Source organism: Papaver somniferum, unplaced genomic scaffold, assembly GCF_003573695.1.
Source record: "Papaver somniferum cultivar HN1 unplaced genomic scaffold, ASM357369v1 unplaced-scaffold_19, whole genome shotgun sequence".
Classification (NCBI taxonomy): Eukaryota; Viridiplantae; Streptophyta; class Magnoliopsida; order Ranunculales; family Papaveraceae; genus Papaver; species Papaver somniferum.
Window position 1 is genome coordinate 4479072 of NW_020628818.1, and position 72089 is coordinate 4551160.

Here is a 72089-nt window from a genome sequence, read left to right on the forward strand (position 1 = left end):
CATTCAATGGCCATCATCTGTAGTTGCACATCATACCAGGCTGAGTTCTCACTTGCAATACCAGTCTTGTCCAAGTTCATGGCTTCACTGTAACCTCCATTCCTTTTCTTCTCAACGCCAACAGCCTCCTTGTAAGTCCCTAAACATACATCTATTTCAGGTATCTCAATTAGCCCATTCCATATCTTCATAATTCAAGTCAATTCTTGATGTTCATATGCTCTCATTCTTGTCAGTCTCTTTGTATTGTTCTCTATAGCACCTACAGAAGCTACTAACAAATCACCACCAACTGCTGCTTCAACTCTACCTGGTCCAACCCTTGCCATTTCAATCTCAGCTTCACAAGCACCGACATAGTATCTATCTTATTTTTGTCCACCACCAAACAACTCCTCCAGTTTCCCTTCTTCTCAGTTCAATCATTTCCATCTTCATAACACCACGGTGATCTCAATATCACTGCCACCTGCAATATACCACCATGAGCAACATATGTAACACCATATATCCTTCACCAATATACAAGCCACTGACATTGCACTAACAACTCCCCCATTGCAGCTGCATCTCATACCCTGCCAGGCCAAATCAGCTTTCACAAGCACCACCCACCATAGCTTAAGTCACTGCACCTCAAACAATTCCATCTTCACTTCCACCAGCAAATCTCAATACTACCAGATCCTTGTTCTTGACAGTAAAATCTCAAAACCCCTCTTCTGAAATCTTACCAGCAAACCTCATTTCTTCTGCGGCATCAGACCACCAATTTCCAACTTCTGTCCTATCTCGAGCTCAATCAAATCCCATTCAGCTCCATTCATCTCAGAATCACCAGTGACAACGTCATATTCTTTTTCCTTGACTTTGTACAACAATCATCACACATATTCAGGCCACACTCCATTTCTGTATCTTCTGCATCATAGCCATTCTCCATCTTGTCACCAGAAGCAACAACCAATTTCTCTTCTTTCATCTTCCAGATCAATTACCTGCAACAAAACCTAATTTCTTCTTCAATTTCAGATCCAGGAAACCCATACACTCAAAATCACCGGAATCATTTAGGAGAAACCTTAATCTCCAAATCAATTTTAAATCGATTAACACCATCATCTCCAATAGTTGTTCAGCTTGAAACCCCTTTGATTTCTTCTCGGATTATACCTGAATCTCTACATATTGTTCCACCATATCCCTATTCCTTCATCTGTTTAATCGATGAAATCATTCACTTTAATCTTCAATAAACTGATCAATCAAACCAGAAACATCTATCGATTCAACTAACCTATCGATTCAATTGAATCGACAAAACTTTTCTCTTGGCTGAAACAGAAGAGAGGAACAAAGAGTGTCGGTGAAAACGATGTTTTCACTCTTTTAAGATAAGTGATGGGTTTATGGTAATTTGACCCGTTTTTTGACTAGGTAAACGACCATTGACTCAACTATGTGGGCCCAAAGGATGAAAGTAGACGGTAAGGGCATTTTAACAAGTTTGAAAAAAACGGGGGGCATTAATTTTATGGAAATCAAAAAAACGGGGGTACTTTATCAAAATTCCCAAGTTATTAACTTACAGAAATATTGTATTTACTTTTTTCCCAAAATGCCAAACAAACACTGTAAGATAATTTCGAGAATTTTAAAAGTTCGTAAAATCTCAAAAAATGAAATATATATTGGAACTCCGTTTTTTTTCCGACAAAAACAAAGTTAACAGTTTCGAGCCCCTTCTCAATAAATACTAAGCTTCGCTGCAAAGTTGGAAATCTAATACTCTCAACCACATTGATAAAATTGTTCTTATCAAATCCACCCTCTTTGCTTTCCCTATTTACCAAATAAATTGTCTTGATTTTCCTAAGAATTTTTCAGGCATAGTTGATAAAATTCAGAGAAAATTTTGATGGGATAAAAAAGATGATAACAAAGGAATATTCAATATTGCTTGGATAAATGTTTGTAAAAAAAAGTAACAAGGTGGCTTGGGGAATAAAAATCCTCATAAAAAAAAACCTAACTATACTAATCAAACCTGCGTGGCGTCTCATTCATAGTAAGAACCAATTATGGGTTGATATTCTTGAAAATAAATATTTTCCAAACTCTAACCCTCTCAAAAAATCTAGAAAAACATAGGATCTCTTGGATTGGAGAAGCATAAAAGAAGGCATAAGTAACATAAATAATAACTACATATAAAACATAGGATCTCTTGGATTGGAGAAGCATAAAAGAAGGGATAAGTAACATAAATAATAACTACATATGGCAGGTGAATGATGGAAAGAGTATATATCTGGGAGGGTAATTGGCTCCAAAATCAATTAAGTAATCTCTTTCCTCTTGTGATCGATGAAGATACTCCCTCAACTGTGAATCAGTTGATTGATATAAATGAAGAATGACATTCTCAAATTCTCGAAAAATACGTTGACCATAGCATGCATAATAACATCTTATCTATAACTCCCAATCTTAATTAAAGGACATAATTAAATGGATTTCTACGCCTTCAGGTGAAGTGTCGACCAGTTCTGCATATATGTATCTGACTAATTATAAGAAACACGTTGAATTTGAAAAAATTTGGAAACAACTTTTGGGATTGTCTAATATCCCAAACATTCAAATGCTTGGATGGAAGATAGTTTCCGGAGCTCTTCCTTTAGGGAGAAAATATTCCCAATACAATTAGGAAGCTTATCCTTTCTGCAGACTTTGTAATAAAGATTTGTTCGAGGATGAGATGCATCTTTGTGTTGAATATGAATTTGTTAAAACTATTAGGTTGGCTACTTCCTTAATCAATATCATTTCCAACAACTACAAGAATGGTATCGGAAAATGACTCTGCAACTAGATGTTTTCTGACCTTATGAAACATTGTTTTAGAAAAATAATTATTATTCTTTGGACTATTTGGACTTATAGAAATGAGATCGTATTTGACAATATTATGCCTAGCCAGACAAGTCTATGAGAGACCCTCTAAGCACATGAATATCCAGATACCTATTTCAACTACTAAGGAATCTTTGCAAGACAATGTAAACCACAACTACTACTGGACGGTAAAGTTTGATGCTTCTTTCAAGAAAACTGACTATAGTTGCTTCTTTATCATGACTCTTCAGGAACAATAAGATATGTCTATGCAGGATCCAACTGAGCTTTTTGTCCCCTAGATGCAGAAGCTAAAGCGTGTAACGAGTTTCTCAAGTTAATTTAAAGAATATTTCAGTTCAAAGTGATTGCAAAAGCCTTATTTTGTATATCTATGAAGACAAAGAAGACAATCTGACCTGGGAAGCTCAAAATAGTATCAGACTACGTACTTTGTTTAAACTTAATAGTTCTTATGTTATTTCGCATTCAAATCGAAAATCTATTTTCATAGTAAATAAGTTAGCCAAGAAAGCTAGAACTAATATAATAGGTTCTTTCTTTTCTGATTAGTCTTTTGAAAAATATTAAATATGCTTTTTTAGAAGGATGAATAAAATAATTGAATCTCTCAAATATAATAGTTCTTCCTGATAAATAGAAAAAAAAATTATTGAAAAAAAATTCAACATCTAATGGCAGTTGGGACACCATGAGTTCATTCATCTTGGTTTTTATGTTTTAGGTTATTTCCTTTGGTCAGGCACGGAGCTAGCGAGGGTCTAGTGGGGACAGCAGTCCCTACTGAGTTTCCTGATATACATGTATAGTCTTCGGTTACCCGAAACTGCCTCTGGACTAGTAAACCAGCAAACAACTAATACTTGAATTGGATGTCTCCGACTCTCATTCGATAGTCTTTTTGGATAGTTTAATAGTGTTGTACATTATTGCAAAAGCATCCCAACTTAGATTACGAAACTTTTCATGTTGTTTACGGTGGTTAATATCATTTTTCCGTACTATCTGTTATAGGTAAATTAGAATCATTTTGTTCAACTGTTGGTTTTGTTTTAGTGGTTAGGAAATTTCTAAATGTTTACTCTCAAGAAGATATCTTCGAAGGAAAATATTGCAGCAGCTAATAACAAGGATGAGTCATGGAGTTGGTGCAAGGAATTCATACGCCTTGCTGTATAAAACGTTCACTGTCACAGAGAGTGGTTTAGTTCTACGGTACAGATAACCTAGGATTCCTCTTGCATAGACGCTCTTTGAAAATACATGGCAATTTAAAGTTTTTGGAACTTTTTTTTTGTACCCCCATCTTGAATTCCTAGCTCCCTCCCTGCCTCTAGTAGCTTAATTACACAATGAAGTCCTAGATTGGTCATATGTTAGTGAGATTTGGATAAACCTTGGATTTGTTTCTGCTATGATGATGACGATAGTGGCAGTTACTAAACTTTAAAGTTTGACGATAAAGATTTTGCAATGCCAAAGACCAAGTGGAGCAAAGCATAAAATCTAGGTAACACGTAGTACTAACTACTACGAGACAACAACTCCACTAGTGTTAAAAAACATAAACTCTTTAACTCTAACGAAACAACTACCAACTCGGGCCAAAATCACTTCCGACCATTCCAAAGGCACAGTCGGCTATATCCTTGAAATTGTCGAATGTCATTCTGCCATCTGGCTAAATTTTTAGTCCGTAGATTTCGTCCTTGTCGTTTTTTATTCCAAACGTAACTTACACTCTACTTACATGCATGAGCTTAAAAATGGGTACGCCATACGGGCGCTGCTACACTTACGGAAACTTTCAACATCAAAACGTCCTGATAGAGAAATGAATGGACGAGATCCAAACTCTCGAACATTAGAATTGGTAATGGGCAAATATAGGTCCCATTCTTATTACACGAGGGACAATAATCGGGATTTTTATTCGGTCATATTATCATTTCCGATGCTATACATCGCGTCACACTGTATATTTCTACAACATAGTCTAATCTTCGTCAATCTCGGCATACAAGTCTTGAGAAACTTAAGTTCCCATTTCAAACAAATACACAAAATAATAATAAAAATGAAATCTTTGTGAAAAAAGTTTATTCGTCTATCGATTACACCATGTTTGCTATTCGTCTCTTGCAGAAAGCAAAGGATCGTCATTCAAAAAGCGGGGTCTAACAACCTCACTCAATGTTTCGCTTAGAAATTTGTATGGACTAACTTCAATATACTTTCAAGAGAATCAACTAGACAGTTAGACTCAATCTTAAGAAACGTATATCAAAGAGTTAATATATCTAGCTTTCAATTCAATCTGCAATCAGCAAATAGAAATCTGCGAGCCCGATTGAATATAAGAGATATAACTTGAACGGTACCAAGGACCAATGTTCAAGGATCAATCAATTTCAATAAACAACCAAAGGTTGGATTTACCAATTGATCGATTCAACGCACAACCTGTGATATTTCAATTATATAACAAAATATAATGCGGAAAAGAAATAAAACAGACGCTAGGAGTTTTGTTAACGAGGAAACCGCAAATGCAGAAAAACCCTGGGACCTAGTCCAGATTTGAACACCACACTGTATTAAGTCGCTACAGAATCTAGCCTACTACAAACTAACTTTGGTCTGGACTGTAGTTGAACCCCTAATTAATCTCACACTGATTCAAGGTACAGTTGCGTTGTTTATGTCTCTGATCCCAGCAGGATACTACGCACTTGATTCCTTAGCTGATACCATCCACAACTAAGAGTTGCTACGACCCAAAGTCGAAGACTTGATAAACAAATCTGTCTCACACAGAAAAGTATATATGAATAGATAAATCTGTCTCCCACATAAATACCTACGAATTTTTGTTCCGTCTTTTGATAAATCAAGGTGAACAGGAACCAATTGATAACCCCGACTTATATTCCCGAAGAACAACCTAGAATTATAAATCACCTCACAATAATCTTAATCGATTAACGAAACAAGATATTGTGGAATCACAAACGATGAGACGAAGGTGTTTGCGACTATTTTTCTATCTTACCTATCGGAGATATAAATCTCAAGCAAATCTTACGATTGTACACAATCACAATAGAAACATCAAGATCAGATCACGCAACTACAGAGAAAATAGTTGGGTCTGGCTTCACAATCCCAATGAAGTCTTCAAGTTGTTAACCTACAGGGTCTCGAGAGAAACCTAAGGTTAAAGGAGAATCGACTCTAGCTATGCAACTAGTATCACACAGGAGGCGTGGGGATTAGGTTTCCCAGTTGCTAGATTTCTCCTTTATATAGATTTCAAATCAGGGTTTTGCAATCAATATTAGCTTAGTAACAAAGCATTCAATATTCACTGTTAGATGAAAACCTGATTAGATTCAAGCTAATATGTTTCAATAGTTAGATCGAACTTAGATTTTTATACACACATGAAATGTAACTTCATTTAGGTTTGAGTAACCGTACCTAAACGTGTAATTTATAGTCGACGAAGTTCCACCAGTTCCTTGAGTAGTTCTTCGTCTTTGTATGATGAACGTCGTGGAGTCTAGAGCTCAACTACACTTTCTATCCTAGTTCGAGACTTAGCTATAAGTAGACTAGAAATCAAGACTTATAGTTTTGGAAACTAAACTTGACAAACAAGCTTGAGATACCAACGCTTGCGAGTTCGAACGAGCAGTGCTCTAACAATCTCCGCTTTTGTCAATTTTAGTGACAAAACTATCAATACATATAGAATACAAAATAAATAAACTTTGTAGATTTTCGTCCACATGCTTGATCTCCTTGGTTCTTCAACATTACTAGAAATCTTCGTCACTTCCAAGTACTCCCATGATTCCATAGATGTTCAGTTCAACATCATAGTTGTTTAAGATCCGTAGCCATAACAATGAGAAAACAAAAGCTCTCAATCATTGTTATACAGTGTCACAGTATTATCACACAACATCAAAGTTCAATTGTATCACAACTTCGACAACAATAATATGGTGATATGTATCACTCCCCCTTAGTCAATACTTCATCTCACATGAAAACCACTCCCCCTTACATAATGATTTGAAAACTATATGTATTTGTAGTGTGAACTACACATTAATTCTCCCCCTTTTTGTCAATAAAATTGGCAAAGGTACGAAAACTAGTGGGATCCTAATGAAATTTCCATAGAGATACTTCATGACCAAAAGAAGAGCACATATAACTTTTTAGATGCAATCATATATTCGAAACTACATGCACTCATCAAGGAGTTTATAAAGATACAAGGTAACCCCTATAATATTCCACAGCCGCACTCCCCACAAAGATATGGCAATTAAGCACAAGTTCAACTAAGAACTCTCCCCCATAAGTCATTCCAGATTGAACAACAAGAGCGACCTTACTTTCACAAGAAAAGAAGGATTTCTTTGGACATTAACAAATCACATAAGAATATGAATTTGTATCCAAAAATCTCAATTAAATGAATCACAAGAGAACCCATGATTAATTTAATCGGGACACTGAACCAAATTAACCACAAAAGAATTCATGATTAATCTAGTTGGAAATGCTCACATAAGAAAACTTACGGATCCGCCTAGTATTCACATAAAAATATGGATTAGGGAAGATCAATACTGCAGAATAAACAAAGATTCATTCTATTTTTTATCACTATTTGCACAATGACATATAATAGACTTAATCTTTGTAGACAAAAGTGCATCCTATCTTCCATCAATATTTGCATAATGATATAATAGGCTTAACTTTTATTTGTCAAAAGTTCATTCAATCTTTTATCAATACTTGCATACCGACATATGAAAGACTTAACTTTTGACCACGCATGGGACAATTATAGTTCACGGACGCAAACACACATATCCTATAACAAATTGCAATATATAAAACCATAAAGATTAATACTGCAAAATAATCTTCCAAATAAACTTTAGAAAAATGAATAAATCTAAAAAACATTGCAAGATGAAAAACGTTGGAAATAGCTATGTGTACTCACAATAATGGCTATTCCAAAACCCTAGTTATCCTTCTAAAAATCACAAAAATAAATTCTCATAAGAAGTTTCCTAGACAAAAACAAAATAACACTTAAAACAATCGAAAGTCATCAGACATGACCATCAATTAGGGATCGAACACAGGCAAGTTCCTTAGTTGTTTCCTTCAGTTTGGTCTTTAGAAACTCAATATTCTTTATAGAAATTGCAAGTTGATCATGCACGACCCTAAAATCTTGAAAAAGATTTCCAACCAGTTGGAGTGACATCTGAACTGGTTGATCATTTTCATGATCAATTGCATGATAGCAGTATATGAGAACAGGGTTCTCATAAACCTCAACAATGTCGTTCTCTTCACCATTGTCTTCTTTTTTGCATCCATCTATAGTGTGCACCATTATCTCATCAGAGACTATTGACGTTACCGAACGAGTATATATCAGAGAAGGAGTTCATGATATATTTATATATATATATATATATATATGAGATATTCATAGGGAAATCCTAGGGTTACTCGTTTAAGATCGGTAATGTGCCAGGTGTACGAATGCACATAGTTATGAACAAAGTTCAAAAACCAAGTAAGCAATGGAGCCTTAAGTTAGAAGAAGCTTTGATAAAGACAGATCGACAGAAGATCTTAATCCAAAAGAACATAAGATCATTGTTGATAAACAACAATTCAATTGTCAATAAAAAAAAGCTGAAGAAAAAAAACTTCAGTGACCCAACAAAGCGAATTTTCTCAAGAGTTTATTGATCAAATATATATCCTTACGGAATAGTTAGATGGAGCAAAGATCAACTTAAGATGATCATTTTATGAACAAAAAAAAGAACTACAACAACCACTTTGTCAAGAAGAAATTCTTCTTGAGAACTATGTGCATCCTCATTTAGTTTCAAAGAGGATGCACAGTAGCGGGTAGTCAAGTTGTAGCCTGATGAGTGTATAGATCATTTAGGATATTAACATTTTCCTTCTTTCTCTTATAAGAATCATCAGGAAGGTTAACAGAATTAGTCTCAAGAGAATTATCACAAGGAGAGCAAGACGTACCTGAAGCTGGTACCTTCCTTACCTTTTTGATTCTGCGGTTGAGTCTATTTATACAGGTCCTTAGTTCTGAAACATGATTTTTTATGTGAATATAATCAGGAGCAGACACTTTGGACCAATGTTTTCTTTTCCTTTACGTTTGTAAATATAATTAGTGTCATAAATATAACCAAGAGTTAGCTTGTCACAACACTTTTCCTGATTGGAGACTGGAATATTTTCAGCACAGAAAGAAACATGTTTGATTACTTCTTTAGACATCAATACAAGAATGTTATGAAGTTTTTCATTCCTTAGTCGAAAACGACATTTCCTTACAAGGTGACCTTTATTTCCGCAATAGTAACAATTGAAAGGAATGTTTTTGACTGCTCTCCTATGACCTGTTTTTGAAGGTTGACAATCTTTGTTCATGGGAACATCAACTGCTGAAGGTGATTTTTTACTTTTGATACTGGTGAAGTTTTCACATAGAGAATTGTCATTAGCACAGACAAACTTGATCTTACTAGCACTTGGAGCGTCTATTCCTTTATAGCCCAGACCACGTGTATCACGATGTTCTTTACATGCTCCTAGCATAGATGATAACTTTGTAGATCTAGCATTGAATCTTTTCAGATTCTCTTCTAGTGATTTTACCTTATCAACAACTGTAGCTAGATCATCCTTCAATTGTTTTTCTTTGGTGAGAAAAATGATTTCTCTGTCATTAGAGCATTTCTGTTGAGAGTCATACCTTGCTTCAGATTTTGCAAGTCTTTCTTTCAACACACAGAGATTCCTACAAAGATTCTCACATTCAGTATTATTTGAATGCACATCTTCTTCGCGATCTTTAAGAATGGATTGTAAGATTTTATAACCACAATCATATCCCTTAAAGAGTTTCTTTAGTTTCCTGTTTTCATGACAGAGAGGAGTCAGATATTCAGCCAAGCAGGATGCTGACCCTTTGTTCTTTATGATATCGTCAAAGAGCATTATATACGGTGAGACTTCCTCATCAACACTTGGCCCCTCGTCTGAATCACTTTCATCTGAAAGATCATCCAACTCTTCATCTAGGAGATTTTCCCAGTTGACCACAGTTAGAGGAGCAGATGTGAGAGATTTCTCAGAAGTCTCAAGGTTCTGAATAGAATCAGAAAGTTTTTGAATTGGTCTTGCATTGTCAGAGATAGCATTACTGTCCATAGAGTCAGATCGCTACAAACACAGACTTATGAGGTCTTGAACTTGTTTCCCTGCTCTGATACCAATTGAAAAAGCGGGGGTCTAACAACGTTACCCAATATTTCGCTTAACAATCTGTATGGACTAACTTCAATATACTTTCAAGAGAATCCACTAGACAGTTAGACTCAATCTTAAGAAACTAAATCAAAGAGTTAATATCTCTATCTCTCAATTCAATCTGCAATCAGCAAATAGAAATCTGCGAGCTTGATTGAATATAAGACATATAACTTGAACGGTACCAAGGACCGATATTCAAGGATCAATCAATTTCAATCAACAACCAAAGGTTGGATTTACCAATTGATCGATTCAACGCACAACCTGTGATATCTCAATTATATAACAAAATATAATGCGGGAAAGAAATAACACAGACACTAGAAGTTTTGTTAACGTGGAAACCGCAAATACAGAAAACCCCTGGGACCTAGTCCAGATTTGAACACCACACTGTATTAAGACGCTACAGACTCTATCCTACTACAAACTAACTTTGGTCTGGACTGTAGTTGAACCCCAATCAATCTCACACTGATTCAAGGTACAATTGTGTTTCTTACGTCTCTGATCCCATCAGGATACTACGCACTTGATTCCCTTAGCTGACCCCTCCCACAATTAAGAGTTTCTACGACCCAAAGTCGAAGACCTGATAAACAAATCTGTCTCACACAGAAAATTCTATAGGAATAGATAAATTTGTCCCCCACAGAAATACCTACGAGTTTTTGTTCCGTCTTTTGATAAATCAAGGTGAACAGGAACCAATTGATAACCCCGACTTATATTCCCGAAGAACAACCTAGAATTATAAATCACCTCACAATAATCTTAATCGATTAACGAAACAAGATATTGTGGAATCATAAACGATGAGACGAAGGTGTTTGTGACTATTTTTCTATCTTGCCTATCAGAGATATAAATCTCAAGCCAATCTTATGATTGTACTCAATCACAATAGAAACAACAAGATCAGATCACACAACTACAGAGAAAATAGTTGGGTCTGGCTTCACAATCCCAATGAAGTCTTCAAGTCGTTAACCTACAAGGTCTCGAGAGAAACCTAAGGTTAAAGGAGAATCGACTCTAGCTATGCAACTAGTATCACACAGGAGGCGTGGGGATTAAGTTTCCCAGTTGCTAGATTTCTCCTTTATATAGATTTCAAATCAGGGTTTTGCAATCAATATTAGCTTAGTAACAAAGCATTCAATATTCACCGTTATATGAAAACCTGATTAGATTCAAGCTAATATGTTTCAACAGTTAGACCGAACTTAGCTTTTTATACACACATGAAATGTAACTTCATTTAGGTTTGAGTAACCGTACCTAAACGCGTACACTTAGGCGGTTCAACAACAGTTAACCTATGGTTAGCCATATGAGCACTTTCATATCAACCTTATTCATCTTCACCATTACTAGTTCAAATGACTCAAATGAACTAGTTAGAGATTTTTTCAATTTCTTAGATATTATAGAAGTATACAAGACACAACCGAAGCAAAATCGGTTTTGATTCACTTGAATCGATTCATGAACATCATAGCCACGGTTTGCAAAGATTGCATTCCTTATTATATAAATGTTTTAGTTCATGAACAAATCGATTTTAGAAAGTAACCTACCTAATTATGCGAACGGGTATGTGAACTTAAGTAACCGGATTGAGTTTGTTTTCACTTTCAAACTCCAACAGAAATTCACGGACGTGAACTTCTCGCCAGTATGCGTACGGGTACGCATACTTACCTGGATTTCCAATAACCGGCAGTACGCGGACGGGTATGCATACTTTGGGTTCCCGGTTTTGGACTTTTACACAAATGTGAGAACACACTATGTTTATATCCAAAGATGGTTACATAATCTAAACTCTCATTTCAATCATTGAAACTTTCTTAGAGGATGTTATATAATTGTTATTCACAAACTATTTTTCATCAAAGCGATTTTCAAGTTATTGAAATAATCAACATGACTTTCGTCACGAGTAAATATGTACTTGGATAAAGCGAAAGCTTACCAACACATATTTCGAGAAATAGATAAGCGAGATAAACTCGGATCGAAATAGCAAATGTGTATAATCGAAGTCTATATAGCAGTACGACTTTTGTCTCAAAATAGGAGATAGAATAGATAGACATTTGAGTGATAGATAATTTCAAGTCTCCACATACCTTTTGTCGATGAAGTTCCACAAGTTACTTAGTTCTTCGTCTTCATATGATGAACGCCGTGGAGTCTAGAGCTCAACTACACTTTACTATCCTAGTCCGAGACTTGGCTGTAAGTAGACTAGAAATCAGGACTTATAGTTTTGGCAACTAAACTTGACAAACAAGCTTGAGATAGCAACGTTTGCGAGTTCGACCGAGAAGTGCTCTAACAATCATCATAACAATAATCGGGTAATCAAAGCCATAACTAGAATTCAACCTTTATTTTAATTGGATGGAATCATTCGTTTTCTTAACATATTTCTGATTTTTCAGTTGAATACTTGTTATTTTAGGTCTATTTTTTCTTTTTGATCTAAAAATGAAAAATAAATATACGGATTGCTCTCCATTAGATTCAAATTCTTGTTTGATAACTTGTTTTTAATTATTAATCCTAAAATTCATTTATGTTAAATTGAAGCAGCAAAATGTACAAGGAAGTGTGGCACCAGTAGATTTGGATCCTCACATTGCTCATCATTATGGATATTAGGATCAAGAATTAAATATTATTATAAATTTTAGGAAAATGAATAAACACAAATTTATGTAAATTGGAAACCCAACAATTTATATCAAAGAGAAAAATTAAATTCTAATACTAACAGATTTTGAAAAATTAATCTAATTGATTTTAAAGTAATTTTAGGCGTTTTTAGTTTTGTTACAAGTTTGGTGAATGATCTTTGATGATATTTTTTGAAGTAGTTAACGAAGTAATGTTCTACTGCCCATAGGATTTGTTGTAACGATTAATCATGTTTGTCCCAAAGGGTTGTATGACTTACATACACAATATTAAAAGATTTGAGGATAAAGACATGTTTATTAACCAACTCCTCAAACCATTTAGACCTGGATCGATCGGTTCGATTCTTTTCAGACAACTACGACATGTATGGATCGATGGATACATTTTAAACACATATCTTTGCCCGCGCCGTTATGACATGGGTTGAGACCTAGTTACATATAGAAAAAAGAGGGAGATGTGTACGTCGCTGATAATTTGGGTTCCGTTTTCAAATTTATTTCCTCTATTTCCTAAATATTCTACCCATTTTTAATCTACAAAAATTGTATACAAGATGATAACCATGATTAAGTAAGCGACAAATAAGATTGTGCATCCGGCTTAGTGTGGGTGAACAAAGTTGCACTCTTCAATATTGTATGATCTTCTGATTGTTGTGAAAATGGTACTAATGCCGAAACATATTTCTAATTTTGTCAATCCACAGTTGAGGAATTTTAGATAAACTGATTCCAAACACGAAAGATCTTAACCAAATGACGATAGTAGATAAAACTTTAAAGTTTGTTTTTAACACGAAAGACGATTTTATTGATAAAAAGAGATCATGGAGTTCATCCCGTTGGATACATTGAACTATCCAAGACGAGAACTGGGTTTGTCCATTCATTAGGCACAACACTGTTAATACCATGTTTAGAAAGTTTATGAGCAGCATGGTCAATCTCTTTTAGCATGTGAGATCATTTCCAACTAACAAAAGAATTTAAAACGCTGCCACAATCTATAATTAAGTTCATTGGGCTCCATTTTATGGAATCTAAATGACTATTTAAAACAGTTAACATTCTGGTAATCCCCCTCCAAATGTGGCCACAATACTTCTTCCAGTAAGGCTTTTGCTTTTGCTTGTTCAGGTTCTATTGCTTCAGTCCTACAACATCTAGCTCCATCCATATTATCTGCAAAAGTTCTAATGATTAGGCCAATTCCAACTGAATGATCTAGTTCATTATAGGCAACATCATAGTTTATTTTTATAAAGGGACTGTCAGGCCTTTTCTAGAGTCAGGATATATGCCTATAATTAGGATTGATAATAACATTTCTAATACAGGCAACCCTATTCTAATCTGCAAAATCAGATTTAATCATATTAGAGACTTGGTGCAGGTTTTCTTTTGGGCCCTCAAAGATTATCTTACACCTGCATTTCCATATGTGCCATATTATAAAACCAGAGCACCTAAAGATATTATCATAACTCACTGGCAGCACAGTTCCCCTAAAAAGGCTGCAAAAGTATTATCAATAGCAACCCAAAGAAATATGGAAAAAGTGCAATAAAAAAAGAGACGTTGTATATTTTCAGTATTAGTATTACAAAAGGGACACACATAAGATCTATGTTGTAACAATGTCTGGCCAATTTGTCACCTAAGGAAAGATAGTCCGGCAAACATCTCCAAATAAAATACAAAATCTTGTTAGGTAGCTTAGTTTTCCAAAATTTGTTCTAAGAGATTGGTACAATATTAGTAATCACATTCTCTTGGTTCCTGCTGTTAAGGATAGATTTATAAGCATATTTCACTGAGAAATTACCATTAGCATTAGGCTGTCATCTAAAACAATCTGTCCCAGAAAAAGGTATTCTAATCTTAGAATCTCATCAACAGTCTGAATATCAAACAAGGTTTTCAAAATGAGAATATTCCAACATTTTGTATCAGCATCGATAAGTTGGGAGACATAGTTCATGTTAACATAATTTTTTTTGATAGTTAACATAAGAAGAAATAGATGGAACCCATCTGTTTTTCCATATACAAATGGAGGATCCATCACCTACCTCCCAAACTGCATACTGTTTTATGATTTCCAAACCTCTGCACACACCATTGCAAATCCAAAAACCGTTAATAGTCATAACATCATTAAGAGGATCAGAAAAATGGAGGCATTTTCCTTTCGTAATCTTATACCACATGGCATCTTGAGAATGTACATTCTCCAAGCTAGCTTTGCTAACAAAGATAAGTTCATAATTGCTAACAAAGATAAATTCATTATTTTATGTTGCTTGATGTTTAAACCCCTAAAGCTTTTGGCTGAGCCACAATTTTCCATTTGACGAAATTACAAAAAAGAAAATTATTATTTTTATTTCCCCAAAATCTCATTTAAATTGAGTCCATTTTATCTGTAAGAGCTTTAGGAATTGAAAACACCGACATATGATGAGAACAAACTGAGTTAAAAAACGGTCCTAGACGGTAAATTCAAGAATTTAAAATTGCAAACATGGTAGACTATCACCATAGCTATCTAGAAGACCAAGTGAAGCAAGGCATAAAATCTAGTTAACACTTAACTACTACGACAACAACTCCACAAGTGTTAAAAAAGACTCTAACGTAACAACTACCAAATCGGGCCAAAATCACTTTCTACCATTTCAAAACCACAGTCGGCTACATCCTTGAAATTAGGCCTGCACATACCCGACCCAACCCGCCGACCCTACCCGTACCCAATCAAAAATACCCACATCCGACCCAACCCGCCGAGGCATGGGTCGACTATGGGTGAGGCACGCCAGAACCCACCTATCTTGGGTCGGTTGCGGGTAGAAACTTCCGTCACCCGAACCGACCCACCCACCCGCCCTAACATAGGATTCCTGACCCTTAGATTTAACCTAGGATGAATTATCAGAGCCGTTGAATTGATGTATAAAAGTAAAAGACCTAACCTAATCGCATTTTCCTTCTCTTCTCTTCCGCGGCCTCTTCTCTCCTTCTCAGACAGACTCCAAGTCTCCAACTCCATTCTTTTTTCTTCGCTCAGTCTCAGATTCGCTTTGTGGATCATCGGCATCACCAGAAGCAAACCAATAACAGAAGGTAAGATTAGGAACCGTTGTAAACTTGTAATTTTTTGATGATGTGATTTCTTGTAATTTTCAATTTAGGGTTTATCTGTTTAGGGTGTTGTTTTTTAATTTCAGTTTGGAATGAATTGGTATGATGTTACTATGTTAGAACTCAGTAATGAAGAGTTTAATCAGTAGATTCAAAGGATTCTTGAATGTTTATGTGTTTAGGCAGCGCTCAATTTAGTTTAGTTATGTGTATGTTTATCAACCGAGAATTTAACAACTTAACATTGTCCGTGAACCTCTTTTCCTGCTATGATGATTTTGCACACCGACATATTTAGCTTGAAATTGTCTAATCTCTTTGTGTTTAACTCTTAATATCAAGATGTGTATATATTTTAATGTGATAAATGATTTCATGAAGATTTGTAAATCTAGGCAGCCAAATAAGTTATAATTACCATCATAAATCAAGCCTTGAATTGATTACCTAGCAAGTTCTAATTGATTTTTTAGAGTAGCCTATAAATGTTTGTGAAAATTACCTAGTCAATTAGAATTTTGAAACTGTGGGCGAGACTAATTCTACTTCTACTCAAAGTTCTTCGAGTTTTGGAAGTACTATTTCTAGCAAGGCCAAGTATATGGAGGGAAGGAATAACCGAAAGCATCAATTGAGTAATGTGGAGGACAATGGGAGATCTGAGGTAGAAAGGTACTTGGCTGAACCGATCTACACACGCACAAATGAAAATGCTACTTTTGATATATTACAATGGTGGAAGGTAAATGCTGCGAGGTTTGACATTTTGCCACTTATGGCTAAAGATATATTTGTTATTACCGTTTCTTCCGTTGCTTCAGAGTCAGCATTTAGTACCGGAAAAAGAATTTTGGATCCTTTTCGAAGCTCCTTAAAGCCCAAGACACTTGAGGCCTTAATTTTGTTACAAAATTGGTTACGAACACCAATAGACATGGATTCATCTACCCTTGGAGTCGAGGAGGAGGAGATTGATATTGCTGAGTCTGGTATGTCTAAATTTTCCTTGGCTCTATTGTTGTTCATGACACTGTGAGTTTTACTGCAGCATGTTTATTACATGAAAGTACATGGTTTACTAAACATAATGCATGCTATGTGAATATATTAACTGCCCTGTTATGTTAATAATCCATACTTAATGATGTATAAACTGCCTTGTTATGTGAATCTTATTATTCTAAATATCAGATGATGTATAAACTGCCATGGATGTGGAGGTTTATGTGTGGTTGAATTTGTAAAGGTTTTGATCCTGCATGATAATACATGTTGTTGTTGTAGATGTATAAACCCTTGCTTAGCTAAATATCATATATCCATTTCGAAATTGGTGTAGTACTTGTACATTTTTATTTGGAATTGCTGCTCAACTGTTGTTTATGGATGCCCTTGTTGAAAGATGTGGTAACTAAGCAACCAATGACTTGCTGAATTTGAGTTGTTACTTATTAGTAGAATGAGCTGAGCTCAGATTAGGTGGTGTACTGATTAGAGAATTTTTGGGGTTTTTCACTTCAAGACTTCGAATAGCAGGCAGGACATCTAGCTATCCTATATTTAGAACGTTGCTGTAAGAGAAGTACAATAAAACTGTAAAGCACGCGTAGCTACCGTGTACTATTTCATCTAATTAAAGTGACTGTCCGGTGTACTGATGGGAAGTTTGTGTTGGTACTTGCTGTTGTTGTGGATGGATAAACTAAAATGTTCATTTCGCTTGCAGAGCTATTTTACTTGTTTCAAGAAATTCATCTACCCTTTCATTCATTCTAATTGTTCATTTCACTTGCAGAGCTATTCGGTGACCTTGCTGCTTCTTCCATCGTCATAGATGATTGATTCCTATTGGCTTAGACAAGGTAATGACGCCAAGGGTCATTGTCAGTAGCTTGATCTTTCTGAGTTCATCTTTGTTACTGTAACTAATTTACAGACTTCGTTTTATTTCAGGCTTTCAGCGCATTCGGAGGTAAAACATCCACAAACTTGCAGGCTTGTAGCGACTCGTTGTTGGTCGCTTTATATGATATTAGACTTTAGTATAGTAGGCAATACTCAATAGTAATGCACTCTTTTATCTTTTGAGCTTTGAACAATTGAACTCTGTTCCTTTTTATTGTTAGCTTTATCAACTTTGTTATACACTTATACAGTTATACTCAATAACTCTGTTCCTTGTTATTGTAATGTCATTTTGTTTTATGGTGGGTAACCCACCACCGACCCGACCAAACCCGCCGTCACAATGGGTCGGGTGAAAACTGACCCATTGTGATGTTGGATCGGTTGCGGGTGACAACTTCTATTACCCGTAATCAGTGGGTCGGGTGGTGGGTGAGGCCAAAACCGACCCAAACCGACCCATGTGCAGCCCTACTTGAAATTGTTGAATGTCATTCTGCCAGGCTATATCTATCTGACCAAATCTTTACTCCGTACATTTCGTCCTGGTCGTTTTTTATTCCAAACGTAACTTACACTCTACTAACACGTATGAGCTAGGTACGCCATACATCGCGTCACACTGTATATTTCTACAGCATAATCTAATCTTCGTCAATCTCATCACACAAGTCTCGAGAAGCCTAAGTTCCCATTTGAAACAAATACACAAATAAAAATGAAATCTTTGCGAAAAAGTCAGTCTATTCGTTTATCGATTACACCATGTTTGCTATTCGTCTCTTGCAGAAAGCAAAGAATCATCATCATAACAATAATCAGGTAATCAAAGCTATAATCAGAATTCAATCGTTATTTCAATTGGGACGGAATCGTTCGTTTTCTGTTTTTTCAACAAATTTCTGATTTTTCAGCTGAATACTTGTTATTTTAGGTCCATTTTTTTTTTCTTTTTCATCTAAAAAATAACAAAATAAATATATGAATTGCTCTCTATTAGATTAAAATTCTTGTTTGATCATTTTTTTAAACCTAATATTCATTTATGTTAAATTGAAGCAGCAAAATGTACAAGGAAGTGTGGCACCAGCAGATTTGGATCCTCACATTGCTCATCATTATGGTATCCCGTCAACTGCCTCGATACTTGCTTTCGACCCCATTCAACGTCTAATGGCAATTGGGACACTGTGAGTTCATTCTTCTTCTTCTTCTTCTTCATGTTTTATGTTGTTGCCTCTAGTAAGCTAACTTAATTATCATACATAGGTCATACCGTAGTGAAATCTGGATGAAGCTTGGATCTTGTTTGTTATCTGCAAATTAAATGACAACCCCTAGCTCTGGTTGATTGACCTTGTGAAGTTTCTTGAACTGAAAAATACGATGTGAGAAGTTTATCTAGTTGAAAGCCTAATGTAAGAAGAAAATACTACTGGGGAAGAAATTTTAGGATAAAAATAACATTTTATATACAATCACGAACTAAGGTGCGGAGAAACATTGTTGCGTAATTGCGTTACTTATGCCACATTGCACAGCATTTTTCATGTTAGTTATTTCAGTCTTTTCTTTTCATTTTCTCTTTCTTTGATACATAATTATGTGGATAACTGCAGGGATGGCAGAATAAAAGTGGTCGGCGGTGACAATGTGGAAGGCCTTCTCATATCTCCAAAGCAGTTGCCCTTCAAAAATTTGGAGGTTCGTAAGATTATGCATTCTATGATCTTTGCCTTTCGTTTGGTTTAATTGTTTGTCTAGATGTTATCATGTCCAAGTGCATTTGGTACTCTCAATGCAGTCGGCTACTCAGATATGAAGCATATACATATACTTATATGATCTGCTTCCCTGTTTTATGATGTATCTCATGTGAGTGTGTGGATCTTGGGCTAAAGAAGCTTTGGTGATTCATCTCAAGTATGTCTGTTATACATTGTCGCTTAGGTTGTCCCTTAGATGGCTCCAACTATCCGAATATATTGCTGGTGTATCTGCTGCATTTTCTGCATAACCTAGAAAGATGTAGAACTCCTCCAGATCTGCAAAGTTACAATCCAATTTTGAAAAGCCTGAGTCAGGGTTGCTTGGTGGCAGACAAGAAGCCTCTGATTATTTATTTTTTGCTTTTCTAGTATTAATTACTGAAAATCTATTCTTTAGTGCGCAAAAGTTTTGCAGTATTATTAAACACGAGACATAGCAATCCATATGGATAAAGGTATAACATGGCAAACATTAGATGAAATTGGTATGCAGTTGTTCGATTGATGCTGCATCATACACCTGATTATTTGAAAACAAATGAGAACTTAGTTAGAAATGCTTATGTTATTTCAGGCTTTAAACAATAATGCTCACTTTTCAGTCAGTAAAGTTGTCATTGTAACCAAATCATTGATTTTCGCAGTTCCTACACAACCAGGGTTTTCTAGTGAGCGTCTCAAACGAAAATGATATTCAGGTATTGTTGCTTCGAATCTTTAAACACTTTCTTATTTCCGCATCTCTATGAATCATTGTTTCTAAACATAAGCTTTTCTTTGCATATGGATCTAGTTGTCTTTATGTAATTATCCCTTTGCATACGGTTGCTGCTTATCTTAGCAGTAGTTTGGGTTTCCTGAAGTCTGGCTTCCAAAATTGAATACAAGAGTTGACATGCATTCTAGGCACATGTGACATATTGCTGTCTGTCTGATTCTTTTGTTACATTTGCATTTGTATTCACCAAGACCGAAGGTTGTTTCCTTGTTTCGACTTGCTATGTACATGTACTGTGAAGATTCTTCGCCAAACCATTTCTAAACGTGTCCATCCTGAGAATGCTATAATTTTAAAATGGCTGCAAGCCCATTTATTAGGTTTTCTCTCTTTTTCTTGATCATTTACCTCAAATTTCACAGGTTTGGGATCTGGAACACAGGCAGATAGCTGACTCTTTAAAGTGGGAATGCAACATAACTGCTTTCTCTGTGATACCAGGCACCCATTTCATGTACTGCCTTGCTGTCCTCGGAGTGTGTTGTGTGTTTAACACATCAAATACATGTCTCATGACATTGTTGCTCTGATATTTTGTATAGGTACATTGGAGATGAATATGGAATGGTGTCTGTCTTGAAGTACGATGCTGAAGAAGTAGCAATTTTGCAGTTGCCATATCATATTCCAGCAAATTCTTTAGCTGGTACGTGGATGTTGTCTTTATATGCTTAAGCATATATAAGTTAAATCACTTCTTTCTCCTATTATTCTTTCAGATTAGCTTGCATATCTGTTACTCTTCAAATATTTCTAATATCGTAATTTATGCTATTTCACAGATGCAGCTGGGGTTTCATTACCCGATCATATATCTGTTGTTGGAGTTCTCCCTCAACCCTGCACTTCTGGGAATAGGCAAGATATACTGAATGTGATTTAAGTTTCTGGATTTGGTTTATTTATTTGTATTATTATGGGATAACAAACTAGGTTGTAAGGTAGTTCTGTAAGAACACAACATGCCGTACCTCCATCTGTTAGATATCTAGAAAAAATATCTGGCTTTTTAAATAGGTGATTATGTTGCATGGTTATAATCAAAAGAGCTTGACATATCAAATTCCTTTATATCTTTGGTTGGTGGAAAGTTAAAAATATGATCACCATATAACACCTTTGGTCTTACCTTTTGAATGCGCAATGGGATGTATGGTTGTTTTGGGCATAGTCTGAGGGTCAAAGTGAAATTTTGCTAGCACAATGCTTCAGATTTCACCTTACCTTTGCATTCTAACAACTGTGGTACTTCTGCAGACTGATGATAGCATATGAGAATGGGTTGATCGTCCTCTGGGATGTTTCTGAAAGTCGAGTTGTCCTTTTTAGAGGCCACAAGGATCTCCAATTGAAAGATGATCAGGTGGTTGAGGAAAATACATCTGAGTTGGAGCAAGAGGAGAAAGAAATAAGCTCTCTATGTTGGGCATCTCTTGATGGATCCATTCTTGCTGTCGGATATGTTGATGGTGATATTTTTCTATGGAACATGTTAAGTGTGTCCTCTATCAAAGGTCCACAAGCTGGGGGATCATCTAATGATGCTGTTAAGCTACAATCATCTTCTGGGAAAAGAAAGATTCCGGTCATTGTCTTACATTGGTCCGCAAATAGTAGATCAAACAATGAGCGTGGAGGGCAATTATTTATCTATGGAGGTGATGACATAGGATCTGAAGAAGTCCTTACCGTACGTTTCAGCTCTGATTCTGGTTTCCGCTCCTTGATCACTTACATATTATGTCGCCGTATGTGCTAGTATTAGTTAATACTTCGTACTTAGTAGCATAAGAAAAATAACACCATAACAGGGCACTGATGCTTCTTTGGTTTGATAATCTTCACACAGGTCCTATGAGCTGTGCTAACTCTTTTATGTTGCTGTTGCAGGCCTCGAGTCTTGAATGTTCCTCCGGTAAAGAAGCTATACGATGCGTCAACCGCGTGGATCTCTCTCTTAATGGATCCTTTGCAGATATGATTTTAGTTCAAAATGCCGGGGCAACAGAGAATAATACAACTGGCGTGTCCCTCTTTTTACTGACTAACCCTGGTCAATTGCACGTATATGATGATGTTATGCTGGCCTCACTTTTATCTCAGCAAGAAAAAAGTCCTTCTGTCCGCCCAATACCGTTTCCTGTGGTGGTACCTATGGCTGAACCACACATGACAGTGGCTAAGCTATGTTCAGTACCCATGGAAGGACATTCATCAAAGGCTCTCCTAGAGGTGGGTTGGTACTAGGTTACTCCCTTTGTTTGTTAACCCTTAAAGGTGTACTATGGCTCCTTTATCTATTAACCATTAATAGTGTACTATGGCCATTTCTTATATATGAGAAAAGAAGCTAGGTAATCTATTTCAGTGGTCATGGTCAGTTAATTTAAAGATTTTCCAACGAGGCTTCAGGCTTTTTATTTCTTTACGTTTATTGATATACATTTTGCTTTTCTTCCTAGCAGGCATCCTTAAATCTAAAAGCTACACTATCTGCGGGTACAAAGTGGCCTTTGACCGGTGGAATTTCCAAAAAATTGCCCTTCTCTGAAGATGATGGCGTGGAGAAAGTATACATTGCAGGCTATAAAGACGGATCTATTCAATTACGGAATGCAACATATTCAGTCCTCTCACCTATTGCTGCCTTAGAAGGCGAGGTTAGATTAGCAGCACAGATGATCCAGAACTTTCGTTTATTTACTACTAGCACAGGGTGTTCGTCTTTTTACTTCGATAATGCTAATTAGCAAAGTTATGTTTAGTACTTGGTATAAGGAAATGGTATCTTACTGCTGTATTCGGCAGGTACAAAAGATTGAAGTGTCTGGAGCCAGTGCCCCTGTATCAGCATTGGATTTTTGCTTCCTCAGTACAAGTTTGGCCGTTGGCAGTGAAAGCGGTCTGGTATGGTTATTTCGGTTTTTCTTTTCAGGCTTAAATGAGCTTATGACACTATTCTAATTATCTTTTCTTCTGTAGGTTCGTATATATAGACTTGGTAATTCTGAAGAGACAAGTTTTCATTTCGTGTCAGAAAATAATCAAGAAGGTGATTTGATAGATTTATGTGACTCTGTTTCTTTTGTAGTTTGTTGTACTTGTATGCATCCTGTCTATCAACAGGTATAAAACTATGTTCACGTATGCAACTTTGTCTCCAGTTCACAGTTTGCATCAAGCGAAAGGACTTCAATGTATAGCTGCCTTTTGCATCTTAAATTCTCCAATTCGGACCCTACAGTATGCAGATTCTGGAGCCAAACTTGCCGTAGGGTTTGAATGTGGTCAGGTTAGTACTAAAAGTTTCTAACAACTTTACTTATTATTTGGAGTGTGAGTGTGTTAATTGGTTATTTACTTATGAGATTTGTCTTTGCTGCTTTCTTTTCCAGGTTGCAATGTTTGATATGAGTTCATTATCAGTTTTATATCTTAAAGAGTGTGTATCAGGCTCAAGCTCCCCAGTTATTTCAACAGATGTTCTGGCATGTACAGACATTTGTAGCTTGTTACACAGTTCGAAGCAAAAGGTTCCCAAAAGCCCAAAGGGCGCTTCTGGTGCAGAACAGATAGAAAATAAGGACCCTCTTGATGGACAAGTTTTTATTTTGACAAGAGATTCACACGTATTAGTTCTTGACAGTGTTACTGGTAACACAATTAGCTCTTGGGGGACACAACAAAAGAAGGGTTCAACTGCAATTTCCATGTATATAATAGGCAAGTTCAATTATTATTTTTTGAGTAATCAAAAGATTTTTCTTTATGTATTTGGTTTCTCTTTTTTCCTTCCCTTTCAGTAGGATTAGTATTACGAGTTTTTCCTTCATTTACTGTCAAACCCATCATCATTTTAATGTTCTTTTAGTATTCCTTTTCTGAGTGCTGTCAGTCCACTTCAGATAACAGCTCTTTGGCTTCAGAAGCATCCACCACGGAGCACTCAGAGTCGCTATCCAAGGATAGTGCTACTCAAAGTGAGCAGCTGTCCAAGGATAGTACTACCCTTGTTGGAGTTAACCCACAAATCGAGATTCGGAGCTCTAGGGAAAGCAGAAGTTCTGGGAAGAGGTCATTGGATTCACTTGTGGTACTTTGTTGCGAGGATGCATTGCATGTATACTCTTTAAAATCCGTGATACAGGTCTGCTTCTTTTATTTTTTTATTTTTTATTTTTTATTTTTTTTTCCTTTTTTTCCTTTTTTGCCTTTTTTTTGTTTGTTGTTTTCTTTTGCAAACTTATGTGACCTACTTTTTACTTTAGGGGGATAATAATTCCATCCGCAAAGTGAGTCTTTCGAAACCCTGTTGTTGGACAACAACTTTCAAAACGACAAATGAGAAAGCTTCTGGGATAATTTTACTCTATCAGACTGGAATGATTGAAATAAGGTAAGTGTTAACTTTATAGTTATTTATTTTGAAATCCCTTTTCGTTTTTCATCTTTTGACTGAAGATCAACATTCCAAAGTGATGATTTTGTTTTCTTCTAAAGAATTTTTCAAAATGGCGATGACCTTAACAATGATTAAGTGCTTTGGTGATAAAGATGTACACATGGTTCTCTGTGCAAAGACTTTCTTGGCTATGGGAATTTTGTTTGACTAATTGAATGGTCTATACTGGTGCTATCTCTTTGGTTAGGTCCTTTCCGGATTTAAAAGTCGTGGGAGAAAGCTCATTAATGTCAATTCTTAGGTGGAGCTTCAAAACTAACATGGAAAGAACCGTATGTTCTACTGAGAGGGGACAGATAGCAGTGGTAAGTATCATCCTTGCTTTCTGTTACGGATAATAACGGGTTTCTTTTTATACTGGCATATAATGGTTTCATCTTTTATAGTTCTTCCACATTATTTATACTTCTTATCTTTCCTTGCGGCACTCTTTAAAATGGTGTTCCTTGATTGTTTAAAAGATCATGATTAGCAGTTACAAGTAATTTGCTGTCCAGGAGTTTCCATTTTCTTTATCGGTGTCCTTCAAATGCTAGAAGATATTTTAACCTCATATTCTTTGGTGGAAATTACATTTCTATATGCATACCGACCAGAACAGTACTTAAACTACACATGCTTGAAGTATGTGCATAAAGAAATTCTGATGAATAAATTCTTCAGTGTTCACTCTTTTTGTCCCGGAAGTTCATATGTGGTTTTACTGGTCAAATTTGGATCTAAGTAATAATTTTGATAAGTTCTGTAGGTAAATGGGTCGGAGTTGGCTTTCATCTCCTTCTTGGCCTCTGAAAGTGACTCCAGGTAACTATCGTCTGTATTGTCTAGCCACCATGTGTATATGCATCCTCGAGCAAATTTATAACATTTTTAATGGATTCCATAGGATTTCGGATTCTTTACCTTGTCTTCATGACAAAGTTCTCGCTGCTGCTGCTGACGCCGCTATCAGGTTCTCCTCAAGTCAGAAGAAAAAACAGGTTCAAGGATTTCTTATATTTTCATTGATATCCTATGTTTCGCGTAGTAATTTAATCGAGTATGTTTTTCTGTTACAGGGTAGCCCCGGAATTCTTGGTATCATTAAGGGTTTTAAAGGGGAGAAGGGACAAGCAATGGATTCTGCTACCAGCCCATCATCTGATTTTCGTCTACATTTAGAAAGCATATTTTCAAGCGTCCCATTTTCATATGCAGCTCTAGATATTCCGGATTTTGAAGATATAGAGGAGCTTAATATAGGTACCAAATATTTCTCTTGTTTCCATCCTTTCTGTTTTCCTTCATTCTCTTAGACATTTTTCTCTGTTTCGGTGTAGATGATATAGAAATTGACGAGCCAGTACCCGTTGCTTCTACATCATCTTACAAAAGCAAAAACGACAAAGGTGGTACTTCAGATATCTTGAATCTCGTTCTTGTGTTTCTACTATTTTTTATGAGCAAGATCTGATTAAATAATGCATATGCATGTGATGATTCTTTACTATAGGTAAGGATAAAGATAGAGAAAAGTTGTTCGATGGTGCGCCGCCTGAGAAGCCAAAACTAAGGACGCCAGCAGAAATTATGATTAAATACAAATATGCTGGGGTAATTTCATATGTCCAGTTACCTTGGGTTGTTGGTTATTTTTTTGGTTAGTGTGTTCTAACCTGGCAACTTTTCCAGGACGCTTCTGCTGCAGCAGCAGAGGCAAAAGACAAGCTCTTGGAACGCCAGGAAAAACTTGAGGTAGGTTATTGCTCTGTTGGTAATCCATTTTCTTTGAGCTCTTGCTGAGTAATAAAAGTTTTGATAGATCTCGATAGAATACCTGACAATATCTTCACACTTTTTGCTTATAAATCTTCGTAAATATTATGTTTGTGATCTAATTGTTTCATTAAGATCCATTTGACTAGCAACCACAATTTTTTGTTTTCTAAAAGCACACTACAGTATAATTACCTGGGGGCCATTATTAGGATATAATCATATACTTCGTTGAAGTTGTTTAATCACTTCAAACAAACTCCAAATAAGCTTCTTTTTGTTATCCTTTTGAATTCCAGAGAATCCGTAGAAACACTGAAGAACTAAGTAATGGAGCTGAGAACTTTGCATCAATGGCTAACGAACTTGTCAAGACAATGGAAGGCCGTCGTAAATGGTGGAATATATAACAAAAACATGGCATCATTTGAGGTTGTTCATCCATTTGGTGTGAGCCAAGTTGGAGCCAGGCAAATTTCTGCTGTGATGTTTGAGAAAGCGTCTGGCAGGTTCGTCACAGTAGCTACCAACCTAGGTATATTTGCCATAGAATGAATGTTGAGCTGGGATTTTATGTACATCAAGATTCAGCAGGAATTGTTAATTACGTCACCAATTCGCTCAAAAATTGAGAGATGCTTTCTCAATCTGGTAGTATTCCCTTCCGCCAAAACCAGATAGATGATTTCCCCCACAGAAGAAATGGGATCATAGTTGTAAACTGACATCGTACCAAGTCATATAGAAGTGCGTGCAGGTCTGCCTTTGTATATATGTTTGTTGGGAGTTCCAGTTGTGCATGCCACTCTGATGTTGTTTGCTTGAATTTTTTTGTGTAACCTGAACACAGTGATCTTATAAGGCTCTGTAAGCCATTCAGAATCTCAGATCTAGTTTGCAAACTTGAAATGTATTACTATCACTAGGGCAGTTCTCTGGACCCCCAGTTAAATTCTTTGTTTTTTCCTCAGGGTTCTTTTTTCTCCCAACCTCATGGTTTGTCAATTGTGCACGTTTACATACGATCCCTGTTACAGCTTCACAGGACTGTTGCTTGGTTTGGTTGAGCCAATTTGTTGATCTTTTTTCGAAACTCAATTGCCTCTCAAAAACCTTTAAGAGAAGGCCGCCATTGAATGTTCACAACGCTGATTTTGATGAACTCTGTGGTCCTTGAACAGTTGAACCTACTAATGTACTCTCACAATGGACTTATTTATGCGAGTCTTATTTATGCTAGCTTTCTAAGTCATGAAAAGGGACTCGATGGTGGGTCTGGCTTATTTATGTCCCTCCTATACTTTGTACTATTTCTCGACTCATAAGACAGAGAAGAAGGAAGAATTTTAGGGAGAGTCCTCCTGGAGTTTGCTAATATCGTTGAAAGTTCGCTTGTAGGGTAAAGATGTCTTCAGAGGGAAATTGATGTAGCAGAAATATGAAATGTCTATCGACTACTAAATGAAAGTCACGCAGTGTTCCCTAAAAACTTGGTACTAGCCACGGCCCACAGATACAGTGTCATACACGCACAAAATTAGGTGAAAATCGATCTTCCAGCATTTGAATACTTGTAATTTAGATTTGGCATCAGATAGCTGTTGCCTGCTGGTCATCATTTTGGATAAGCGGGTCAAAGAATGAAGCACCTACCTGAGATGATGAAACAAAACCAATGTTGAATACTCGACACAATTCGATCTAATCAACATTGTAATTGGTGGCTCCCAACTATCTAAATTACAGCACAATAGCCACACAGTTTCTACACCCAAGACCCCAAGACAGTTTTAGTTTCATTTTGTTAGTGGATTTTCTAGTTGATAATGGCAGGGAATAACGAAGAATTTTGGTTTCATGGGGGTTTGAAGCCAACTTGCTTTTAATTATTGTAAACTGCTTGTTCAAATGAGTGATTGAATTTCATAGTTCCCTAAACTACATGGGAATGGGGATCAATTACATAAACACATCCCCCGAGATTCACATACGGAGGGCGGCTTCATTCCCAAGCTGAGGGGCTGCTTGCCTGCTTCCTTGCACTCCTTCATAGGATGGATGACAAACCAAGTGACAGCATCAAGATTAATATTATAATACTTGGAGTTTGCATATTGTAGATATTGAACGAACAATAATCTAATTGTAAAAACATCTGGGATAATCGAATTAACCACATAGTCAACGGTCAATCTAGTATCCACACATCACACCGAAGATATCCAAGTACCTAGAATTTACTCGAATTTATTATTACTGTAGATCCAGTTAAAATGACAGAATTACGACGTAAATTTGGTTGCAAAACAAATTCTAAGTCACGTATCAGCTGATTTTGGGCAAGGGAAGGAAAAACAAATTGGTCAGAAGACAGCTATTGGTAACGAAGCAAATTTTGCAAGTCCAAAATGTAAAGGATCTCCGTAATTTCGTGTGCGTGAATGGCTTGGTGATATATACAAAGCATTTTCCACATTTAAAATTTGAATTTGAACTAGGGAGGTGAGCCGTTGCCCAAGAGAATGAAAAATGAATCTAGAAAGATTTTCTAGATCAGCATGTTATGTAACTGTAAGACTTGGCACGTAACAAAGGATGCATGGACTTGCATACCCACGCGGTATCAGACTCTAAAAGTCCACACTCTTACTGAATTCTAGTCACGACAGTGTTTTAATGTTTCTGAACTAGAGAGGTGAGCCGCTGCCATGCCCCGGAGAGTGAAACATGAACTACTAAGAGTTTATCTAGAAAGATTTTGGTGATTAGATTGTTTGGTGCATGAATATTTTGTAACACGGAGATGCATGCATGAATATGGTAGCTGTATCTGCAGACTAGCATAGCATCGGCACGCGGTATCAAAACTCTACAAGTCCGCCGCAGCTTTAAATATATTTCAACTTTCAAAGCATTATTGAATGGGAGATTAACACTCCTTAGGTCCGTAGAGCAATTACAGTCTAACTGTCTAAGTTCTAACGAGACTGTGCAGTTTCCTATCCGAGTAGTTCAACACATGATCAAATTGTAAAAAGTTCATACTGTGGATGCTTCTCCAACCATGATAAAAAAAATTATATATTCATTGTTACAAAAATGGGAAGAAAAAAAAAATAAAAAATCCAACCGACTTGTATGTAAAATATTTTTTGCTACCCAAATCCTCGACAAACCCCTTACAATTGGTTTGTTAGAAATACCACTCCCTCAAATTTCACATCCTTGTTGGAAACCAATACAAGCTAATGTGGACCTGTAATTCCCACTTCACAACATTCCATACTAAGTACTATTTTCACTCTCATCCAACTTCAGGTTGGGTTTTGTATTCCCTTCCAGAATCCAGATATAGTTAGGGCTTCACACGGTTCGGTTCGGTGCGGTTATAGGTAAAACCGTTCAACTAACCGTGTTCGGTGCGGTTATCACAATTGAAACCGTAGCCGAATTGTTCAGTATTCGGTTCGGTTTTTAACCGCACCGATACTGTTCGGTTACGGTTCGGTTCGGTTTTCACCTATACCCTGCACCTGTATATAAATATATTCTGAAATTCTTAATAAACTGATACTACATGCCATACTTAAATCTTGATAATATAACCATAGTCTACAGATAACCAAAGTTGAAGTTCACAAACAAGTTAGCCAAAGTCTTAAGTCTAAAAGATAACCAAAGTCTGATGAAACGAAAGTTAAAAGAAAACGATGTTGCCAATAACATAAAAAGACTGCAGTCATCCATTTGATCTTCATTTCTCAAGTTAACCAAAGCTAAAAGACTGCAGTCCATCCATCTCTCAAGCCAATCTCCTTAATCTTCATCCTTCCCCAAAATTTCTGCAACAAGAAAAACAAGAAGAAATAAGATAAGAGAAACTAACAGATAAGAAGAAAAACAACAAGAATGCAAAGAAGAATACAAACACTTGGCTGAATATGAATTATGATTGCTGTTGTTGTTGTTACAGCAGGTGAGAAACTAACAGATAAAAGAAGATACACTCATTCAAATTTCAAGTCAAAAGAGAAGGGATTCCATTACCATCTTCAATGTTGGAATTGTCATCAGGTACGTAGTCACATAGGAAATCAAGAGAGATAGGTTTCTGCAACCAGCTTTGCGTACAGAGAAGTGCTTCAACTGTCCTGGCAGATAGCGAGCTTCTCCATGGAGTAAGAATGCGTTTTCCAGTACTGAATGCAGATTCCGAAGCAACGGAGGACACTGGTATTGCTAAAATATCCTTTGCCATTAGTGATAGTACCTTAAACAACCACAACAGCAAATGGTTTAAGAAAATGAAGCATCACCAAGATCGTGGTACTATTAGCCTGCCACCATGCTAGTTTAAGAAATTTATTAAAAGAGTTGATTAAGCAAATACCTTATACTTGGTATTATTAGCCTGCCACCATGCTAGAATATCAAACTCCTTGGTGGATGCTTCACAGTCATCAAGCAAATACCTTTCAAGCTCTGACTTTGGATGAGTATTGTGAACATTCATTCTTCGCCTTTTCTTCCTCGACTCAAGCATATCCTCAATGTTCTCTTCTTGCACACAAACAACCATGTCATCAACACCAGCAGCAGATGTTGAGCCAGTACCTAAGACATGAGAACAATCAATAGTAAGTAATGATGATAAAAAAAAGCAATATTAGTAATGAACTAATGATGATCAACAATAAGTAATGATGTCACCTTCCTCTGCATTGGCATTTGAATACATGTTGTTGTACTCATCATAAAGTTTTCCCATATCTTGTTTCACAGCTTTCAAAACAGTCGTAACCCTAAAAGGTAAACAATCATTACCCTGCCAAACAACCAAAGGTAAACAAGTTAGTTCTTACTTCTTAATACAAGCATTCATATTTCTTAAAACAATCAAGTTAGTTCTGAACTTGATAATGAAACTAAACTTCATTTGACACTGTCGTGTTACTCAGTTTAAATTAGAAATACATTTCAGAGTGCTAGCTCAGAGTGACCCTGAGTTTCAGAGTGCTAGCTAGCTAGCACTTGCAATTTCAGTGTAAATTACACTGCCACTGCACAACAATTTCAGAGTGCTCAACCATATCAACATTCGACACCCATTAAAAATTTAAACCCCTTTTTCGAAATAATTTACATCATTCAACATTAAACCATATCAGTACTCAACCATATCAAATCACAGATCCTAAATCACTTCATTTTACATCAACTGACCTTTTTCAAAACATTTTCACAATAACAAACCCTAAGTTCAAAACATCAATCAAACAGAACAAGTCAAAATGAAGATTGAACTAGTTAGTAGTTACCTGTAATCAGACTCCTTCCTTCCCTTAACTCAAACTGAATGATAATAGCTTTCAGACTCCTTCTTGAGTTCCTCCCCTCAACTCAACCAAAACCTAAAATAAAAAACCCATGACTGTAATCAGAAAAATAAGATTTGACAAAAGAAATTGATTGATAAACACAAAACAACAAGCAAACCATTTCGAAGAAAGAAACTCTAAGTCCTAACAGAAGAATAATTAAAAAAAAAAACCCTAGAAATTGAAAAACAAACAAATCAATCGAAACGAGAATGAGAAATAGAACAGGGGATCTATTTACTTACTAGATAGAGCCAAGGAGGTGGTGGTCCTCTTGATGGAGGTGGTTTAAAAGATCAAAGTGGTGGTTCTACTGGTGGTGGAGGCGACTGGGGTTTCAGACTGAAGAGCGAGAGCCGAGAAGAAGAGAAACGAGATGAAAACTTCTGAAAAAATTAGGGTTCCGAAATATATATGGTGTAGGCTTTAATCTAGACGGTTAGGATTAATCAAGATAAAAACTAATCGACGGTCCCTATTAATCGGTTTTTCGGTGCGGTTATCTTGCGGTTATGGGTAAAACCGTACACCGAACCGTAGATCTAACGGTTATTAAAATGAAAACCATCACCGACCGTTGGATTATCGGTTCGGTGCGGTTACGGTTCGGTTATGCGGTTATCGGTGCGGTTCGGTTTCTGTTCAGCACTAGATATAGTGGTACCTTGGCCTAAGTTCAGTTGACATGTTGAATCTCCATGGGGTTGTTTTATTACCACTTTCTTGGAGAATCAAAAGGTGAATTTAAGTGACGATGATTTTTACATGCTAGACTAGAATTTCTGGGCCAAGAATCACTTCATTCTTGCACAACATTATCATCTCATCATTTAAAGTTAAGCTACAATAACTATGGACTTCACTCCTCGTCGTCAACATTTTCTATACATAGATGATGAACTCAAAATGTAGATAAAAAAAAAACATATCTCCGTATCCGGGCGGTATCACGCCCATGTTTGGTTTCATTTACGATCCTAAAACCAGCTAAACATCTTCATCTTCTGGAAAATAAGTGCATTTCCCAAGAGCAAAACTTAAGTATATAACGGCCCAACAGTCCATGACTTCATTACCCTCGGAACAAACACTTAAGGAAGCTGTCACTTCGATCTTTCTGAAGCCTTGAAAAATCCTCTCCATCAACTGTACAAAACTTGGAAAGACATCATTATTGACTGCAGCAGCATCAGTCTTCCTTTGTTTCTTTTACTTGTCAAATCAACAACAAAAGAAATGATCAACAAAATCTCATTATCAATACCTAATTCACCAGACCCACATTTCATATCATCTAACACACATGAAACTAAATCACCACCATCACCACCACCACCGCCACCACAACCACAAGCACAGCCATACAACCCAATGGGTTCATCATCACCCTTAGCAGCAGTAGAATCAATCCATCATTACCTCTCAGAAATCTGCTCAGTTCCTGATGAAAATTACTCTTGGGAGAATCCTAGACGTTTTTCTTCGTATATTAAGCGCTTACAACTAGTTTTAAATCAGTTTCTCAGATCAAATACTGATCAGAGTTTCTCAGCTTCTGTGTTAACAGCACTAAAAGGGATTTCAGGAGATTTGATCAAGTCTAGTGAAACTTTGTCGAGTTACAGAGAAAGAAGTAAAATCTATGTTTTGATTAATAGTGAAGCGTTACGTTCTTCGCTTCAACAACGTACCGTTGCTATTGGTGGTTGGCTAGCATTACTTGGTTCATCTGTTAATCTTGAGAGTAATCCTGATCTTCATAAGAAAACTATTGATCTTTCTAGAGATATGAAGCTTTCCCAGTTCCCTGTAAGTAAACTAAACTCTCTCTCATTTTGCTCTGTTTTTGCTCTGTTCTGTAGTGCTTACCTTGAGACTTTTGTGTGATAAAGGTGACAGAGAATGAAGAGAGGGTTTATTGTACACTTCGGAAAGAAGCAGATGGAAGACACACAAGTAAAGCAGTTCAAAGTGCTATAATGATGGATTTAGCAAGAGCTTTAGGGACTGACAATGACAATCTATCTGAATTACAAGAACAAATCAAGTTGTTGCGCAACGACGTAGCGAGTTCTAATTCGATCGCGGAGAGACGGATACTAAACTCACTAGAGAGGATTTTTAACAGTTGGTCACTTGATCCAACAATTGCTGCTGAAACATTTGGTCTGGATTGTGAAGAAGATACACAAATTCAACCTTTCAAGAATTTTCTATGTCCGCTAACAAAAGAAGTAATGAAATATCCGGTTGTCTTAGAATCGTCTCAGACTTACGAGCGCTCCGCAATCGAGTACTGGTTTGAAAGGTGCATAGGGGATGGTCGTGATCCGACTTGTCCAGTTACTGGAAAAGTTCTTAAATCTTTGGAGCAGAAGCCGAATATTGGTCTTGCCGGAGCAATTGAGGAATGGGTGAATAGAAATGTTGATATTCAGATCAAATCCGCCGTGGAATGTCTCGACGTTGAGTATCCTAGTGGGGGTTGTCCTCTTCCGGTTGAAAATATCGAACGTGTTTGTGATCGAATCTATAAGATCTCCGAGGATCATCCGTCGAGCAGGTACAAAATAAGGAACGAAGGTGTTGATGTTCTTATTGTTAAGATGTTGAAGAAATGTTCAAAGAATATCAGGTCACACTTGCGGAGCAAAGCTCTTATGGCTTTGGTAAGCGTCGCCAAAAACGACGAGTGCAAGGTAATGATGAACCCTGAATTTTCAAACCTCATTTGTAATCCTAGTTATGTATTGAATCCTGACATAATTCTTCTTCTCTTTTCCCCTAGCAAGTAATGCTACAAGAAGGAGCGACTAGATTGGCGATACATAGTCTAATTGGAAGTTCAGAGAAGGAGAAAGAATATGCTGTGAAGTTATTACTTGAATTTTCAAACGACGAATCTTATTGCACAAGCATTGCATCAGAGAAAGGAGCTTTAGTTCTACTCTCAAGCATGGCAGGGGATCTGGAGCATCCTTCTTTATGCAATTTAGCTGAAGAGGTTTTAAAGAGACTTGAAAAGGTAGATGAGAATGTTCACCCCTTAGCAGCTGCAGGACGATTTGAGCCTTTACTTTCTCGGCTCCGTGAAGGTACGTCAACAATGGTTTTAAAGAGACTTGAAAAACTTGTTTTTATAGACCCTAATACGATTTTGCCTGAAATTCAGGTACTGAAGAGGTTCAGATTGAAATGGCATCAATGGTTGGAAAGATGACACTGGCAAACAACAGCAAAGAGCAAATTGCTAGACAAGGTTCTAAAATTTTTCTTGACATGTTATCAAAGCCGGAGGGAAAGGAGCCTAGTTTACAATGTTTGTGTAACTTGTCTTCCTCTGAGGACAATGCTACAATTCTTGTGGATTCAGGTGTACTTTTGGCCGTTGTTGAAATTCTTTTCCAAGCGGAAGAAGATGACAAGCAGCATTTGAAGGATATCGCGGCGTCTATAGCAGCAAATATAGTCTCAAAACCTGGTCACTGGGAGTTGGCATGTGTGAACGATGAAGGCGACTCGATGCAGTCAGAATCCATTGTTCATAATCTTTTGAGGATTTTGCCGCTTTCATCTCCTAAAGGAGAAGTTGCAATTCTCCACATCCTTCATGGAATCGCTTCATCTCCTCAAGCATCAGGTAGTTAGCTTAAAAATGGGTCTGCATGAGCTTAAATACGTTATCTAGTTCGGTTTTACTAACCAAAGATCTCTCTAATGCAGAGTCAGTTGCAACGCATATAGAATCCGGAGATGGTGTCGCCACCATTCTTCAGTTTCTTGAACACGGAGAAGCTGAGCACAGAAATTATGCTTTTAGGCTGACAAGAATCCTTTCTGACAGGTTGGGACAAGTTCTAGTTGACGAGCTTAGAGCTTCAAACAGCATCTCGCTGTTGAAAGACAAGCTCCTGGACACTGAAAGGTCCGATAGTGAGAGATCTGATTCTGCCTGCATACTTGCCAACCTCCCGTTAACAGAAGATGAAGTGCAAACGGTCTTGGGAGCCAGTCTTATTAAATGGATCGTCACTTCTCTAAAATCTAGTGAAAAAACATCACGTCTGACTTCATCCATGATCGAAGGGCTTCTAGGTTTGTTACTGCATTTTGTTCGATTCCCTGACGCAAACGTCCTCCACGCAGTCCGTGAGCATCGCCTTATGACCGTTTTCAAGGACCAGCTGTGCTCCCAACAACCGAGATTGAGGCAACGAGCTGCTCTTGGTTTGAAATATTTATCTGAATGTGGAAGGACTCTGGTCGCATCTACAGACTTCCAGCCACAACCTTCGACTAGTTTCTTTTCTTCGATATTCTTTTGCGGGAGAGCATCTAAGGTTACTCAAAGCTGTCCTATCCATAGTTTCGCCTGCGAGGATGAAAGTCAATTCTGCTTGTTCAAGGGAAACTGCATCAGACCCTTACTCGATCTTCTTAATGACGAGGACACGAGTGCTCAGATCACCGCTGTGGAGGCACTATCCACACTCGTTTATGATACTCCTAGTTGTTCAACAAGGGCAGCTGATGAGCTTGAACGACTTGGTGTAAGCGACGCCGTTATTGAATTGTTTACAGAAGTTCGAACGGGGGAGCTACAAGAGAAAACGATTTGGATGTTGGAGAGGATACTAAGAGTGGAAAGCCATGCGCAACGATACGCAATCAATCAGTCATTGGTTAGAGCATTGGTGGAAGCTTTTAAGCATGGCAACACAAACACAAAGAGACATGCTCAAGATGCTCTTACTAGCTTAAAACAGATATCCGGTGTCAGTGGGAAGAACTCAAGTCAAGGCAAAATGCGAAGATAAGGTTTCAGGCGACACCCGTCATAACAAACCCCCCCAAAAAAAATCTTATTGTTAGTTCTCAGGTAACAATGTCTATACTTGTAGCGTTTCGAAATGTACTTATGGTTTTATCTTGTCGACGATAGTGTGATCAATGCATACACAACTAGAAAGAGTTAAGTAGGAAGTTAGTATATTTTTTCCCTAAGATTTACTAGAGAAATGTGATCTCTTCCATTTTGATTAGTTTCATGGATCTGGCATTGTAAATTGAGTCATATGAAGACTTATGGTCTGGTCCATCTTATTTACCAAGATGATAATAACATACAATATTCCAAGTTATGAACAATGGACGTCACTTCCAACCAGCTTTCATAGCTCAGTTGGTTAGAGCACCCGTTTAGTAAGCGGGGGGGTCTTGAGTTCAACTCTCAACGAAAGCATTTTTTTTTTGTTTGGAGGCTTGGTTTTTCTGTGCACAGTTCTTCTGAACCAGCTCTAAGTAGAGGAAAAATATACTAATCAGTTTTTTTTTTTTTACTTTATATGACTAGTGTAAAACTTGGCTTGGAAACAAAACAACTCTTCAAAAAAACACTGTTGCACTGTAAAGCATCTCATGATCATGTCCACCACCAGTTTGGTTCTTAGCTCATTATGATGCGTAAAGGTCTGAAAGACAAACTGACCAAAATAGGTGGGAAGAATCATGTTCGCTTAGATCCAGTCAGTGTCTGGATACATTTAGGATTCAAGTTTTTTGAATGCCTTCATAGGTGGGAAAAACTGCAGGTGCACTTAAAGGGAAATCTTTGAAGGCACCAACTCTTGTCCACTTTGGATTGGGCCTTCGTAAAAAAGATGTTCTTTGAAAGTTGGTCTGACTAGTACAAGTAAAATGAGACAAGGAGTAACCCAATAACTCAATAAAGAACAAACCACTATAATAAAGAAACCTGTTTTGAGGCATACTAAATTTTTTTGAGGCATACTGAGTAATGCCAAAATAGGATCACTAAATAAAAAATACCAACACCCCTTATTTATCTTTTTTGATAATGGCATAACTACCCATATTTAATTAGTGTTAATAATGTATGATTAATCAATAATGTTAATGATTGACTAAGTTAACTTGTTAGTGCTATACTAATTGAAAAAATCTGATTTTTGAGAGAGGAAGAAGAAGTGAAGAAAAAAAAACAATTAGGGTTTTTGAGATTTGGGAGATTTTTGTGATTCAAAATGGATGATCCGGGAGAATCTTCATCTCGTAAAGACGATATAATACACATCAACTACAACAATGATCCGGATTTGGCCATTTTTTTGGATTATGAGAATGATTTACTTTAACTCAACCTCAATCTAAAACTCAAGATGATGGTTTTTATGAGCCAAATCTAGAGAACGAATACATTGATGAATAACCTTCTCCTAATAATACACATGTATACTCGTATACGACATCTAATCTCTCTTTTTTCGCTTCAATTCTCCAAAAAACTGAATTTTTACAAACTTTTTCGAAGTTCGGTATTGGGTTCGGCTGACATATAAGAGCCGAACTTTGCAACAGGGAAGAACGGTTCGCCTTGTTCGATCTCTTTCATTAGATAACCGAACCTATCGTTGTTTTTTTCCGAGTTACAATGTAATGTTCGGCTCAAATTATGTCAGCCGAACATTATAGTGCAACTTAAATTTTAACCAAGTCCAAAGTTCGGCTCTAAGTGTACATCCATCGAATTAGCCGAACTTCCGAAAGCTTAAGGTTTGGCTTTGGTACAATTGTCATGAGTTCGGCCGAAAATCCACTAGAGTCGAGTCAGACAAACCTAACACAGTGCAATGTTCGGCTCAAAATATAGGAGTACTAAAATCGGCCGAACATCATGAAATTTATGTGCCTTCTCAACTCATGTGTTCGGTCGAAAATCCACCAAAGAAGAATCAGCCAAACCTAATACAGATGTGATGTTCGGCTCAAAATTATATTTACAAAATCAGACGAATTGATCTTCTAAAGCTTAGGTTCGTCTGATAATTTTGGCTTGAAACTACATCTGTAACCCTACCTTCATCTTCTAAATCATATTCAATCGATTAAACACACTCGAATCTATCACAAACAAGATGAGTTTGTTATAAATACTTTCTAATATACATTTAACTGCAGTCGGCGTTTGGATTTCGCACTTCTCAAAGGAAGAAGAAAAATTAGAAAAGAAATAATGTTGATTGTTTTTGTTTTGATTAGTTTTACTTTAGGTTTTAATTTAGTCAAAGGGTATTTAAGTAATCTAATTAGTTTTAGTTTAAGTTTTTAATTAAATTGAAAGACAATTAAGTAATCTAATCTAATTAAAGAGTAAGCTAGTAATTTTAGTATGGTTTAGACACCCCTTATAAAGATACCATAGATGGTACCATCATTTAGTATGCCTCGAAAAATATGAGTACGCCTCAAAAACAGGTTTCATAATAAAACTTGGGACATTTCCACACCAAAATCACTTTTAACAAAAAAGGCCACCATAAGCACTTAATTGGTCGATTGATACTTGGATTTGAATTTCCGGGAATGGAATTCAAATCCACATAAGTTTCCCTTATTTGTACAGTGTTGCCGCTGATTTTTTTCTTTCCCTTTCCAGACACCACCACCGCTCCACATTCACTATTACTGTCAGTGAATACTACCTGGTGTGATGACTCTTTAAGTATCCAAGTTATAGAAAGCCAACCAACCAAGACTAAACTTACGAGTTCCCAAACGTAATATATGGGATCTGAAATTGGGCTTCCCCGTCCCATGCCGGTTCATATCTCATAGTGCGAAAAGTAAAGGATATAGGGTACCCCATAATTCCACGACTATGTTTAGCCTTGATTGGCTCTCTCTCATATACCCAAATGTTTTAGCCTGAATCTTATTTTCTCACGCACGTAGTTGTACAGATTTCTCGTGTTATGTTGAGTTCTCATATAAACTTTGTAAAAATAAACTTTTAGAACATGACAACATCTCTCTCCTACGTTCTCCAAACCACTAGTTTCTTCATCCCTGATTAGATTCATTAGTCTCATTCAACCTAGAATTCCTAGAACCCCTAGAACTTTTAGATCCATTAATTTATTTAGTTTTAGAATCCATGGCTTCTGAGCATAAGTACGTAACCATTGATCGGAAATTTTTTCGATTATCCTGTGGTAAAACAATTCCCTCATCACCCATTACCCTCTCCGAGTTTCATTCTCATGGAAAGTTACATGGTTCTTTTACCTTCAAACTTGCCACAAATCTACAAAGTCTTTTGTTTGATGCTGCGAAAAATGGTGATCTTGGAAAAAAGGTATGGAAGCATGAGGACAATCAACAATGGTTCTGTGCTACAAAGCTCTGCAATACAAATGGGTATTTCTTGCACATCACGCTCTCTAGATCTAATCCCAAATCATATCCTTCTTCTTTCTACATTCCTTCCGGTCCACGCTTTGAGGGTTGGTTTGACATTGCTGCAGCTATGGAAGCTATATTAGCTTTCTCTTCATCTTTATCAAATCCTAAATTTCAACCCTTAAAACCAACCAAACACAATAACCAAACCTTCATCTCCCCTGAAACCTCGTATGCTCAATCCTTGTTCACCCAAAACAGATATACCAGTTTGCAACCCAAACCTAAACAGTCCAAATCTCCTTTTCTATGTGAAACACTTTCTGCACAGTGTTCTGTCCAGACAAGGAACTCCAAATTTGGACGTTTCATTAACCTTGATCAAACCAAATCCAATGTAGGTGGGTGGGACAATGCTTTCATCATCTCTTCGTCCACAAAGGTAGAGTCTTGGCCATATATTGGGAAATTATTATGTGCTGAACTTCAAATTCTTATCCCTTTTGAGTTATTCCCAATGAACTCCACCCAAGCTATATTTCATGTAGATGAGAAATCCCATGCAGACCTAGAATTCAAGTTTACTACGGAAAACGTCACATATTCTATTTTTAGGTGGCATAATCAGATTTGGAGTTCTCCGGTCAACCATCATTATGATTTCAACATTGAAATAATTGGAATTCCATTCCAGTTTTGGTCTCTTAATGTTATCCATGCAGTTGGAAACATTTGTGGTGAGCTATTGGTTGTTGACACTGCAACGCTGAAGTTACAGGATCTGCGAGCAATGCGTATGAAGATTAGAAATAAGAGTGGCATCAACTCGATCCCAAGGGTCATCAAGATCTTCATAGGCAAACGTATGCTCACTGCTCATGTCAAAGTGACAGAAAAGACTACAACTGTTGACCGTAACTTTCTCGTCATTCCACCTACAAACCTGGATCTCATTAAGAACGTATCTTTGGTGCCTGATTTGATGGAAACAACTGGAGCAAAGAAGAGAAAGTTTGTTATTCAATCCGGTAATACAGATACATGCAAGACCGTTCTTGTATTATCAGATTTTCCAGCAGATTTCATAGCAAATTCTGTTTCTCCGTGTAAGTTTGAAAATACCAGAGTAACGCATGGGTCAAAGAAGAAGAAGAACAGAAGGCCAAGAAAGAGGAAGAATAAGTCCAAATCCAATATGGTAAAGCAATTGTGGAAACGAGTGGAAAACTTAAACCTCACTAATAATGATTCGACCGTATTAGATGACGTGGAGGTACATCCCGCTGACATGGAGATTGACGAGGACATATCTACAGCTGATGTGGTAACTCATTCAGCTTCTTTCTGAATTGCAATTTCTGAATTTTCTGGGGATAATCCAGGCCCTAATCCACCTGCACCACCTAAACCTACTTCACAGCAATTGTCTATCGTTGCAAGCTCATCTATCATACATCTCAAAACAGTTGTCCATAACATACTGCATTACCCCAGCCCTGCTCCATCCATTCACATATCAGCACTCTCACATGTACCTCGTGTATCTAATCCACCCTCACCTTCACCTGTACTTTACCCAGTGATGCTTCCACCAAAACCAACAGAGATTAATATTAGTCTTAATGTAACACGAAAGCAGCAATCTTTTAAACTTTCAGTACCAACTTGGATATGAATGAAGTAAATCGACTATTTGATCTTGGTATCACTCTTGGCATTGGTTTCTCATCCATGCCAAACCATTCACGGAAATTCTTAATCTCTAAGATTTCTAACACTGGACCCATTCTCAAACCCATCCCTATCTTACCACTCAAAAAGCAGATACATGAAGATTTTGCTGTTCAAAGTACTGTACACATATGGTGTTGATTTCCTACCTACACATGAGGGAAAACAACATGCAGTGCCTCTAGTAGGTCTTGAAGATTCTTTCCTGATGAACATTGGAAACGGTACGGAATCTCCTTGCTCCTCAGATTCAAACATACCGTCGTACCCACCTGGATTTGAGCAATTATCCGATGATGCATGTACAAATAACTCTTTGGCTTCTGACCTGCAGCCGGTAATACCGTTAAAATTGAAGAATGAGTTGAAAAGATTGGGTATTACTGTTGATCTTATTGCTTCTCCTCCCACAAGAACTAGAAGAGCAGTTAACTTAAAGGGCAGTTATAGTTCCAAATGTGTCTGAAAATCCTCACTTGGAATGTTAGAGGCTTAAACTCTAACAGCAGAAGAACGGTTGTCCACAAGATGATTCAATTGATAAGAGCACCTATTATAATTCTTCAAGAAACAAAAATGATGCAGTGTTCTTATTGGGACATAAAGCAGATTTGTGGGTACAAAAATGTTGGATGGACATTACAACAATCTGTAGGAAGCTCTGGTGGTATGCTTATTCTTTGGGATAGAGATCTGGTGGAAGTTACTGACTCTCTTGTAGGTGAATATACCCTCTCCATACTATGCACTAATAAAGCAGATAACTTCCAATGGATTCTCACAAATGTGTACGGTCCAAATAAACCTGTTGAAAGAACAGAGTTTTGGGTGGAATTGGACAATATTTGTAGATACTGGATGAACATACCTTGGTGTCTTGGCGGTGATTTCAATACTGTTATCAAGTGTGATGAGAAGAAAAATTGTAACAAGATTACCAGTAGTATGAAGATGTTCAGTAAGTTTATCGTTGAGCATGATCTTATTGACCTCCCTTTGAAAGGAGCTAGATACACTTGGTCTAATGGTCAAGCAAATCCTGTTATGTGCAGGTTGGACAGGTTTCTTATCTCACCTTCCTTTGAACAACACTACCCTTTTGTTTCCCAACTAGCCCAATCAAGACCCACCTCTGATCACATCCCTCTAGTTTTAGACATCTCAGACCCTTCTTGGGGACCGAGTCCTTTTAGGTTTGAAGTCATGTGGTTTTTGGAGAATGGTTTCTTACAACTTTTGGAAGAGTGGTGGCTCTCTTTCTGTTTTGCAGGTACTCCCAGCACTGTTCTCTGGTTGAAACTCAAAGCTCTCAAAGATAAGTTGAAGGTCTGGAACAAGGAAGTTTTTGGTCATACAAACACAAAGTTGAATTCTATTCTCTCGGATATTCAAACCTTAGATGGCATAGCTGAAGATAACCTACTCTCAGATGATGAATTGCAATTACAGTTACGAAATAAGGCTGAATTTGAGAAGATAACGAAAATGGAGGAGACTTCATGGAGAATGAAATCCAATACTAAATGGTTACAGGAGGGAGATAGGAATACTTCTTTCTTTATCAGTAATGCCTCTGCAAGAAGAAGATATAATAGAATTAGACAGCTCTACATCGGCAATGATTTGGTTTCTGACAGGGTACAATTACAAGAGCATATTGTAGACTTTTACAAGACCTTTTTTACTGAGGAAGAAATTATACGGCCGGATTTAGAGGGTATCATGTTTGATACTATCTCTTCTTTGGAATCCGAAATTTTGGATTCAGATTTCACTGAAGAAGAAGTTTTGCTTGCTATAAAGGATTTAGGGAATGACAAGGCCCCTGGTCCAGATGGTTTTCCAATTATGTTCTTTCAGAAGTGTTGGAATTTCATAAAGAAGGATCTCATGGACACTGTGCATGAGTTCTGCACCTCAGGTACCATTAATCCGAAACATAATTCTACTTTCATTACTCTTGTCCCTAAAAAGGACCATATTGAGACTATAAAAGATTGTAGACCTATTTGCTTACTCACTAGTGTCTACAAAATCATTGCAAAAGTCTTATCTTCAAGACTTAAATTGGTGATGGATAAGCTTATTTCCCCAGTGCAGTGTGCTTATATTGAAGGTAGGCAAATTATTGACGGTACCTTGATTGCTAATGAACTAGTAGATTCTAGACTTAGGTCTGGAAATGCTGGGGTTGTTTGTAAAATTGATCTTGAAAAGGCGTTTGATAGAATTAATTGGCGGTACCTTGAATTTGTACTAAACCAAATGGGTTTCAGTAGGAAATGGTGTAATTGGTTGAGATTATGTTATTCTACTACTTCCTTTTCGGTGCTCATCAATGGTTCTTCTTTTGGTTTTTTCACTAGCTCAAGGGGTGTCAGACAAGGTTGCCCTTTGTCTCCACTATTGTTTAATATTGTGATGGAAGGTTTTTCTAGATTCATGGACAGGGCTTCCAATCAAGGATTGTTTAGTGGTTTCTTAGTCTCCCCCACTAGTATTACTGTTAATCATCTTCATTATGCAGATGATACTATCTTTTTTGTAGACAATAAAAAAGAGGAATTACATAATCTATTTTCGGCCTTACATTGTTTCGAGTTCATTGCTGGTTTGAAGGTTAATACTTCTAAAACCAGACTCATTGCTGTTGGAGAGGTGCCAGACTTATCAATATGGGCAGAAGAATTTGGCTGCGCAACAGATTGTCTACCTTTTCTGTACCTGGGAATGCCTTTGGGTGCAAAGTCTGGTTGCAAGAGTATTTGGGATCCAATCATAGAGAAGTTTGACGCAAGATTATCTATGTGGAGGAGGATATGTTTATCAAAAGGAGGTAAACTCGCTCTTTTGAAATGCATCTTATCTTCTTTGCCCACTTATTTCTTCTCAAATTCTTGAGAAGAAAATGCGTAATTTCTTGTGGGAATACAAGGAGGGAGCAAAGTTATCCCACTTAGTTAATTGGGATATGGTACGTGCTACTAAAGAACGTGGTGGTTTGGGAGTTTGCAACCTTAAGCTTATGAACATGGCGTTACTAGCAAAATGGTGCTGGAGATTTGGTGTTGAAAAGAATAAATTGTGGTTCAAAATTATAGCAGACAAATATGGTTCGGAGTTCTCTTGTTGGGTACCTTGTTCAGTTTCACAGAGTTACGGTGTTTCATGTTGGCGGGCTATTGCAGACTCGGCGTCTTTAATCAATAATAATTCTACTCTTTATTTGCATTCGGGAACAAAAATCTCATTCTGGAATGACATATGGTGCGGGCAATTAGTACTTGCTAATGTGCATCCAACTCTTTACAAGCTGTCCAGGGATAGAAATATTAAAGTGGCAGATATGATTACTGCAGAAGGGAGTTGGAAATTCGATTTCAAGAGGGTTCTTACTAACTCAGAAGTGAATGATTTGGCCACTCTGTTAACGGTAATTGGAGATAGTCCACCGGTTCTAGATGGAATTGCACATACTCGGCGTTGGTCACTACACACCTCAGGTGTGTTCTCGGTAAAATCCTTGTACGCAAAACTAATAGAACCTGATGGGTTGGACAATTTTCCATTTCAGTTTATATGGAAGCCTGCAATACCACCCAAGATAAACCTATTTGTGTGGTGTTTAGTTCATGGTAGGTTAAATACAAAGGACGTGTTGTTGCACAAAGGTATTGGAGTAGAGAATTCTTGTGTTATGTGTGGAAACGATCAGGAAACTCAAGATCATCTGTTCCTGCATTGTAGGATTGCACACAGAGTTTGGTCAATGCTTTTACCTAGTAGTTTTTGTGCTTGGGTTACTCCTAGTTCAGTAATGGCGTTGTCTCATTGTTGGCATACAATGACATTTTCCAGCAACGGAAATTTCATTTGGAGCTTAATACCAGCTGCCTTGTTTTGGACATTGTGGAATGAACGCAACAGCTGTATCTTCGATAATAACCATAACTTCAAAACAGATGATGAACTTGGAAATGAAGCTAAAACCTCAATCCTTCTTTGGGCATCTGCTGCAGGAAGAAGAGTTCATATTAACTTATCTAGCTCTGTTCTCAAAGATTGGGAGACTCTTTTTATGTAAAGTTTCTTTCTCTTTTTTCTACCTCTGGTAGCCCCTTGTAAATTCTTTCTTTCTATTACATCTTCTTTTCTTTTCTGATCAAAAAAAAGAGTTATCATATCATTCACACAACAAACAGAATCCCATGCACATTACACTGCTGCCATATATCCGGAGTTCATTAATCATCAAAAAAATATTCGTGGATTAGGTAAGCCATAAACTCTGCAAGTTACGTGTAGCTTATTGCAATTTCATTTGTATTATAGATCTCTTTGTCAGCGACATGCTTGGCGTTGCATCATTGCTTATTCAGTTGCACCAGAATCTTTTCTTTTCGGATTGTTTTCTATACATGCATTTGCAATGGAAACCAAGCACACCATATGCGTGAACAATTCGTTTTCATAACAAACGTCATCAACTAACAATTTCCCTCTAAACTCATTGGAGTATCTTTTGTGGTGCAGTAGGATATACATTTCATGTAGACACTCTAATCATTCTTGAACAGAGTTTATCCAACTAGATTTGGACTCCTCGGAGCAAGTGATGTGTTTCTATCATTTTTTGATATATAACATGTGATGCTAGCTTTTGTAGCAAACTCATGTACGACTAAACTTAATACTTATCGTTCTAAATTCCTAATTACGTGTAAGCTAGAACATTGATCTCTTGTTATTAATAACAAAGGCACATAAAAGTAGAGTTGAAAACATTGCCGCCCATTGAACTAATTTACTTCATTTTCAAACCTGCTAACCAATCAATTGAAAATCATTCTTCCTATACGAAGAGTTTGTTGCTTAAAACTTTTCATACGCCTAAAGATTGTTTCAATCAAAAGGTATAGTCATGATTTTGATTCTCTAGGTTTACAGTGATTTGTGGTAGTACGTAGTAATTAATGCGATAAGATTAAGACTTTAGATGTTATGCTATAGTGATCTTGATTGTTAAACTTTCGTGCACGTTCTAAATTTACCAAAATGAGAACGAGTTCCATTTTTGACCAGTTAATACCCACTGATATTTCTGTATCGGAACGTGATTATACATATACGTATACAAAATACGTACATTTCGTAATCATTCGATGCTAATCAATATCTCTATACCTACATCCTAGATAACAAGGCTGACTTTGGATGTAATCCTTGATTAAGCTCTTAACAACACCATCTTTTGCAATTATCTATAGTTGATACGTAGTCTATGACATGACTACCTGTTTAGGAAGGGGTTGGCTTCACGCTTACTTTTTTGTCGGAATTGTCCTGTTTTTGGACCATATACCCTTTGACATTGTTCACCTTAATTATCAAATTATGAGACCGAATCAAGTAGGATAAAAAAACTAAGGTGACTTGTTATATATAATTCAAGCTATGTAGTCGATTTCGGTCATTTCGGCCGAAATTTCGGATTTCGGTGCAAGAAGACACGATTTTGTTAATTTCGGTCGGAAGAAATCTTTGCGAAAATTTTGGTCGGACGAATTCTTTGCGAAAATTTCGGTCGGAAACGCGTTTTTCGGTCGGAATTGATTTGTCTTGGCCGGATTTTTTTTTTCTTTTTAAATTGAGTGGACTAATCTCACATACAAAAATTAAAAAGATTAATTCACTCACTAGTATTATTGCTTGTTGCTGTGTTTGAATTTTTTGGGCTAAAATTATTATTTGGTGTTGATGATGAGGAAGGTGGACAACCAGATTTACTAATACTATGTTTCTTTTAAGTGATTATCGATACGAGGATATAAGATATGAAACCGAGATTTTAAAACGGAATTTTCCCGAGATAAAGTTGTACCAGTATCTCGGTGTCGACCGAGACAATCCGAAATCCGAAATTGACTACCTTGAATTCAAGCACCAACTTATCACCATCCACGACCCATTTGGGGATGATTAATATGCCCTACACCGAGCCTTATCTTCGTATGCAAATTCTTACGAAACATTTAGTACTGTAGTTGTGTGACCTTTAAACACCGAAGGCTAAACCAGCAACACAACCCTCGTCCCTGAAGTCTTCTTCCTACATTGCTTCTTAGAGCAACTGCAGTGGTGCGATCAAAACCAAAGATCAAAGATCAAAAAAAAGACCAAAATTTGGGTTTAGTCCGTGTTGTGACGCAACGGTACATGATTAAAATTTCATCAGGCGGACTTTAAAAGTCCGCCCCATTTTTTTTTTTGTAAAATTTCATCAGGCGGACTTTAAAAGTCCGCCCCATTAAAATTTCATCAGGCGGACTTCAAAAGTCCGCCCCATTCTTTGTGACTTTCATCAGGCGGACTTTAAAAGTCCGCCTCATTCTTTTTTTTTTTTATTTAATTAAAATTTCATCGGGCGTAATTTAAATCTCCGCCCGTTAACAAGCGTACTTTAAATTTACGCCCAGCAACAAGCGTACTTTAAATTTACGCCCGACTATATTAGAATTTGGGATTTGGTCGCGACTATATTTGGTCTGAAATTTGATATTTGGTTGGGATTTGATCTTTACTCCGTCCCACTGTGTTACGATCTCATCCCAAATTTTTGGTTATACTCGCCCACTGTGGATGCTCTTACTATTAGTTATGTCTATACGACAGTCTTTAATGGGCCACACATTTTGATTGTACGGATTTCAATGTACACTTTCAAGATTTCAAGTCTTCAATGTGACTGTAGGTTCTTTTAAGAAATACTCTTTACCGATGATGTCATCCTTAAGTTTAAGACCATGGATTCGTATAACCGAAAGATCTAACGATCACTAATTAACTCGTTATTACTACTCCTTAGGAGAACTCTACTGGAGATTTCAGCTCTCACGTGGCTCTCTAAAAAAAAGTGTCCTCTATTTATTTGTTTCTCTTTTTATTGGACCATAAAAATGAAAAATTACAAATTAGAATATCTTTTCGATAAAATGCCTGCATCTTTCCAGTCATATGTTTGTTCTTGTTAGCAGTTGGGTTTATAGCACTTGATGATTACATTTTTAGTGAGATAACTGATGTGCTTGTGATTAAACCTTTTGGGGTTTACAGCCTAGAATGCAAATTTAAGACTTTTTTTTTTTTTTTAAGCTCTGCTACATTATTTACAAACACAAAATTGGTCAATTAACCCAATAACGATAATTTTTTGGGTGAAAAAGATATGTAAATTTTAATACTGTTCAAATGGACGAGAATGTAAATATAGCCAGGATGTAAACAATTTCATCCTATACATTTTCAAATACTTTTTCTTATTTTTAATTTACATCAGGATGCATCCAGTTTCGATAAAATCCTTGTATCTTTCCGGTTCATATGTTGTTCTAGTTAGCAGTTGGATTGTTTTATAAACTTGTGTAGTAACTGTTGGAAATTACAGGGTACTAGAGGATGAAAACCGAGATTGAAAAGAATGTTGTAACACAAGCTTCAAGGCCTTACGATTCTTTTCAGCAATTATTTCGACCCTTCCCAAATAATTAGCAAGTACAATTGATCAGTGAAATATTGCTTTCAGGATACAATGAAGCCCAAACAACGTTGTTGAATTCAAGAGTTTTACTCCCTTGACCCAACCAAGAACACACAGTTTTTTTTTGTTTCTGAAGATGCTTAGAGAGAAAGAGATTTTTTTTAATGATTAGAATGGGAGAAAGCCTTCACTATTTAAAGAGGGATTCATGCCTTTTCGTGAAGTCTTTCCATCACGAACAGACGCTTTCAACGGTCATCCATTAATGGTGTTTCTTGAAGAAACCCTATGGGAACAGTCGCGTTTTATGGAAATTTCTGAAAAACAGAATAGGTTTTCAAATTCATTAACCGAAATTTTTTCCACGAGACACAATCTCGGACTCTGCTAGGGGACGTTTCCCTATAGACCCCCACAACCTGACCTGTCAGGTCGAACAAAGCTAGGAGGGGCTACGCCCCTCCGGGATAGCGGCACACAATATTGAAAATATCCAACAATCTCCTCTATTTTCAAAATTGAAAAAAAACACAAAAACAAAGTAAAAAACTTTTAAATCAGAGTGGCTGCATCACTAAAGTGACTGCCTACGTACCGAGTGGGATCAAGCCAACATAGTTCGCGCTTATTTGGGAAATAAGCATCTTCGTAGAAATCAATACATAAATGATAGGTATCTTTTGGATTTGAACCTTCACTTAGTGTAAGAAATTCAAAGCCTTATCGGGGTTCAGTGGTGAAACCAGTCTTGGACCAAGTACCCCATATGATAAAACCGGGATCTCAACACATACTGATTCCTGAGAATGTGTGTTATGTAGCCAGCACATTAATGGCTATGTGCTTATCCTGTATTCATGAGTCTCTCAGAGAACGGTCTTTTTCTCTTAGGAAACGGCCTGATTTCCGTACTCATATAGGTAAGTCTCAAAGGTGTTTCTGCGAGACACCTTGTGATAAAAGTTGGATTATTAAGGATTTTTATCCATTCCTGGTTTTCTTGCAGAACCATTGCACTTATTTGAAATGGGAAGTGTATATTTAGTGAACCATAACCACATCCATAACTTGTTGGTACCACATTGAACCTTGTTTATCTTTTTCAAAACATAGGTTGGGTTTCTACCATGGGTGATTAACTTTCCTTCACAGACCTTAGTCTCATTTCCCCACATTTTATTGAAAACACAACTTTTGGTAGACTCTTTGTGAATGGATATGCCAAGTTCTTCTTTGTTTCAATAAAGTTATTAACCGAAACTACTCCTCTCTTAAGTAGTTGTCTCACAATATGATGTTTAAGACTTGCGTATCTTGACTTCCCATTATATGTCTTGTTAGAGACATTAAAAATTGTAGCCTGATTATCACAATTAATCAAGACTGCTAAAGTTGGCTTCTTCCAAAATGGGATCTCCTCAAATAAGTTTCTAAGCCATTCCGCCTCCTTACGTGCATCCGTAAGTGCTATCAATTCTGACAACATTGTTGAATCATAAATACAGGTTTACTTCTTGGAACTCCAAGACACATCAACACCTCCTAATGTAACTATTCATCCACTAATCGACTTGGAATTGGATTCTACATTATTCTAATTAGCATCATTGTATCCTTATAATATAGTGGGATAGCCTTAATAATGCAAACCATAATCAATGGTTCCTTTCAAGTAAGCCAACACTCTTGAAACTGCTTTCCAGTGTTCAACTCCTGAGTTACTTGAAAAACGACATAACACTCCCACTGCTTGGGCTATGTCTGATCTTGTGCAATGCATGGCATACATAAGACTTCCAATAACACTGGAATATTCAAGTTGTGCATGAGCACGTCCAGTGTTCTTCATTAACTTTACATTAGGATCTAAAGTAGTGACGGCTGGGATGTCATCAAAATGACCATATTTCTTGAGAAATATCTCAATGTAATGAGATTGAATTAAATCCAACTCATTTCCCTTTCTTAGAATTTTAATTCCTAAGATCACATCAGCCTCTCCTAAATCCTTCATGTCAAAGTTAGAACTAAGAAACTTCTTTGTTTCTTCAATACGAGATATGTCAGATCCAAAAATAAGCATATCATCAACATACAAACAGAGAATTACACATCCAGAACTATCATGCTTACTATAAATACATTTATCTGCATCATTAACAACAAAGCCATATGTCAAAGCCACTTTGTCAAACTTCTCATGCCATTGCATGGGAGCTTGCTTCAAGCCATAAAGAGAAGGTTTGACCAACTTGCAAACCTTGTTTTCTTGGCCTGCCAATATGAAACCTTCAGGTTGTTCCATATATATCTCTTCTTCTAAATCACCATTTAGAAAAGCAGTTTTGATATCCATTTGATGAATAATTAACTTATGAATAGAAGCAAGTGCAATTAAACAACGAATAAATGAGATGCGAGCAACGGGAGCATATGTATCAAAGTAATCAATTCCATATTGTTTCTTATAACCCTTAGCAACTAATCTGGCTTTAAACTTATCAATGGAACCATCGGCATTCATCTTTCTTATGAGTATCCATTTACATCCAATAGGCTTTACGCCTGGAGGTAAATCACAATATATCCAAATATCGTTAGTCAAAAGTGAATTCTTTTCATCATTGATAGACGCTTTCCAGAAACTAGCATATATGGAACTCATAGCCTCAGCATAAGTTTTAGGCTCGTCATCAACATGCATAACATATCTAGTAACATTAAGAATTTTATTCTTACTACCTTCTACAAGATATTGTACCCATTCTGGACCAAAGCTTGTCTCTTTTCTTGCTCTCTTACTTCTTCTAGGTTCGATATCTTCTACAGTTTCAGAAGTATCTTCTATGTTTCGAGTAAGAGCAGAATTTCCATCATTGTTATTAGTCTCTACAGATTCTATACTAGGTAATAATGGGTTTTCTATGGGTTGCATTGGGGAACTATTCCTATTCAAGTTCTCAAAAAATTCCACACTACAAATTCTATAATCTCAAAAGTGTCAAGGATAAAATATTTGTAAGTAATACTGTTAAGTGAATAACATACAAAAGCACATTTATACGCCCTATTTCCTAACTTAGGTCTTTTAGGATCAGGCTTCCTAACATATGCTAAGAAACCCCAACTTTAAGTTTTCTCATATTTGGTTTCCTATTAAACCACAATTCATAGGAAGAAACATTTTTCTTTTTCGAAGGAATTCTATTCAAAATATAACCTGCAGACAACATAGCTTCACCCCATAAGGAATTAGGAAAATTAGAACTAATAAGCATAGCATTAACCATCTCAACCAAAGTTCTATTTTTTGTTTCCGCAACACCATTTTGTTGATGGGTATAAGGTGCAGTAAATTGATGAATTAAACCATGCTCTTGACAAAACAATTTAAATTTATTAGGAAAATACTCACCATCACGATCAGAACGTAAAATCTTAATTTTCTGTCCTAATTGTGTCTCTACTTCTGCTTTGTATATTTTAAACATGTCAAACACATCATCCTTAGATTTCATCAAGTAAGCATAAGCATATCTAGTGCAATCATCAATAAAAGTAACATAGTATTTGTTTCCACCACGAGTTATATGGCTTTTTAAATCACCAACATCACTATGTACTAATTCAAGCAATGCAAAATTTCTAACTACAGACTTAAAGGAAATTCTATGTATTTTTGCTTGCACGTAGATTTCACAATTAGAGATGTTATCAAAATTGCAATCAAAAATTAATCCTAATTTTCTCATGTTTCTAAGGGAACCATAATTCACATGTCCTAATCTACCATGCCATAAATCAACGGAGTCAACAATATAAGAAGAACCATTATTTATTAAATTAAGCTTAACCATTCCATTAAAAGCATATCCTTGTCCAATAAACACACCATTTTTGGACAATATAAACTTACTAGACTCATAAGTCGTCTTGAATCCGGCCTTCATAACAAGGTCGCCGGAAACAAGGTTTTTCACAACATCCGGTACATGTAAAACATTAGTAAGAGTAACAGTCTTTCCCGAAGTAAACGGAAGTTCCACAGTGCCATTTCCAATTACTTTGCTTCGATAGTTATTTGCAGAAGTAATTTGGTTTCCTTCGTCAGTGACCGGTTCATATGTCTTGTAAAGATGCATATCTTTACAGATGTGGATAGTTGAACCACTATCATACCACCATCCATCCTCATCATTAGAAACGGCATTGGCGGCTCGCGCTACAATAACAAGTTTGTCATCAACCATATTTGCCTCCTTTTTCTGTCCCTGCTGTTTCTTTTTAAGACGACAATCACGAGCAATATGGCCAGGTTTATTACAGAAGTAGCAATTGTCCTTCATCTTACTCTTCTTGTTGGGATGTTTCTTCTTAAACTGAGTATCATTATTAGGTTTCAAAGCATTTGGTGTCTTAGAAACGTCGATACTATTAACCTTAGAATGATCCCCAGTTTGCTGACTATCCCTAATTTCTCATTTACGAGAGTCTTATTCAATACGAAGATGACGTTGTAAACCTTCTAAATCATAGTCAGTTTCGGTATGCATAAGTTTCTTCTTATAACTATTCCAAGATGGAGGAAGACGAGCAATAATGACTCCGACAATAAAGGCAGGCAGAAGTTCAAATCCAGCATCCTTAAGATGATTAACAATGAGTAAAAATTCACTGACCTGGAAAAATATTGACTTACTGTCAACCATTTTGAAGTCCATGAAGTTGGAAATCAGGAATTTCTTGTTGCTTGCTTCAGAAATCTTGTATTTGTTCTCAAGCCTAGTCCATAATTCCTTTGCAGTTGCAATACTTCGATGGGCATTATATGCACTAGTCCTCAGGGCATTCAAAATATGACCACGACACATAAAATCATCTTCCTGACGCTTTTTCCTTTTGTCCTTCAAATCATCAGTGTCTTTTTCTGATGGTGCGGGAATTTCATCCAAACCGTCTTCAAGTATGTACCACAACTTGATGGTGATTAGGAAAAACTTCACAGTCTCTTGCCAACGAGTAAGATTATCACCATCAAAACGTTCCAATCGAGTTAGGGTTTGGTTCATCACTTGCAGAGATTGAGTTGTAACATTCGAATTTGAAGATTCACCCTCCGTTGTTGAAAACTAATTGCTGAAAACTGTTGGAAATTACAGGGTACTAGAGGATGAAAACCGAGATTGAAAAGAATGTTGTAACACAAGCGTCAAGGCCTTACGATTCTTTTCAATCTCGGTTTTCATCCTCCAGTACCCTGTAATTTCCAACAAGATAGGTATTCGAACACAGTCGGGAGGGACTACGTCCCCCCGAACCCCCCCCCCCCCCCCCCCCCCCCCCCCCCCCCTCCTGGATAGCGGCACACAATATTGAAAATATCCAACAGTAACTTGATAATTACTGGTGAAAATTATTGGTGTACTTGAGATTAAACTTTTTGGGGTTTATACTTTATATGCAAATTTAAGGATTTTTTTTCTTCTTCTGAGTTGTGCAACATTATTTAGAAAATGGAAAGAGGTGTGTTTGAAATCTCTTACTCTCTCCGTTTCTGCAAAAGAGATAGGCCAAACTGAAAAAGTGAAAATATTTTTTTTCCAAAAACAAAGGGAGTATTATTTTGTTGCTGATTTGGGATATCTGGACCACTCCATTATTTAAATTTCGATTTTTATATATTTTCTACGATCTGCTTTCATGTCGTGGGAGAGAACCTTTGTCCCGTTTGTCTTAAATTTTGATGTAAAACCAAAATTACTAGGAGTACAAGTGTCTGTCTGTGTACATGCAGATTGGTAATTTATAAATTTACATGTCTATGATCCTGCCAACGGTGTTGATTATTGGTAGTATAATTTTCAAAGTGGTGACTGATTTTTTAGAAGCATGAAAGACAAAAAAATCAGCAAAAAAAAAGAAGAAAAACCACTAAATACCTACCTTTCCCAACGATAAACGATTACCTGAATCTAACACTTAGATAGGACTAGATTTATGCGAATATACTTATATACTAAACAAATAGTTCAGAACGTGAGGAGAAATGGAGAAAGTATGGGATGTTTCATCCATGCCCCCGGGGTTTATAAGGTTTTGGGAAGACGACGAATTATTTTTAGCGTTCATTTTATTATATTTTTAATACATTTCTGTTTTGATATCCGTACCTTACATCCATCCGATGTTCTCGACACTTTGATTCTCTATATTATTATAAAACTAAGGTCATGAATGAACTTACAAATATCTCGGTGGAGACTGGAGAAGGACTGAATCATAAAGGTGCACGATACTTTGTTGATTTTCCTAGTTTTTCTTTCTCAAAGATTTTAGTATTCCGTTACGCATCAATTCACTTCTACATCTATAGATTGTCGGCAAAAGGCTCACGTAGCTTTAGGCGTGCGCAGTTCGTGAGTCTCTTTTACTTTTACTTTTACGAAGATCAGACTCATACTCCCTACGTAGATAACGTAGTTCAAATTTACATAATTTAATGTAAAAAAATAGAGGGGAGTATCTTTTATAACTATACTCTTAGTATTTTTATAATAACTACTATTAAAATTTAGAAATGATTTATTTTTCGAGCTATATCACGAACATCCATAAATTTTATTTATTGGGTTAATTATTCTTATGATCTTAGAAAATATGAGTTTTATTTTCTTGGCCCTAGGGTCATCGAAATAAGTAGAACACCACTGTCATGGTGAGAAGGGCTGACCGAAAGGGAAAGAAGAAAAAAACGAAATACCGCTGATTGGAGAACACTTTATACATCCTTTTTTTGTTGGAATGTTATTTTTGAGACATATACATCGATTTACTGGATATATTAATCAAAATACGACCGTATAAATTGGTATGCACCCTTTGTGGTGGCTCCATAATTTATTGTGCATCTTTTTCCTTTTTGGTGGAATGATATTTTGAGACATACTTAGGGCTGCACAACGGGTAGGGTGGGTAGGATATGGCCTATACCCGCCACCCTACCCGTTTACCGGCGGTTAAGAAAATCTTTACCCGCCACCCTACCCGTCAAATAATGGATAGGGAGGATACGGTTAAAAAACTGGCGGGTAGGGTAGGGTTGGCGGGTAGGAGTAGGGTATGTGCACTTCTAGGTAGGGTGGGTAGGATATGGCCTATACCCGCCACCCTACCCGTTTACTGGCGGTTAAGAAAATCTTTACCCGCCACCCTACCCGCCAAATAGTGGATAGGATAGGATACGGTTAAAAAACTGGCGGGTAGGGTAGGGTTGGCGGGTATGGGTAGGATATGTGCACCCCTAGACATACTACCTCTGTTTCAGAAAAAGAGATACTTTCAGTTTCATTTTTACCTAAAATAGATAAATTGGAAAGGTGAAAGTATCACTTTTCCTAAAACATGGTGAAGGTATCACTTTTCCTGACACGGGGTGAAAGTATCACATTTCCTGACACGGGGTGAAAGTATCACATTTCCTGATACGGAGTAAAAGTATCATTTTTCGACACGGGGGGAGTCATTTTTCATGACACGAGGGGAAAGTATCACTTTTCCTGAAACGGGAGGTGAAAGTATCACTTTCCTGAAATGGGTGAAAGTATCATTTTTCATGACATGAGGGGAAAGTATCACTTTTCCTGAAACGGGGTGAAAGTATCACTTTCCTAAAACGGGTGAAAGTATCACTTTTCCTGACACAGAGTGAAAGTATCATTTTCATGACACGACGCGAAAGTATCATTTTCCCTGACAGCGATTGAAAGTATCACTTTTTCTGACACGACGTGAGAGTATCATTTTTCCTGACACGGGGTGAGAGGATCACTTTTCTTATTTATATAACTAAAATCAAGGAGGAGCATTTTGGGTTTTATAATAGGAACATTTCGAATCTTTTTATCAAAGTGCACATTTGCGTTAGGTTTCATTTTACAAAAAAGTGGCAATAAAAGGGATTTCGGTCGGTCGGCCCAATTATGCAAATTATTCTCATCAGCCTGAAACAATTGTTATTACGGGAAGACCAAAATAGTCCTTTAGTTGTGGATATTTTATTGCACATATTCTAATTGTGTATATTTCCTGCTCAGATTCTAGTGTGGATATTTTCTATACAACTTCATATTTAATGTGTTTGTTCATCTTAAAAACACAGTTTTCTAAACTTATTTTCTTGATTTGGCTGATTGTGCATATTTTTTTGCACATATTCATTTGTGTACATATATTGTACAAATTACGAAATCACAAGAGAGTTTTTTTTAGCTCCTAAAATAATGTACATTTTATAGTATAAACCAATGTAGTTAATATCGGATATCGGTTCATCTCGACCGGGACCGATACACTGGTACGATTTTATATCGGGGATATTATCGTTGAAATATCGGTACAATATCGGTTCTAGATTTAGAGACTATAATTTTATATTAAACATTTTCTCCACACATTTTCGGATAAGATATAATAGATAACATCAATTTTATCAAAAAAACAAAAGAGTAACTTTAGTAACTTGCTTCGAGAGCTACATGCACCTCTACTACCACCTGGAAGACTTTCTTCGCCAAAATTACCCTTAAACTTTATAGAAAACGACCAATACCGTCTCATATCGGGAAATGTAGGAAAATTTCGTATCGACCGATACGGCCGATATTTGACGGAAACGGCCGATATTCGACCGATACGGCCGATATTATCGGGCGAATATCATATCCCCGATATCCTTCTTATCGTATCGTTCTGGGCCGATATCCGAAATATCCCCGATATATCGGCCGATACGGCCGATATTGACTACATTGGTATAAACTACTATTGAATAAATAGCATTACCACAAGTAACTAGTTGAAAGCCTAACAAGCTAAGCTCCGACAGATGTGCTACTAAATTATATTATTATCGAAGGTTAATTAACATTGTGGATAATAACTTCACACTAGAAAAACACCGTGGATAAAAAAAATTGTGTATAATTTGTGCATACTAAAAAAAATACTATGAATAATAGTTGTACCCTAAAAAATTCCGTGGATAATATCTACACACTGAAAAATAAGAAATTTTTTTAAAAATCATCTAAGGAATAAAAAATTCTATAAAAACAAATATTTGATATTTATATTTATGTTCGTTGCGTAGGTCTTTCAAAAACATTTCTAAATAAATAAAATTTATCAAACTTCTACGTATAGTCTGTGAGATATGTTATATTTAAGTTGGTTTGAAAATTATACCCTTAAAGAATAAAGTATATGTCAAATTTTATTATACTTTTACACATAAGGATACTCTTGCCATTAAAATATTTTATTTAGTGACATCATCAAACATCTTTGTTCATATGACCCTCTTTCTTTTTTAGAGCTCATTTCAATAAAGTGGGTTAAAGAATTTTTAAATGAATTTTAAGCCCAAGGCCTTTATAATAAGAGAGGGTGGGGAGAGGCCAAACACTTAATTCCCACTTGTGTCTTTAAAAGTGATAAGAATGATAAAACATACCCCACTTTGAGGTCACCTATTTATCTGTTTGGAGACAAATCTCTTTATCAAAAAGTGACAGATTTCATTAATGGAAATTCAAAGTTACAATAGGTTTAAAATCGAAAATTAGAGAATATAAAGAAACATGAACATGCCATACAAGTACAACACCGAGAAATCTGACAAGAGAAAGAGAAGGAATAACAGAACGTGGTGCATACAAGCATGAATAAGAACCGATCAAATCGATAGAATGATGGTTTTTCTCAGAAATAAATTCCAACCATTTTATTTGATTTTCTTCTTCATAAAGAAATGCTCTCGTAATTTGAATGATTTGCTTAAACCTCTTAAAATTTGTGATTGAGATCTATCGTAGAAAATATCATTGTTGAAGGTTCCGATGTAGGTTCCGTCGTTGGATAAATCATGATAAAGATTCCTTCACCGGAGACAAAGATGATGAAGATTCTGTCATTGGAAAGCATCTCAAGTGATCTTAAAACCCATATTACCCAAGAACGATCATTAAAGAAAAAAATTATGAAGATTCCATCTCAAGTAAACTTGCTCTCATGAAGTGATTTCTCAACTCTTTACCTATGTATTATTTGTTTTTATTTATAGCACCTTCCATTATAAAAATCTTAGTAAAGAGTTGAGGAATTTCTTGTGGGAGTATAATCCTGGCTCCAAGACTTCTCACTTGATTAACTGGATTTTAATCTGTGCTATAAAGAAAATAAGTGGTTTAGGTGTATGTAATCTCAAGTTAATGTATATGGCAAAGCTCGTCAAATGGAAAAACAAATTATGATACAGTGTCATCATTGTTAAATATCGTGTTGAGTTTTCTCGATGAGAACCTGGTAAAATTGATCCATCATATGGTGTTTCCTGTTGGAGGGTTATTTCTGTCACAACATCTTTAGTAAATGAAAACTCAACTCTCTTTATTCACTCAGATAGGCAACATGCATTTTGGAACGATACATAGATTGGTCAGTATTTTTTAGCTTCTACTTTCCCAGTCTCTATAAGTTATCTAGAGGATAAAACTCTAAAATTGCAGACATGATCACAAATAATGGGAGTTGGGAATTTGACTTCAAGAGAATACTAAGTGATATCGAGACTGACATATTATCTAATATTGTGGTCTTAATTAGTGACTCACTATCAGACATAAAGAGATGGTACTTGCATAACTCTGGTATCTTTACTGTGAAGTCTTTATATTCGAGGTCGGTTATATATTTCGTCTTGGATGATTTCCTTCATGCTTTTATATGGAAACATGCCATCTCACCAAAAATCTATTTCTTAGTTTGGTGTTTGACTCATGGAAACCTAAATACAATCGACATGATGCAACACAAAGGTATTGCATTATACAACTCTTGTCTACTTTTTGGTAATAACATTGAGATGCAAGATCATATTTTCCTTCACTATAAAATTACACATAAGGTCTAGTCTATGACTTTACTAAGTAGCTGCTGAAAATGGGTAGTTCCTTGTACAGTGAAAATATTGGCTAGGGTTGGCATCACTCATATCTATCTTGTAGATGAAATCTTACATATGGTTTCATTCCTACGGCCAATATTTTGAAAATTTGACTCGCGGATTGACTTGTTTTTCAAATTTGAGAATCGAATCGTTTGTTGAATCGTGTCTCGAAAATTCATGGTTGATGATGGATCTTTTATTATAATATTTTTTACGTTTATAAATAGATATGTAAACATAAAACGGTGGTTAAGAGTTTACATTTGGATGCAAGAGGTGGCAGGTTTGAAACTTTCCAAACTCCTTTTAATTTTCACCAATTCATTGGTTATGTACGATTCAGACTTGGTCAATTCTGTTGACTTTCACGAGTCATGGGCAGAACGATACCTGCGTACGATTCGACTCAACACACCAATATAATAAAGTTAGTTTGTGTATACAATTTCAAGTTACTTTTAGAGGCAATAAAATTAACTTTTTGTGAAGCACAAACATTTTGCTTCTGACTCCTACTTCTGGAGAAGCAGAAGCACTTGTACTTCTGGTATCCAAACATGTTATAAATCTTGATGATAAAGTTTATGTGTTCTTCATGGTTGGGAAGAAGAATATAAGAGGAAAAAAATGAGAATAGTTTGTAAGGTTTTATTTTCGTTTCCAACTAAAATTCTCCACCATATTCCTAAATACTAAGATGTTGCAATTTATAAAAGCTAATAACCTTGGAACTAGAAAGTTTCTTCAATTTATTCCTTACCTATCCCCATTGATGGATAAAGTATACCTATCAAATAAAACCAAAAATAAATTAACTTAAACTTATGGTTTAACAATTGTGACATCTTTAGGAATCGACTTAAAGCATACCTATCAAATAAAGCCAAAAATAAATTAACTTAAACTTATGGTTTAAAAATTGTGACAAGTTTAGGAATTGACTTTATATAAACATTATTGGGGAAAAACTCTTGTTAAACAACTCCCATCACTCATACTTTGTGAAAACAAATACTTGTGATACGTTAATGTTGATATTTATACTTTTTACTATAGAAAATAAAGATTTTGAGTTGTGTAACGAAGTAGATGAGTCTGTTGATCACCTCTTCCTTCACTGCCAAACTACTTTTGAACGTGTGGGATTACTTCACAAAAGCTTTTCATGTTTTGTGGTCAATCCCGCAAATTATTCTAAAGTTCTTTCAAATGTGGGGCTGGAATGTTATGTATGAAAGATGTAGAGTTGTGTAGAGTATGCTATATTATGCGTTAATCTGGAACATATGGAAGGAAAGAAATAATAGAATTTTTGGAGGGCCACCAAAATTTGTTTATGAAATAATAATTCATATTAAAGAAAACTCTGGTTCCCTGGTGTATTGACAAAGAACGTTTAGGTTCATTAACAATTCCCAGATTTTGCAAAACTGGGAAATCGTGTTGCACATGTAATCTAGTCTGTAAGGTTATTTAGACTGTAATTGGATTGGATGTTTTCTTTAATATAAAATTCATCTTTTTGAAAAAACTTACTTGAGGCCCCTTATCATGTTTCCCAAAAAGTAAAGAGGTTATTTTATATTACCTTTGATATTAGTAAAAAGTTATAATACCCTTTGGGTAAATATTTTAATAAAAACTCTTAGATTCAATGTTATACTTCGCTGTCACTCAAGCAGTAAGGAAATATACCACCACGACTTGGTTGATATTAAAATGTTGCATTCCATGGTACCTATATGGTGAGAAAACCAGGTATTCACGTTTGGTGTTGTGAATGCGAACACTTTATCTTTATTTCTTTTCTCAATGGTACGAACCAAGACTTTACATAATGATTTTTATGTGAAAATTTAAACAATGTATAAAATCATGATTTAATTATTTCGGTACTTAAGATTATTTATTTCTAGTAAACTCATCTTTATCTAAAAATACAAAACGTGTCATTTTTTTTCTCGATTCTTTTGTTTTAATCGGTATTTGATTTCTTACATTCTAAAGAAGAAAGAATCATCTTCCCAACCTTCAAATATGTATTTTGGTCATCATTATTGTCATGCCAATATCCGGAATAAGAAATTACATGAATTGTATGTGAACAAGATTTCATTCGCTTTGGTTACATCCATTAACTGGAGTTTAATCTGTGTTATAAAGGAGAGTGGCAGTATAGGTGTATGTAATTTCAAGTTGATGAATATGGCAATGCTCGCTAAATGGTGTTGGAGGTTCGAAGTGGAGAAAAATAAATCATGATACAGTGTCATCATTGATAAATGTGGTGCTGAGTTTTCTCGACGGGTACCTGGTAAAATTGATCCACTCGATGGTGTTTCTCGCTGGAGGGTTATTGCTGTCACAACATCTTTAGTAAGTGAAAACTCAAATCTCATTATTCTCTCAGGGAGGCAAACTGCAATTCAGAATGATACTTGGATTAGTCATTTTTTTAGCATATACTTTCCCCAGTCTCTATAAGTTATATAGAGGATAACCCTCTAAAATTGCAATTATGATCACAAATAATGGGAGATGGGAATTTTACTTCAATAGAATGCAAAGCGATGTCGAGACTGATCAATTATCTAATCTTTTGATCTTAATTGGTGACTCACTACCTGACACAAGGAGATGGTCCTTACATAACTCTGGTATCTTTACTATGAAGTCTTTACATTCAATGTTGGTTGTAGATTTTGGCTTAGATGATTTCCCTCATGTTTTTATCTGGAAACATGCCATCTCACCAAAAAATTGTTTCTTAGTTTTGTGTTTGACTCATGGAAACCTAATGTAACACCCCGTGTTTTTAGCATGGAGCATGCTGAAAGATGCGCCATGGCCTGAGATGAAGCTTTATCCAAAGCTTCAGTTGGTTGGTAAGAGGTAGATTGGCTTAAGGCCAATATCACGCCAAAATGGCTCATTATGTTTGGCATTTGTCCAAGGGCCAATGTTGCATCTTCATGATGCATTAGGTCAGTTTGATAAGTGGCCTTGATATTGTAGCCAATATCTCACAATCATTGTGCATCAGACCAGAGAAGTTTGGTCGAGAGAATATTGCATAATCATTGTGCAATATGCCCAAGAGAATGTTACGCAATCATTACACGCAATCATTGTGTGCAAACGCAATTATTGCGAATGAATAATGAAAGCATGTCAACTTGATCCCCTTTTCCCAGTTGTATAAATTGCAAGTTATTAACATATATAGGAAGGGGTAGTCGGTTGAAGGTGCATATGCGGACCATGCACCAAGTAAGCTTCATAGCTTAGCTGGAAGAGTATAAATGATCCCTAAGGATCATTTATAGTTTTGTAGCCTTCCCAAGAGGGCATTTGATGCTTAGGCATCATAATGCCACGCCGCGTACCCGATAATGCATAATCATTGTACATTTTGACGAAACGTCCTACACGGACGGGGCCATTACCATTATTGCTATGCCACGGCCTTGCAAACGAGTTTGGCTTAAGTCTCCGGTCCCTTTGAGGATGAACTACGGTTTGTGCTTGATCCCTTTAAAATAGGGAAGGATACGTAGGCAGCCGCAATGAGTTGCACCATTGCCGGTCCAGCACTTTGGCCCCTCATATCATCTAAGCTCGGTAGCTCGATGCAAGAGATGATTGTGGCCAGACTTGATGAGGCAAGTTGCATGCCAGTCATTGGATGCTCATACTTCCTATCAAGCTGTTCGACTTAGGCATGTACCAATGACGCATTGGTCATGGCCTCGGAGGTAAACTACATCGACATGCAAGTTAGCGGAGCTTGCATAAAACTAAGGAGAGTACGACGTGAGCCTGATTGATGCACCCTTAGCACGACCAAGACAAGTGCATGCTCTCAGCAATGCCGAATCTTAGTGAAGAGGAATTCCGACGGTTTCTCAGCTAAATAGGAAATTCAGTGATGAATTTCCTACGGTGAGGCAAAGCCATTGAAGCATGCGATATGCATTGGCCTTAGCCTTATGGCCTTATACCCTTTTGCGGACAAGGGTGAGTTTGGAGCGGCGTGGAAGCTAAATTAGCTGCATCATGCTCCACGAGCATGCTTGCAAAGGCGAATAAACGTGCATTTGCCTATATTTAAGGATTGGATCGTAGCATCATCATGGCGCATCGGGGAAGTTATGGCCTGCGCCCTCAGGCGCGCCAGGCGTAATTTTCCGGTCCGTCATAGTTGGTATCAGAGCAAGTTCCGAGATAACTTTAGGGACTGTGCGAAGTGGACTCGTCAGCGAGTATTTCTCTTTTAAAAGGAAATAAAGTTGGAGAGTAGGCCAACTTTTGCGCGAAAAGAGTTAGTAACTGCTATCCCAGTTACATTGCGAACCGAGTTGAGCTTTTTTGAGTACTGTGAGTTTTCCTGGCATAAGTGGCACCCCACTTACGAGTGGAAATCCGGAAGACCGTCTGGTACGGTGGGTAGACAATGAGACTGATCATCCCCACACGTTGGAAACTGGCCAACGGTGTGCGTTGTCAGGCCCGACTAGCATCCCACTTACGAGTGCCAACCTAGATGACCGTCAGGGATGGTGGGAAACTGGATTATGTTCCACACACTACTGCGTAAGGATCTTGTCATTTTTATGACATCTTCAACCTTGTGAATCTTAGGAATTCCTGCGTGGTAGTATGGGACGCCATCTAGGATACCTTGTTGAGATATCCCTTTTGGCAACTGGCCAATTGAGATTCTTGTTAACGTTGTGGACTCTTTCAGAAGGTCTAAATTGATGTTCACGACAACTTGAAGAAACCCGTGATTTCTTACCATCTGGTATGGGACTTTGCTCGGAAATCCAAATCGAAGAGATTGTCCACAATATTTTTTGTTTTGAATTTCGTGGACGAAATTCGGTGAATAATGTAACACCCCATGTTTTTAGCATGGCGCATGCTGAAAGATGCGCCATGGACTGAGATGAAGCTTTATCCAAAGCTTCCGTTGGTTGGTAAGAGGTAGATTGGCTTAAGGCCGATATCGCGCCAAAATGGCGCATTATGTTTGGAATTTGTCCAAGGAACAATATTGCATCATCATGATACATTAGATCAGTTTGGTAAGTGGCCTTGAGATTGTAGACAATATCGCACAATCATTGTGCATCAAACCAGAGAGGGATGGTCGAGAGAATATTGCATAATCATTGTGCAATATGCCAAAGAGAATGTTACGCAATCATTGTGCACATACGCAATGACTGCGAATGAATAGTGAAGCGAGCATGTCAATTTTCTCCCATTTTCCCAGTTGTAGAAATTGCAAGTTAACATATATATAGAGGGGTAGTTGGTTGAAGGTGCATATGCGGACTATATACCAAGTAGGCTTCATAGCTTAGCCGTAAGAGTATAAATGATCCCTAAGGCTCATTTATAGGTGTATAGCCTTTCCAAGAAGGCATTTGATGATTAGGCATCATAATGCCATGTCGCGGACCCGATAATGCATAATCATTGTGCATTTTAATGAAACGGCCTATACGGACGAGGCCATTACCATTATTGCTAGGCCACGACCTTGCAAACGAGTTTGGCTTAAGTCGCCGGTCCTTTTGAGGATGAACTACGGTCCGTGCTTACTTCCTTTAGAGTAGGGAAGGGTACGTAGGCAGCCACAATGAGTTGCAACATTGTCGGTCCAGCACTTTGGCCCCTCATATCATCTAAGCTCGGTAGCTCGATGCAAGAGACGATTGTATCCAGACTTGATGAGGCAAGTTGCATGCCAGTCATTGGATGCTCATACTTCATATCAAGTCGTTCGACTTAGGCATGTACCAATGACGCATTGGGCATGGCCTCGGAGGTAAACTACATCGATATGCAAGTTAGCGGAGCTTGCATAAGCCTAAGGAGAGTACAACATGAGCCCGATTGATTGTAACACCCCGTAATTTTAGCATGACGTATGAAAACGATGTGCCATGTCCTGAGATGAAGCTTCATCTAAATATTGTGTTGCGTAGGAAAAAGAACATTTGCCTAGGGCCAATGCGTTGACAATGTGCAACCAACATGACTGAACATCGGGTTGGCAGTGGACAACCAACATGGATGAATATCGGGCAGGCAACTGCAACTAACATGGTTGGACATCGGAGTTCGCATTGGCAGTGAGCAGCCATCTTGGCCGGCCATTCATAAATTCATGGCAACGTCCATGAATAGTGAAGCAAGCATGTCAAATAAGATAGCCTTAGAAATGTACAGCCATCACGGCTGGACATTGGAATGACCTAGCCCTTCACGGGACATGGCTTAGGAAATGTTCAGCCATCATGGACGGACATTAGAACTGACTTTTGAGCCATAATTGAATGTACCGCCATCACGACTGTACATCGTTGTTGGCCAGGGTGGTGAGGTGTAGCCATCACGTACTGGGGAGTTGATGAATGATTTTTGCTCCCCCAATCTAAGTTGTAAAATGTATTTTAAACATATATAGGGAGGGATAGCTGGTTGAAGGTACATATGCGGACCATGTACCAAGTAATCTTCATATCTTAGCCGGAAGAGTATAAATGATGCTTATGCCTCATTTATAGATATGTAGCCTTACCAATGGAGCGTGTTAAGCATGGGAATCACTATGCCATGCCGCAGACCAAGTATTCATCACTTGGATGCATTTTGACGGAACGGTCTATACGGACTAGGACATTACCATTATTTCTTGGCCACGACCATGCAAATGAGTTGGCTTAAGCTTCTGTCCCTTCGAGGATGAATTACGGTATGTGCTTGATCCCTTTAGAGTAGGGAAGGGTACGTAGGCAGCCACAATGAGTTGCAGCATTTTCGGTCCAGCACGTTGGCCCCTCATGTCATCTAATCTCGGTAGCTCGATGCAAGAGATGATTGTGGCCAAGCTTGATGAGGCTTAGTTTCATTCTAGCAAGTGGATGCTCATACTTCCTATCAAGCTACAACAGTTGGTATGCGAGGTAAGGTAGGGAATGGCAAAAGGCTTAGAGCGTCCTATGCCTAAGTCCAAGGCGTATTCCCTATGCCTGAACAAGATTCAGTATTTTTACGGTTGCTCAGCTAGATAGGAAATTCAGGGATGAAATAGTGGCAAAGCCAGTGATGCATGCAAAATGCATTGGCGTTGGCCTTATGGCCTTACACCCTTTAGAGGAAAAGGGTCAGTTTGGAACGGTGTGGAAGCTAAGTTAGCTGCATTATGCTTCACGAGCATGCTTGCAATGGAAAATGGACGTGCATTTTCCTAGTCTTAAGGCCCGGATCGTACCTTCATCATGGCGCATCGGGGAAGTTACAGCCTGCGGGGCGACGCGCCAAAGGCGTAATTTTTCGGTCCGTCACATTGATGCACCTTTGGCACAAGAAAGACAAATGCATGATCTCAGCAATGACGAAGCTTAGTGAAGAGGAATTGACGGTTGCTCAGCTAGATAGGAAACTCAGTGATAAATTTCCTACGGTGAGGCAAAGCCAGTGAAGCATGCGATATGCATTGGCCTTAGCCTTATGGCCTTATACCCTTTTGCGGACAAGGGTGAGTTTGGAGCGGCGTGGAAGTTAAATTAGATGCATCATGCTCCACGAGCATGCTTGCAAAGGCGAATAAACGTGCATTTGCCTATATTTAAGGCTTGGATCGTAGCATCATCATGGCGCATCGGGGAAGTTATGGCCTGCACCCTCAGGCGCGCCAGGCGTAATTTTTCGGTCCGTCATAGTTGGTATCATAGAAAGTTCTGAGATAACTCTAGGGACTGTGCGGAGTGGACTCGTCAGCGAGTATTTCTCTTTCAAAAGGAAATAAAGTTGGAGAGTAGGCCAACTCTTGCGCGAAAAGAGTTAGTAATTGCTATGCCAGTTACATTGCGAATCGAGTTGAGCTTGTTTGAGTACTGTGAGTTTGCATGGCCTAAGTGACACCCACTTACGAGTGGAAATCCGGAAGACCGTTTGGGACGGTGGGTAGACAATGAGACTGATCATCCCCACACGTTGGAAATTGGCCACCAAAATCTGTTTATGACATGCTTACTCGTATTAAAAAAAATTCTGGTTCTCTGGTGTTGTGAGAAAGAAACATTAAGTTCATTGACAATTCTCAGATTTTGCAAAAGTAGGAAATTGTGTTACACATGCAATCTACCATGCAAGGCTATTTAGACTGTAATTGGTTTGGATTTTTTCTTTAATATAAAGTTTTTCTCTGTTAGAGCATTGCTCGGTCGAACTCACTACCGTTTCTATCTCAAGCTTGTTTGTCAAGTTTAGGTGATCAAAACTATAAGTCTTGATTCAAGTCTACTTATAGTTATGTCTCGGATTAGGATAGAATGTATAGTTGAGTTTCAGACTTCATGGCGTTAATCGATTGAAGACGAAGATCTACTAAGGAGAGCTTGGAGGAACTTCATCAACAAAAGGTATATGGAGACTAAAACTTATCTATCACTCAGAAGTCTATTCTATTCTATCTCCTAATGAGACTAAGTCGTATAACTATATAGACTTTTGTATTATACACATCTGATATTTCGATAAATAGATAAGTGAGTTAAACTCAGCTCGAAAGCAAATGTGTATAATTGAAGTCTATACAACAATACAACTTTTGTCTCAAATAGGAGATAGAATAGATAGAATTTTGAGTGATAGATCAGTTCAAGTCTCCGCATACCTTTTGTTGATGAAGTTCCACAAGTTCCCTTGAGTAGTTCTTCGTCTTCATTCGATGAACGTCGCGGAGTATAAAGCTCAACTACATTTACTATCCTAATCCGAGACATAGCTATAGGTAGACTAGAAATCAAGACTTATAGTTTTGGAAACTAAACTTGACAAACAAGCTTGAGATAGCAATGCTTGCAAGTTCGACCGAGCAGTGCTCTAATTTATACCCCCGCTTTTCAATTGGTATCAGAGCAGGAAAATACGTTAAGACCTCATCAGTTTGTGTTTGTAGCAATCTGACTCTATGGACAAAAATGCTATCTCTATAAACCTACCGCCAGTCTTTGATGGATCAAACTACTTAAAATTGCTATGCGTTCCTTTTTTCCAAGCACGTGATTTTCAATCATGGGTTCGTGTTGTTAATGGATATAGTCCTCCAATGGTTAATGTAAACAACGTAACTGTTCCAAAGGATATTGGTGAGTATGAGCCTGTCGATATTCTTTCAGCAAAGAAAAATTCGGATGGACTGAATGCTATTATCCATGCCTTTACCCCCGATTTTCAACACCAAGTGTCTACGTGCACTCGGTCTAAAGATGCTTGGGATATCTTATTAGAAACTGTATTTGAAGGAAATACCTCTGAAAAGGAAGCTAGGCTTCAGAACCTAAAACCTTTGTATGGATGATGAAGATTCATTTGATGAGTTTAATCACAAAGTGTCTGGAATTGTTAATGCATCTTTTGCATTGGGTAAGACTATTCCTGAAAAGAACATTGTGATGAAAAATCTCAGGACTCTATCAGCTAGAAAGCATGCCATCATTGAAGGAAATAACTTTGATACTCTTTCCATAAATACTCTTGTTGGGAAGTCAAAGATCTTTGATCATGAGCATACATCCAAGTCTGGAAAGGATATTGCTTTCAAATCACAAAAGAACACTAAATTACTTGATAAAAGTAAATGTGTTGGCAACTCTGTGGATGATCCTATTGAGACTGATTCTTCAGATGAAGATCTTGACAATTCAGTCTTTATGATCACAAGACAGTTTAGAGATCTTCTTTTGAAGAGAAGTAAACGGTTCACCAGAGATAAACCCATGTCATCAATTAAATCTCATGATCGTGCCCCTCCTAAAAACAGGGACACTGTCGACACTGATGATGAAGATATGTCACAATGCTTCTAGTGTAAAGGTTTTGGTCCTTTTTCTTATGAGTTTCCAAATCGTTGAATACACAGTGGTAATAAAGGTCTTGCTGCAACTCTCGATGAAATGTCTGATCAGTATGATTCAAATGAAGATGAAAAATCAAGTGTTTCACTCCTTGGAGAAAATATTAATTTTGATAATTGTAGCAATACGTACATCAATCTTTATATTCTTCCTGAAGAAAGTTCTTCGACCATTTTAGAGAATAAAATGGATTTTACTCTATTTACTGAAAATTCTACCTCACATGTTTCAGGTACTTCAATTTGTTTAGCAGCATGCTCGGCTATGGTATCTGAACCGTCCTCCACATTGACATGTTCTTATTGTACTTTTAAGGGTCATGAACTCTCAAATTGTTTCAAGTACAAGCATAAAATAAGATATGTCAACAAACTTCAACGGAGAGAAAGTAGATTAGCAAACAAACTTAAACTTGTTCTGAAGTCGAATCCATTTGAGATATGTAAACTTAATTCATCTCCTAAAAAGTTAATTTCTAAAAAAAAATTAGACCTCTACATAAAAGAACTAGGTCTAAACGTTCTTTGAAAGGAAATGATAATTTCATCCAAGAATCAAACGGTGAACTGATTATTGTTCACCCCAACACAGTCTAATTGTGTTGAAAGCGCATCTTATCTAATATGCCCGAATTCAAAGAAACAAGAGTCATGTACAACCGGGATTTAGGAAAGGAATTTTTCTTAGTTTGTTTTCTTTTTGGAATTTTGTTGATCTTTTCAGGGTATTGAAAAGGTTTACCCTGTTTGATTAGTAAAAGAGGGTTAAAATCGACAAATCTACATTTTCAAGGGTTGAGAGTTGCTCGTACGTGAATCCTAATTACTTTCTATATAGGTTCCGTAACCCTACATTCTTTTTTTCCTTCTCTGAAAACTCTTTTTATCAAAATATTGCTTGTGGAGCTAGTTTTGTGTAAGTTATCTCACAATCCCATATTTGAATGGAGACTCCAAGCATCATCTCTTCTGATGGAAAAGATGTTATTATGATTGTTAAGCCATCAATCATGAAGGAAATAGGTAAATCTCATTCCTCTACAACTTTGAAGAGAAAAAAAGGATGAATGTGAAGAAACCAAGGGCTAACCCCTCAAATCTTCATAAGTCTTCTGGTGTTCTTGAAGATTTGAAAGAAACAAGGATGGAGATGCAGCAAATAAAGGCTATTGTTTTAAGATCTCTTGAAATTCAGAAGTCCCTGATTCGACATCAGTCAAGAAGGTTTGTTGGAATTGACTCCTTTCTTCATGAAGCTTATCTTCTAATGTATGTTGACGACAAGGAATTCAGGGATGATAAAGAATTTTTCAAGAAACTTAATGTCTATGAAACTTTTTATGAGAATTTATTCTTGTATTTAAGAAGGATAACTAGGGTTTGGAATAACAAATATTGTGATTACACATAGCTATTGCCAACGATTTCCATATTGCAATGTTTTAGATTTATTTATTTAAATTC

General features: G+C 36.9%; 2 protein-coding genes and 1 non-coding gene across 6 annotated transcripts; all 3 read left to right on the forward strand.

Moving 5' to 3' along the window:
* Positions 1-18792: 18792 nt before the first annotated feature.
* LOC113338730 lies at positions 18793-27830 on the forward strand. Of its 4 annotated transcripts, XM_026584110.1 has the most exons (24): positions 18825-18899; positions 19137-19267; positions 19697-19781; positions 20491-20544; positions 20987-21078; positions 21167-21270; positions 21407-21482; positions 21882-22314; positions 22515-22856; positions 23090-23284; positions 23433-23531; positions 23607-23676; positions 23789-23916; positions 24020-24347; positions 24530-24771; positions 24893-25020; positions 25274-25391; positions 25835-25890; positions 25973-26066; positions 26145-26328; positions 26406-26474; positions 26579-26679; positions 26758-26820; positions 27141-27830. In XM_026584110.1, exons 1-24 carry the CDS (start codon positions 18843-18845, stop codon positions 27249-27251), a joined length of 3360 nt encoding a protein of 1119 aa, XP_026439895.1. In that variant the 5' UTR covers positions 18825-18842; the 3' UTR covers positions 27252-27830. The 4 variants fall into 4 exon arrangements, with proteins under 4 accessions (XP_026439894.1, XP_026439895.1, XP_026439893.1 ...); XM_026584109.1 differs by having other exon boundaries at positions 18793-18899; positions 19140-19267; positions 25973-26328; XM_026584108.1 differs by having other exon boundaries at positions 25973-26328.
* A 5576-nt stretch (positions 27831-33406) lies between these two features.
* LOC113339088 (U-box domain-containing protein 43-like) lies at positions 33407-37350 on the forward strand. Its single transcript, XM_026584487.1, has 5 exons — positions 33407-34028; positions 34112-34918; positions 35008-35314; positions 35392-35859; positions 35943-37350. Exons 1-5 carry the CDS (start codon positions 33456-33458, stop codon positions 37034-37036), a joined length of 3249 nt encoding a protein of 1082 aa, XP_026440272.1. The 5' UTR covers positions 33407-33455; the 3' UTR covers positions 37037-37350.
* Positions 37351-37386: 36 nt separating this feature from the next.
* On the forward strand, positions 37387-37461 carry TRNAT-AGU. The gene has a single exon. It is a non-coding gene; the product is annotated as a tRNA-Thr (tRNA).
* Positions 37462-72089: the final 34628 nt, after the last annotated feature.

What these genes read in the sequence shown, in the direction of transcription:
- LOC113338730 (XM_026584108.1), top strand. Translation starts at nt 18,843, where the DNA reads ATGTTTGCTATTCGTCTCTTGCAGAAAGCAAAGAATCATCATCATAAC. An exon ending in ATACCAGGCACCCATTTCAT is followed by an intron (nt 21,079 to 21,166) that starts GTACTGCCTTGC and finishes TATTTTGTATAG; the next exon opens with GTACATTGGAGATGAATATG. An exon ending in CCCTGCACTTCTGGGAATAG is followed by an intron (nt 21,483 to 21,881) that starts GCAAGATATACT and finishes GTACTTCTGCAG; the next exon opens with ACTGATGATAGCATATGAGA.
- LOC113339088 (XM_026584487.1), top strand. Translation starts at nt 33,456, where the DNA reads ATGATCAACAAAATCTCATTATCAATACCTAATTCACCAGACCCACAT. An exon ending in TGAAGCTTTCCCAGTTCCCT is followed by an intron (nt 34,029 to 34,111) that starts GTAAGTAAACTA and finishes TGTGTGATAAAG; the next exon opens with GTGACAGAGAATGAAGAGAG. An exon ending in TTCATCTCCTCAAGCATCAG is followed by an intron (nt 35,860 to 35,942) that starts GTAGTTAGCTTA and finishes TCTCTAATGCAG; the next exon opens with AGTCAGTTGCAACGCATATA.